The following is a 52,119-nucleotide window of genomic DNA, read 5'->3' as shown; positions in this document are numbered from 1 at the left end:
ATCCAAGCAGGCCTGCACCCATTTGTGCTGTCCTTGGGGTGGTTGGGAACAGTTCCACTCTATAGGAGGCAGTGGGTATTTGCCAATGCCCCTCAGGTGACATATATCATTCATTATGAAAAAGACCCCAATGGCGGGGCTCCTCTGGATTTCTGTCCTGTTTGGGAAGCATCCTCAGGCCAATTGGAACAGGAGCTGCATGGGAATAGGACTCAGCCCCTTTCACTGTTAGAGCCCCTAACCACCCCCTACCTTGTCTGTCCAGGAAAACTGAGACGATAAAAGTGGGAGCCTTCCCAGGCCTGTCTGGGTGTTAAAGTGGCCACAGGGAGACACAAGAGTCCTCTCTTCTCCCAGGTTCCTGCCCTCCATGTCCCCCTGAAGTTCAAATGGAAGGCCTGTGGGACACCCTGCACTCTGAGCAGATGTAGGACTTCAGACCACCCAGGACATCTCCTATCTGGGGACTGGAAAGACCCTGGGAATGTAGATTTCTCTACACAGATCCTCTGTCAACCCTTCCAGCAGAAGTCCCCCAAGGCCTGCACTTCAAAGTCTGCCCCTGGGTCACCTGGTTTCCTCCCACCCTTAACAAGAGATCTCCATCTGCTTTCCCATGGGCTCCTGGCCCATGCTGCAGGGGATCTGAAGCCTCTCATAGAGGCCTTAGCCCCAGATTCCAGAGATCCCTGGGACCCCACCCTCTCCTTTTGCCAAAGTGGTTAGAGGCTCTAACAGTGAAACAGGCTGAGTCCTATCCCCATGCTGCTCACTGTTTCAGACTGCCCCCTGAAATCAGCAGCTAGGTGAACCCTACCATGTCTAGTCCAGTAGCTGCCTGAGCTGTCACTGACCCTCTAATTTTAATGGCACTAAGCAATGTCCCACAGTACCCTCCAGGATCTACAAGGAACCCAGAGGTATCCCCTAGCCTTGAGCTAGGGCTTGTCCCCTAGTCCTGGTTGCCACTCACCAGTATCTTTCATAGTGATAGAGTGCTTGGCTTTCTGGGCTTCCCTGTCTTAAAACAGTGTTGGCTCCTCCCCTTCCCAGGGAGAATTGAAACTTAGGGAGATTGCCTGAGCTTACAACCCAGACTTCCTCCACGCCACACACAAACTGTCACTGTCCCCATTATTGTAATAGCACTAAGAAATGCCCTGCAGTGCTCACCAGGGTCTACAAATATCCAAGGAAGATATCCCCTAGTTCTGCACAGAATCCTGTGCTATACTCAGTATCCCTGGCTCAGCTAGAATGTGCAGCTGCCAGGACTTCGGACCTCTTTCGACAGCATTGGCTCCTCCCCTTCTGTGTGAGAACTGAAACTTAGTGAATTGGCCTTCCCCACTACAACCACATCTGCCACAAACTGATCTCAGAAACAAAACTCACCCTTAGGGGCTCTTGGCTGTGACCTAAGGCACAGAAATTGCAGATGGCTGCCTGTTTTCCCTCAGGACCAGCCCACCTCTGTTCCAACTACCTAACCTCCTCTCAGCTAGACACAGCCTTACTAGCCTTTCCTTTCCACTGGGCCACCTGTGTCAATGGTAGCAGGTCCCTTCTGGTTCTTATCCCAGCCTCAGATCCTGCACCTCCCCCTTTCCATTGTTTTGTTCCCTTCAGACCTCCCAGTGTGTGCAGTGAGCCTCTGACTTGTTCTGGTTGAAGATTAACAGAAATGGTGGCCTCCTACCGGACTCTTATTGGTGAGACTCTTATTGGTGCGCACACTGACACCTCCTACGAGATAATATTGCCCGACACTGGCTCCCCATATTCACTCCCTCAGGTCAGTTCAGTCCCTGACAACCAGCCCCCAAAGACTGCTGTGATGAAGGAGTGCCAGCCAGTACCAGACCCTGCACCAGCTGCAGTCCAGGGGTCCCATAGCCTGAATGGAAACAAACCCCTATTGTGTAAGGGAAGGAGGGGACTGAAGTCCCTTTGCTATGCAGAACAATCCCATGCAGGGGAGGCCTGAGAAAAACCATCCCAGGTCCTGAGGGCTTAGCACCCTGCTCCTGCAGGGCTGCTGAAGGTGACAGGTGCTGGCCTTCATGGAGAAGTGGGGCAAGCTCAGCTGCAGCAGACCCCTGCTCTGCCAAGAACTTACCTCAGCTCAGGGAAGTGAGTGCCTCTCCTCAGAGCCCAGGGACTTGGTTGCTGCAGCTCCTACCTGAGCTGCCTGCACTGGCAACTGTCAGGACAGACACCGAAGGAGCAGGGCCCTGTCACAAGGTCTTGACCTCTGTCTCCAGGCTGAGGGCAGTGTGGCGAACAGGGAAGACGGATTAAGTGAGCCCAGATGCCTCTCAGCACTGTGCTATATAATTCATACCCCTCAGTCCTCTTTCTCTTGCATTTCCCAGTCACTTCAGACTTGGGTTTCAGTTTCATTTCTCTTTGGCTCCTCGTGACTCAGTTCAGTCTGTGTTGAGAAACAGAACAGCATGCCTGGCTCAGATCATCATGCCTGGCTCAGACTCAAAGAAAGCAGTGGGAAAAATGGATCTGAGATCGGTGATCTTAGGAAGGTGGCCATGCCTAGAGTAAGGGGCAACAGTAGCAGAAGGCTGGAAGGGGGACACGGGGAAAAGGACCCCTGTACATGGGGGAAAGAACTGGGATCTGTGACAGCCCTCATGGTGGACAGGATCAGCACCTGCCTAGCTCCCCAGGCACGCTGACTGACATCCGGCAGAAGCTGCAAGCAGTTGTGTTCATTCTTAGCCTGAAAGAACTTCAGAGTATCCCCAGCCCCCACTTGTAACACCCAATTCTGTGTTATGCCCTCGGTACAGTTAGCGTGCCACTGTACCTTACGCAAGTCAGGCAGGGGCCTGGAGATTGAACACACAAAGAGACCAGGGTCATTCGAAAGGAGATCAGCTGAATGCCGTTTATTCAGACTTGGGGAAGTCCTTAAGTACCTAACTGCTGCACAAGGACCTTCGCCCAGGCAGTTGGAAAATTACCATACCAACCAAGGAGTCAATGCCCTACAGCTAATCACCAGGCAGAGCAGGAAGAGCACAGGAACAAACAGGATGCTTAGTTAGCTGACCAGAAACTGTCCTAGCAGATGCACCCCAGGAACAAGGGCAGACCCGGGCCCTACACCCACTCACCTCAAAAGTTCAGTTCTCTCTCTCTCTCTCTCTCTCTCTCTCTCTCTGTGTGTGTGTGTGTGTGATGATTATGGACAAAGTCATGTGCTCTCGGGGGTTCCTTTACTCTGCCATTATGAAACCATAAACCAAATTAAACACTTTCTTTTATTAGTTGCTTTGGTCATGGTGTGTTATCAAAGCAATAGAAAAGTAACCAAGATGCTGGCTAAGACTACGTCCCAGGCTGGAAGCTGAATCTCCAGCTCTCTCTACCTGCACTTGGTCTTACTGCCCAGGGCCATGTAGAGTATAAATGTACCTAATTCTCTGTTGAGCCTAGCAACCAGGGACTGCCAGGGTGAAAGATAACCCAACTCTTCAGAAATAGGAAATGGTGTGAGGGTCTCAGTTGAACCTTCCATAGCAGTAGCCACCTTTAAAGCCATTTATCCCTTACTCAGATAGATCCAAAACCGGCTGGCAAACAATCCCTGTACTCTTTGGACACAGTCTCACCTCCCTGTCATCTTCCTTTGCTTGAGCTCCATGTCATATGCACAGCACCCATTGATATCTGCACGACAGCAGATGGTAGATATAAACCTTGTGCTTGTACCTTAGTTTTGCATGGAGATGTATGTATATTAAGATCTAATTATCAGTTCCTCATCATTCAAAACCGTTGGGTACTCAGCTCTAAACGGGAAGTTCTATCACACCTTTCCACAAGTCTCAGCGATTGTTTCGGAAGAGGTGACAGAGACAGTAAAAGCCAGGGGTAGTGGAGGGTTGCAGAGAAACCGCGCTTTCTGGACATGATAAGGCCATTGCACTCATGAACTAGCGACAGCAGTGGCTACATGCATGAGATTTAGCCAGCCAAAATCCAACACAGATCAGGGAGGAACTCATTACGTCTCACCCTTGGCTGAGGAGTGCCTAGCAACTGATGGTTGCTGTGGAAGGAGAGTCGGTTTCTTTCAGGGTACAGCCCCTAAAAGGCTCCATACGCTCCACAAGATGGGCCTACACCCCTGCACATACTGTAGTACTTAGTAGAACTCAGAGAGTTTTTTTTAAAAAATGAAGTTGGGATCAAAAATTGGTGGTGAGGGAATGATTTAGACTAAATTGGTGTATTTAGTCAGAATACATGTCCATATATGAAATTCTTAGACAATAAATACATAAATGTGTTGAGCACTGTGTCCTGGAACACACATGACTCAAAAGAAAAGGGTTCCCAGGAGTTTCCATCCCAGAGGATCCTAACACAGCAGAATTTAATTGAAAATATAATTCTAGGTGGGGGAGCGCTCAGTACTGGGGGACATTTAAATGTTCCTTTTGTGTGGACCCCTGTACCAGAACCCTAACACAATGAGCAAGCACAGGTTAAAGCTATATTGTCTCCTGATCAATATGTTATAAAATGGACCCAGCCCCTAGAGCACAGGGAGTTTCAGGTGCCACCTGGCTCCTCCTGGCCAAGAACTGGCCACAGTGGGAATATTTTTGTGGTGGTCTACAAAAATACACAGTAGATGACAACTGATATGGTTTATGAATTCATTGCCTATGGATTCATATTGATTCTGCCTGTAATTTCCTTGTGTGACACCATGATCTCACCCATAAAATAGCCATAGGATTCGTCCCACTACTGTTGGCAACACGTTCCTCATTTATTGGGCACCTTTGTTCCAGTGATCGACAGAGGGATGACTTCCTCTTTTACTGTGTGCTTCTGGTGAATAAAATACGCCTTTATAGTCTAGCTTTTGTTCCATAAAATAGTGAGAAACTTAGAAGCCTGTTTTCCATCATTAGCTAGCTGACGAGGCAATAAAGTGCAATTAGCTAGACTGGGTGTCTCTGTAGGATTGTAAGCTCGACTTTTCAAGGATAACACTCAAGCACGGAGGTGCAGATGTCTGGTTTATTGAATCAAAGTCTTTAGGACACTTAGGGACCCAAAGCACTTGCCAGCGTCTATGGCCAGGCCCAGTTGATAACGGATAGGCGGAAATGACAAAACTCCTTAAGCAATTAACACTTTGCAGGAACTTTTAACCTCAATTCGTGGTACTGCATCTTAGGTCCATATAACTGTTTACGTTTAAGGCTTGAAATGTATATTGGTGACAGGAGAAAGTAATTAACCAATTAACCAGGTCAAGAAGGAAACAGAGAGAGGCTTCACAGATGGCCAGGGACTGCCAGAAATAGCCTACCCTCACAGCCTTGAATAAAAAGTTACAAACTTCTCTCCTGTAATCTCCTCCATTTGCCCTGGGGATACATGCAGGATAAGAAAATATATTTGGGGGCATTTTCTCATTGTCAGCCTTTCTGCCCAAAGTGCTGACACGCTTTAGGCAGGTTGTCGTGGTTACTCACAGGTCATTTGCCCCGCCCATCACCCATAGGTTGCTAGGAAACTGCTCCCAGCTGCAAGACATTCTCCTGTCAGGACAGGGGTGGGGATGGGAGGGGACATGACACGGGCTGGGATAGACACTTTCATACTTTATTAATTTAAAAGGTTAGCTTATAGTGTTAATCATACCTTAAATATGTAGGTTAGTACAAGACCCTTTGATTTCCCTATAGTTTAGCTTTTCTCCCTAGCAAGTCTGGCATTCTTTCTTTGTAGGAGATACTACTACAACCAGAACTCCTTTCTTTTCTTTTTTTTTTTATTAATTTTTTATTGAGTTCTACATTTTTCTCTGCTCCCTTTCCTGCCTCTCCCCTCCCCTTTAATCCTCTCCCAAGGTCCCCATGCTCCCAACTTACTCAGGAGATCTTATCTTTTTCTACTTCCTATATAAATAAATTAGATCTATGTATATCTCTTTGGGTCCTCATTGGTGTCTAGGTTCTCTGGGGCTGATTTGTGGGCAGGTTTTCTTTGCTTTATGTTTAAAAGCCACTTATGAGTGAGTACATGTGATAATTGTCTTTCTGGGTCTTGGTTACCTCACTCAAAATGATATTTTCTAACTCCATCCATTTTCTTGCAAAATTCAAGATGTCATTATTTTTTTCTGCTGTGTAGTACCCCACTGTGTAAATGTATCACATTTTCCTTATCCAACCTTCAGTCAGGGGCATTTAGGTTGTTTCCAGGTTCTGGCTATGACAAACAATGCTGCTATGAACATAGTTGAGCACATGTCTTTGTGGCACGATTGAACATCCTTATACCCAAAAGTGGTATTACTGGATCTTAAAGATTGCTTCCTAATTTTCTGAGAAATTGCCACACTGACATCCAAAGGAGTTTACATTCCCACCAGCAATGCAGAAGTGTTCCCTTTACCTCACAACCTCTCCAGTATACGTTGTCATCAGTGTTTTTGATCTTGGCCGTTCTTACAGGTGTAGGATGGAATCTCAGAGTTGTTTTGATTTGCATTTCTCTGATGACTAAGGATGTTGAACATTTCCTTATGTGTCTTTCAGCTATTTTAGATTCCTCTGTTGAGAGTTCTCTGTTTAGGTCTATATTTCATTTTTTATTGGATTATTTGTTCTTTTGATGACCAATTTCTTGAGTTTTTGTACATCAGAACTCCTTTCTATATCTATTCACCAATCAGATAGCTAACAAACATTCTCCCTTTGTTTACTCAAGAAATGTATTAAGATCCCGAAACAGCTTTTGCAATCTTTTCTCTTGCCTGAAATCTGTTGTGTTGGATGTATAAAAACTGTACAAGCCGGGCAGTGGTGACGCACACCTTTAATCCCAGCACTGGGGAGGCAGAGGCAGGTGGATATCTGTGAATTTGAGGCCAGCTTGGTTGAGGAGCTAGTTCCAGGACAGGCTCCAAAGCTACAGAGAAACCCTGTCTCAGAAAACCAAGAAAAAGAAAACAAAAACAAAAACTGTATGAACAAAGAGGCTCGAGGGAACAAGAGCTGGAAAGAGTACACGACAGACCCTCAGATTGTGTAAGTGAGTGTTTTCCTTCAGACCACCTACTCCTAAAGACCCTCAGATAAAGGAGAGTTGCTTAGATCCTCACTGCTTTGGAGGTTTCCTTTTGGCAAACCTGGGCACAGCTCTCGGAGCTGATCTCCCAGGCTGCCGTAGAGTGGACCAGGATGTCACTGTGCCCATGTCACTGAACTATGGGCATTGCAGTCACAGGGACCAGGCTTCAGGGTGTGAAGCTCCCTGTTCAGCCCCAAGCTCTTTGACAGTAAACAAAGACAGACTGGGCAGCAAGACACAGAACAAGGGCCAGTCTGTGTCCAACTCATCGAAGAAGCTAGTCATTGAGTGAAGGGCCAGCTGGCAGCCAGAGCCTTGCCATGGTACACTGGAGGCTTGGCACCAGGCAAGGTAACCAGGCAGACGTCAGGCTACTGGAGAAACTTGTCCGATTCATCTGCTGTATTTCAGGTGTCCTTCTGCAGGGCCTGCTTCTCCTGAGCACATAGAAGATGGAACTAGGCAATGCTTTCTTCCCCACTCTGTCATACCTCTGTCTGATTTGTGAACCCCATCACCAACAAACAGTAAGAAGAATGAACCCCAAGGTTCTGGCTGCAACAACAAATCTGAACCATCAATCAGCGTGTCCTGGGATGACTTGCAGGGAGGACTGTGACAACAGCAGCCTCTGTGGTTCTGTCCTAGTGTGTTGAGTGACCAAGATGCCCAGGACTGATGCCCACCTGCCAGGCCCTTCCCAGCTTCCATATTATTTTTCGTCATCATCCATAACAGCATTTTATACTTTTGTAAACACTTCTTTGTTACATTTTGAGTCAAAGTCTCCTTCTGTACACTAGGCTGGTCTTGAACTTACAGTAATCCTCCTTCCTCCATTTTCCAAGTACTAGAATAACCAGTGTGTAACACTATTTTTAAGCTGAATCAGACTCTTAGCCAAATTTAGCAGAAGGTACAGAATTGTATATGTCACCTCTTCGTCCAAGTGCATAGCCTCCCCTTGCCAATGTCTTCAGCAGAGAACTCTTTGTCACAGTGGATAAACCTACAATGGCACATTGTCACTCAGTGGTCACAGTCAACATTTCTACAACACAGTCCAGTGACAAGGACCACAATTCTAGTGTCACTCTGTGGACCATTGTAGGAGGAAGCCACTTATTTATCCCGGGCACCCAGAACCAAAATAACCACAAACAATATTAATTAAAACACTGCTTGGCTGCTTGGCCCATTAGCTTTAGCTTCTTATTGGCTAACACTTACATATTAATTTAACCCATCTCCATTATTCTGTGTATTGCCATGTGGCAGTGGCTTACTGCTAAAGTTTCAGCACATCTGATTTCAGGGGCACCATGGCATCTCCTGATTGCACCCTTCTTTCTCCCGGCATTCAGTTCTATCTTCCCCGCCTACCTATGTTCAGCCCTTTCAACAGGCCAAGGCAGTTTCTTTATTCATTAACCAATAAAAGCAACACACAGACAGAAGAACCTCAGACCTCCCACACCATACCATCACTGCCCCAAGCCCTAGGTAAAGATCCACCATGATGATGTTACTCAGCACACCATCACAGACCCAACCCCTGGGATTTTTGGTTGTGTCTCTCTGCTCCTGCCCTTGGTGACCCCTGAGCTCTCTCCTTGCCCATCACTGTGCCTTTTTCAGGAATATTACAGAATTCACTACGAAGCTTTGTAGTAACTACCAGTGGGGGTTCTCTGACTGTCTCTGCCTAGTCTTGCTTCCCAGCATTGACCCAGAGCTGAGGACAGTCAGAGGCTGATGTCTGGGCCCAAGAATAAACTTTGGAAGGGAATTCCCTAGGTAAGGCAAATTTTGCTTTTGTAGAAAGATGTGTTATACAAGGACCCACTTTCTGTCACTGTGACAAAACCCAGAACTCATCAATTAACAGAACAAAGACTCATGTTGGCTCACAGTTCTGGAGATGCTAGTCTATCATTCATTGACCTTGTGATAAGGCCCTGAATCATAGTAGGTACTGTAGCAGAACAAAGACTCATGTTGGCTCACAGTTCTGGAGATGCTAGTCCATCATCCACTGATCCTGTGATAAGGCCCTGAATCATGGTAGGTACTGTAGCAGAACAAATCTACTCATCGCAAGGCCAAGAAGTGACAAGAAAGAGGAAAGGGGACTGGGCTGGGGTCCTGGAGTCCCACAGTCCCCATCAAGGGTACACACCTCTCGCTATGCCCACCACTTAAGAGTTCTATAAACTCCCAGTAGTGTCACTCTGAGATTAAGTCTCCACTACCCAAGCCTTTGGGAGATGCTTAAGATCCAAATGATAGAAGCTGCTGAAATGTGCTCCAGACAGATCCAACCAAGGCCAGTAAATCCAGCCCTCCAATGGAAAAGCAAACAAAAGCACAGGAGATTTTGTGCTGCCTACAGCTCTCAATTTTAGTCAGTGTACTAAAAGGAAAGTACAGGTACAAGATATAAACTTAAGGAAAGGAATCTATCAGCTGAGGCTACACCGAAAGGTATGGCCAGGATCTTTATCCTCTGGAGGGTTTCCAAGCTCACCAGGTGAGCAGCAGAAATAGTGTTGTAAGAGCAGGTGCTCCAAGCCCCAAAAGTCACAAGACGCTTCTCAGTCGTGGGGCAGTGATGACATTCATCCCAACATATCAGTGACATTCATCTTAACAGAGATGCAGCTGAGAGCAGGGCACCGACTTGATCTAATGTGAGTGCAGCTGCAGGCAATGCTTGTTGAGTTTCCTTCCCTGCAGCGAGGTCTGTAGGGAGTGACAGAGGGCCAGGTAGAGAGAGCTGCCATGGAGAGGGGAGCCAAAGACCTGGACCCTGCCTGACTAAGAATGCCCCGGGCCTGTCCCCCTTCAATCAGAGGGCATCAGCATGCCACATCAGGAGAACTAATGGGAATGCATTCTCTCCTTTCTAGCCCTGAAGGAATATGGGTATTGTTATGGTTAACAATGATTGTCAACTTGGTTAGACCATAATCACCTAGAAGACAAACCTCTGGACATGCCTGTGAGGGAGGGTCTAGATTAAGTAAATTGGGGAAGGAAGGCATACCTAGAATATGGCTGATACCATTCCCTGGGCTAGTGTTCCAGACTGAATGAAAACAGGACAGTGAGCAGCACACTGGTGGTCATCTCTCTGCTTTCTGACTATGAATGCAATATGGCCAGCTGCCTCAACTCCCAACTGTCTCGATGACTTCCTTGTCATAACAGACGGTATTCCTAGACCTGAAATCCAAATTCTTATATTGCTTTTGTTAGTTATTTTGTTATGATAATGAGACAGGTCACTAATACAAGTACCAAGAAGTTTCAAGCTCAAGGGGGTCTGTTCAGTTATGCTTGGCACTTATCTGAGTCCAAGAGATTCGTGATCTAACAGTAAGATGCATCAGGCCCAAGACTATGCTGTCATTGAGATCCTGAAACTAAAATCAGGCCCAGGGATCCCCCATCTACTGACAGTCACTGGCACATATAGGCATCCCCTGCTTGTAGAAGTATCACCGGAATTCTGCCTGTCTTCACATGGTACTCAGCTTACAGGTCTGTGTCCAAACTGTCCCTGCTTATGAGGTCAGCAGCCATGAAGAAAGGGCTGCCCTATTTTAGCAAATCCAAGTCCTAACTAGTTATATCTATGGTAGTCCTGCTTGCAGGAATATCACATTCTGAGGCACTAGGATTCAAGACTTCAGCCTAGGAACTTGTAGGAAAGCAACTGTGCCTACAGTCAAGCCTAGGTCAGGATCCCTCCTGTGATCTGCATGGACCACTGTAGAGATTGCACTTCCTGAGGAGCCTGTCCTCTGAAGCCAGAGGACTTCTTGATGCCCCGTGGTCACTGGGTCATTTATAATTCCTAAATACTCACTGACCTCTGTACGAACGGAGGCTCATCTCTCTGCCATGACCATGTGGCTTACTGTGTCCTACAGAGGAGCTAATGTATCCTCTGTGCAGCTGGCCTGGCACGTCTGGGGACAGAGTGGATAAGGTGGAGACAACACATGCCTAGGCAGGAGCAGGGCAGAAAGCTGAATTGCTGCTCTCCTCCAGTTTCTGCATTGGATAGGAAGGATGCAGGCTGCTGGGTGTTGGTGTCCCATGCATCCCAGGGAGAATCAATGCACCTGTATGTCAAGAGACTGGGGTGGATTGGTATACCAAGGATGTTGGGTTTCAGGGTGCCAGGTATTCTCAATTATATTTATTGTTGCAGCATTTGTACATGTGGAGTGCGTGTGTGCACGTGTGCGTTACATACTGTGGTGAGGCCACAGATCAAAGTCAGGTATCTTCTTCCAACATTTAACCCAACTGATTCATGGTTATGATTTTGTGTACGTATTGTACTGTGTATGTAGGTATATTCATCTATATGTGCACATATGGAGGGCATTAGTGGCTTCTCTGGTGGCAAGGCACAGAAAGAAGGTCTGAGCAGATTCTAGTTAGTGACAAATTGCCCTAGTGACTTCATTCTTAACCTTTCCACACTTGCCATCTGACTGACTATATCTTAGAAAGGAATCTCTCAGAGACTTGGCTATATGACTGTCCTCCTGGGAGCAGGTTCACGGCCAAGGCACAGTGCCAGCCTCCCTCCTTGCCAACTAGTGCCTTGCACAGAGGCAGAGTTGGTGGTAGCAAATAAATCCATACCCTATGGGGAAATTTAAGAGCGACATGTGAGGTGACCAGGGCTGTTGGCTAAGGCCTCATTCAGTCCCCAGAAGATAAATATTGGAAACAAGGGTGTTCTGAGTGACAGCGGAGTAAAGGGCCTCTGAAGTGTGCTGGGGGGGTCTCTCAAAGGCTACCGGCCAGAGGAGCTCCTGCAGCAAGTGGCCTGATTTATACACAAGTATAACACGCTCAGTAACCAACAAGGAGTTTTGCTTCTTTCAGCGCTACATCCAGTTTTCCCCTTCTGCTTGCTTTTCCCGGCTTGAGAATACGTCTACTATGCAAACAGAAATATGATAACATCAGTGGCTAAGAATCAGTGTAACAATGTCTTGTTGGTTTACAACAAACTTCAAATCTACATCAACACTTCCTCTCCAATTTGGACTTCAAGGGACCAGACTCCTGGGACATTCCAGCTGTATGTATCTGTACAAAACACATTTATTGAGGTCCAAGCACTGCTATCCCAGCCCTTTGGGTATGCATCCTTCAATCTGGATCTCTGCTGGCCAGCCCGAGTATCTGTTCTTGGATTGATCCGAGTGGTTGATCTAGGTGAGGGGAAGAAAAGAGTGCCATTTATCCACTAAGTTCATCAAAAACTACTGTGTCTGTGTCTATTGTGAGCAAAGTCATGTGAACAGAAGTCTCATAGTGGCATTTTCTCAAACCGAGGTTGAGGTTAGAATTCTTCTCGGTGTCCCTGCCCCTTCTTTCTTCCATGCATTCTTTGTCATTTCTTCTTTACTTGCTTCCTGGTTTCCCTCCTTCCATCCCTTCCTTTCCTTTTGTCAGTTTCTTTGGATAAAGGAGTTTCATTCTATAGTCCAGGTTAGCCTGGAACTCACAGTGATCCTCCTGCCTCTGCCTTCCAAGTACTGAGATTATAGGTCTGAACTACCACACCCAGCCTCAGTGTGTCTCTCAATAATATTTAAATGCAGTTCTAGAACTTTCTCAAAGGATGAGGCCCTTCTGCAGTCTACCGCAGGGCTTAGCAGAGTGTCTAAGAGCCTGTAAGAAGCAGCTACTGAAATATGAACTGGGCCGCAGATTCTATTTCATTTTGATCCACTTAAATGTGCATTTGGTGAGTGTTGCTGTAGGGACAGCACATTGGTATACCTGTCACCGGTGGGACCAGGACTATGGACTCCAGATCCCACGCATGCAGTTTTCAGAGTGCATTAGTGCTTGTTGCTCAGCAAGTTTGTATTCGCACTGGAGTGGGCTTTGTGACTTTATATTTTCAATTCCTCACAGCCTAGTGCCTTTTCTCACACCACAGCATCACAGAGATGTAATTCACACACCATGGAACTCACCTGCTGAAGTTGAGTTTCAGAAACTCAACCGTTTTTAGCACATTCCCAATGTGCAACCGTCACTACGATCAATAAATCATTGTCGTCACCAGAATGAGGAGTCACATTCTCTGCAGCCGTCTTGCTGTCCTTCCCCACCCCAAGTAGCCACTAACCTACTTCCTGTCCCTTTGGATCTGCTTATTCTGGGAATTCTGTATAACAATGGAATCATACGATATGTAATTTTTGATTTTTGTGTTACTCGCCATAACATTTTCAGGAAAATTGCTTACGTCAGAGTTTCAGTTCTGCACATGGCTGAAGAGCACTTCCCTCTATGACTACTCATGTTGACACTGACCTTTTGCTGGGAAGAAGAGCACTGTATGTAAAGCTGTGCCCTAGTGTCTGAGTGAAGGCGTTCACACTTAGAAGTACCCTTCAAGAAGCTTGCTAGACTGTCTCTTTCATTTTGAAGAAACTGCCAGAATGTTCCTCAAGGAGTTTCTATCATTTTGCATCTCTCCCAGCCTTGTGAGAATTCTAATTTTTCTACACTCCCTTCAACACTCACCTGCCTTACTGAAAGTTATGATTACAACCGCCACAGTGAGCTTGAGGCTCCATCTCACCATGATCTGATGCCTCAGGCTACTAAGTATCTTTCCTCACGTGTATTACCAGCCCCTGTGCACATACTCTTTGAAGAAGCATCTCTTCTGAGGTTTTGGCCATTTTTCAATTGGGTTATCTTTTTAATCATTAACTTTTAAGAGTTCTTTATATACTTTGGACACAAGTCTCTTGTTTGCAAACATTTTCTCTTAAAATTGTTCTGTGGGTCTTCTCCTCAATTTATTGTTGCTGTTTGAGAGGACCAGGCTGGCCTTGAACTCACAGGTAGCCAAGGATGGCCTTGAACTCCAGACTGTCCTACCTCTGCCTCCCACTGACATGACAGGCATGTGCCACCTTGCCTCGCTTCTTTCTTTCTTCGTGTGTCCTTTGGAACAGAAAACTTTGTATTTTGAAACTGAACATTTATCTTTCCTTTTGCTGCAACTCTGCACTCCTCCAGAGGTACCTGCTAAGCTCAGGATGACAAGACAGAGATTTCTGTTCATTTTGCTATCCTTCTGAGAGACCTTGACAATTTTATCTCTGCCACATTTAGGTGGTTGCTCAGTCCTGCATTGTTGTATATTGCTGTGCTAGGGATCCAAATCCATTTTCTCCCTATGTGATATTTGGTTTTCCCTGAACACTTTATTGACAAAACTATTCACCCCTGAGGAGCTGGTCTTGGCTCACTAGGTAAAATCATCTGGTCAGGTATGAGGGAACCCTAGCTCTCCTCACCCAATCTACATCTGTCCTCTGAGTGCCATGCTGTTCTGATGACTAGAGCTTTGGAGTAGGTTTTGAAATTAGGAGCCTGCTTTGGTGTGTCCTTATCCCCTTTCCACTGGTGAGGATCAGAGACACAGAGAGGTGAAGTAACTTGCCAAATGCCACACAGCCCGAGGAGATATCTATCTGTGCTATGGGTCATTTGGGGTGAAAGGAATCCTGAATTCACTCTCAAAGTGGGCACCAGAATCCAAGGCAAACAAGGTGCTTCCCCACCCCACAGCAGCTGTTATCAAAGGATGAACTGACAGGAAAACCACAGCCTGTTCAAAACCATGTGTCCCCAACAAACCTAGCCCTGAGGCCCACCTTGTCCCTCGTCTCATGCCTGTCTCCCCTCAACCCCTGTGGGTCTAGGGAGCTGCCAGGCAAAGTTTTCTCCCTTTTAAGGTGATTGTGAGGCCTCTACTGCCTACAGGTCTTCAGACACAGCAGGGTAAGAAGTGTCTTCTCTGCAGGGCTGTCTTTCTGTGTGCAGGCTAATGGAGTCACAGTGAAAACACGCTTTAACCGGCCATGGCCTCCAAGTTCCTCAGTCTCAGAGCAGGGGCTATCCAAGAAGTTCCAAGATCTCTGAAGCTAGTAACAGTGGCCTGGATGTCACCCCCTCCTCCCAGGAGAGGCCATGCTCCAAAAGGAGGCCCAGCTGATCCTGGTTGTCACTGTCTTCTTTAAACCATGATTCCAGCAGTAGGAGCGAAGCCTCAAGCTGAGTCAGATGTGACCTGGTGTGACCACGGAGATAGGTGGAGCTCTGCCTTCTTAGAATCCTAGCTAAGTAGAAAGATGGCCTTATCAGAGCTGGGGGCCTTCATGGTTCAGTCCATCTCCTTCTCTGCAGACGAGATCAGGCGCGTTCAGAGTGGTATGGCCATAGACTTCAGACTCGCTTATGTCTATTGAAAACGGTCAGTGTGATGGTTCCCAGAGGCATCGACCTCACAAGGCTATGTAGCACCACCCATCAGCTGAGGTGTTCACAGGAGACATGGTGCTCAGTCAGAACATCACTCACTTCCCTACTTGGCTCTTTTCTTTGATAAACTATGCATCAAGCCACAGCTGACTCCTCTAAGGAAGGCAACCAGTCAAAGTCTTCCTGTCCAGGGCCAATACTATTTGGCACCTACTGTATTGCAAGTAGTTCATATATAACACCTCAGGCAATCCCCTCAGCCCCCATCCATGGTGTGACTGCAGTCTCCAGAGGAGAGACTAAAGAAGGCTAGCCTCCTGCCCAAACAGAACAGTCACCACCAGTAACTGGAACCAATTTGCAGTCTGTAGTGGAAACCAGAAGATGGGATGGAACTAAAGGGAGTGCTTTGTGTGGGAGTGACCGCTGAAGGGACACCCTTCACACACCAGAGCCCTGTCTGAGAAGAAATGGGAAAGACACTCACTTTTTCTCTCTCGATATCTGAAGGGAGCTCAAAACCCTTTGCTGCAACAAACACCCAGCTTGACCTGAATTTCATGTTCTTGATTTCTTTGCTTCCAAGAGCTTCTATAACATCCTTTGCTTGGGCCTTCAATCTGGGGCAAAAGAGAAAGCATGAGAAGGCCTGCTGTGGAGGGGTTTGTGTGTGAGGGAGTGTATATGTAAGTATATGTATGTATATGTAAATGTAGGTGTGAGTGACTGTGAGTGTGTATGTGTGAGTGAGAGTAGATGTGTATAAGTATGTGTGAGTGAAAGAGTTGTGGGGGTGCTATCTGGCTGTTGTCTGAATGTCCTGGTTGTGTCCCATTGCTTGTCTTGGAAGTGAAACTGGCCTGACTCCCTACAGCCCAGGTTTCACCTCTAGGACACGTACCAGTGAACCATGTGACCCTACTAGTGGTCACATGGCCACATCCGGGAGCCTTTTGCACTTCACTTGGAGCCCAATAATATTACAGTTGTGAAAGATTTACAATGTTTCACTTTCTGTCATATCCTCCCACTCAGCCAGCATCATTCCCATCCCTATGGCTCTCCTGCTTCCACACAGTAAGGCCAGAATACGTAGCTGGAAGATGAAAGCAAATAGCAAAAGTTTCCTTCTCCATGTTCCAATAGGTTAGCTGAGAGAGAAGGGGAACGGTGCAGAAGGAGAGGGACAAGAGGCCCAGGTGCTCCTAAACAAGTTCACTTCCTAAGCAAGGAGTTCTAAATCTATACATGTTCTCTGAATTAGTGGGATGCACTTGGAAAGTGAATTGCTTACATAAGTACTCCTAGTGAACAATTGTGTGTGTGTGCACATAGGCACTGAGTGTGAGCATGTGAATGAAAGTGTTTGCACAACATGTGGATGCATGTGTGTGTGCACATGCATGAATAAATTTGTGTCCTACTACAGATGTGGGAGTGGTTTCTGGCATTTGTCATGGCCATTTCATCCCTTGGACCCAGGGGCCTTTGCCCTCCTCCTGACTGGCTGCTCTTGTCACATGGGAATAACTGCATCCACTCACCGGGAGCTCCCATCATCATGGGTCACCATGAACAGCAGGGACTTCAAAGGGGCACTCTGAATGAACTTGGCCATTGGCTCAGAGTTATCTGTAGGGTCAAAGTCAGACAGTAGTTCAGGATCTTTTCAGAGGATGAGGTTCCCATCCTGGCTGTGGAATTCCTTCCCCCTCTGCTATCTATCTACCCACTCTCAATCCCCTGCTTCCAAGACTTGTCTCAGGGGCACAGTCATGTTTGGCTGCTTCCTCAGGAGTGATGTTAGGGGTTCCATGGGAAGCTAACTTGGAGAAGCCCTGGGGACATCAATAACTTGCAACAGATACTCAGGGTATAGCAAACATAAATCCAAAGATAGAAACAAGGCAATCCATATAGAGTGGAAAGACCTGAGTAAATTAAACCCTGAAGCTGTAGTTAGCCAAACCTCCCACCAACCCCAGCTTTTGCAAGCACCCAGCAACCACCTCTGCTATTAGAGACAAGAGGTCAGTCCCCAAAACTGATGTCCTGGAGCATGGCGCTCAGAAATGCAACAGAATCTACAGTCAATAAACGCAGGCTAAAAGGAGGAAAAAAAAAAAAACCCTCTCTGTTTCTGTTTCTCTATGGGGTCTACAAAGTTTAGTCTTAATTTTAACCAGACAAGTTTTCTTACCTCCTTCATACATGTCAAAGAACTTTGTTGCTATCACCTTCCCAGTCTCATCTGAAAGCAGAAGAAATGGTTTTAGGGGAAAGCTCCTGGGACCAGGGTCCACTGGCAGTCCTAGCACCAAGTGACTCTGGGAGAAATAGGACCAGAGTGGTCCCCAGCCTGGAAAGGGGCTGTGTGGTGGCATGATTCTTCTGAATCCTGGCCAGTGTGACTCCATCTTACTGTCATCCATGTGCCAACCTGCAGCAAAACAGGCATCCTTTCCACGGGCTGCAGGGCACCTTTCCCGTGGTAAGAGCAAGGTCAGAGTACGTACACTGAGATAGGGCCCTTGAGCTTGGCCTGAAATCACCGCTGCCTCTTCAACAAGAGGTGGCTCTCTGAACCAGGTTTGTTTATTATATAAAGGTAGCCTGGGAACCTTTATATCAAATAGAACCTTGGTAGGCAGAGGATTGGGAAGTGACTGTGGCAAGGCCGTCTGTGAGACATCCAGGCTCTAGTGAACAACCCTCATGAATTCATTTATGTCACCAGACTAGACCTATTAAACTCCTTATCCAGCCCATCTGCTCCTTCCTTATTTGGGGTGAATAAAAATTTATTTCACTTCTCCCAGGGAAGCTTGCAGCAATAGGCTAGTCTCCAAGGAGTGCCTCCATCAGGGAGGAGGTGCCTGGCCACTTCTCTAGGACTCTGTTCTGTGTCAGTCTCAATGCTCCTCTTCTTCCCCTCTGAACCACTATGTGTCCTGAGGGGCTACCTGACCAGAGGAGGCTGATGCACCTGCACAGGTTCCTACGGCCCACAGCAATTATATAGTACTGGTCAGTATTGTTATCCTTTACCCCGTCCCCAGGAGCCAAGAGCAAAGGGAACCAGGGCCAGCGTCTGTGTGGATCTAAGCTTCACTGTGTCCTCTCCACCTGCCCTTCCTCAAGGTCTCTATATGGAAATCCTATTACACAAACTGACTTTTTTATTTATTATGTATACAATATTCTGTCTGTGTGCATGTCTGCAGGCCAGAAGAGGGCACCAGACCTCTTTACAGATGGTTGTGAGCCACAATGTGGTTGCCGGGAATTGAACTCAGGACCTTTGGAAGAGCAGGCAATGCTCTTAACCACTGAGCCATCTCTCCAGCCCCCCATACACTGACTTTTAAAAGAAGAAACATCAAGGTCTCTGTGGAAATCCTATTTCAGGCTTTGAGGGAATTTCTGAGAAACATGTGCCACTTACAGTTGACGACAGCAATATTTATCCCTCTGGCCACGTTCCCCGTCTTCTCTCCTAACAGCCTAAAAAGAGTGAGAGTCAGTCAAAGAGCTCCTACATAAGCTGGGAGAGAAAGTCCTCCCTCAACAGCAGCCCTGGTCAACAGGCCTTCTGTGCTCAGGACATCGGTAACCCTCTCTGGAATGCTCCCCCAAACTACTCCACCTTTGCTCCACACACCTGCAGGACTCAGATCCAGTTCCTGGCTGCCTCTAAGCTGCACTTGATCTTATAATCCAGACAGGAAGGCTCTTCACCACTTCTTCCCTCTTTAGCCCCTGAGAAGTCATGCCTGGTCTCACAGACTTGAGGGAGGATGGCAGCTCCATTCCAAGCTGGGATTCCTCAAGTCTCTGCTTCCTTCTCCCTTGAGACCCACAGGGTTTGCCTGCATCACCCACCAAGTAGAATCCAGAGTATCTCCTTAAGAAGCACTTTATATTGCATCATTTCAGTTTTGCTTTTCTTTTTAAGATATTTTCATTTTAATAAGTGTATAGTTTGTACACACAAGTGCAGTGGTTGAGGGTGTCAGAAGATGGTCTAGGATATCCTGGAGCTGGAGTTAAAGGTAATTATGAGCAGCCGGACGCTAGTATGGTATGTCTGCATGTATTCGTATGTATGCGCATGTTCCTTAGTTTTGTATGTGTGTGGTATATGTACAAGTTGCATGTGTGCATATTTCTGCATGTGTGCATACATGCATTGTGTCTCTTCGCACATGTGCAGGTGTCCACATGTGTTGTGTGTTTACAACTATGTGCATGTTCTGGACCTTTGCTGAGGTTAGCATCAATGACTCAGCATAATCATAAAAAGAATCTGGAGCTCGCCTTTCATGTCAGAGCTATACGGTGGGCAACAGGCGTTTTAATATTCTGCCTCTGCCATGTTTAACTGAAGGCCTGGAGGCACCACGAGGCCTAGTGCTTTCTTGGTGTTAGATAGAGAACAGTCCACAAGTGCCCAAAAAGAGGCAAGGAAGGACTTCCATTCTCAATAGTAAAATACTAGGCAGCCATAACCCCCACAGGAAACAGGAGATGACGAGGAAAACATTTCAAAGAGATTTGCTGGGAGGTGGTAGTGGCATATGCCTTGAATTCCAGCAGAGGCAGGTGGATCTCTGTGTGTTCAAGGCCAGCCTGGTCTACAAAGAAGTGAGTTCAAGGACAACCAGGGCCATTACCCAGAGAGACCCTGTCTTGCGCTGCCGAGGTAAGTCTAACACTGAAGGAGAGCTTTGCCCTTGCAGGAACACTCACAGCTCAACAGAACCTGGAGAAGACAAGAGCACTTTTGACAACCATGAGGGCCTTAGGGACAAAAGTCTGAAGGCAATTTGAGGGCCACATCAAATCTCTCAGAGATTTACTTCATTCGAGTCACAAAGGGTTGAAGAAAGAAGACAAAAACTAGAATTTGTGGCTGTTAGTCACGATTTTGTTGAACTAGGTAACCGAGAAAATGATGACATTTAAAATGTGTTCGAGTCACCCTGATCTGCCAATAGCTCCAGGTCCTGGGAACAGCAAATGAGAAAAGAAGACAGAAATTCCCACCTTGCTGGGCTTCAGCTGTGACTGGGGAATGCCCCTGCCAGTTCCTGTGTTGGGAGTTTGGTCCCAGCATGGTGATGCTGACATGCTGGAGGAGGGCCAACTATCCTCAGATGGTCAAGCATTCTTCAAGTACATTATTTCCCTCAAAGAACAATTTATTGTAAAAGGGCAAACCAGGTTGCTGTCTGCCTCTGGCTTGCTTCTGATAGTGCAATCTCTGCGTCCATTCTAGCTATTGTGAAGCCACTGGCTAGGAGGCAGGGCCATGTTCTTGGCCCTCCTGAGTTATGAGACAACGTTCTTTTCTACACAAGTCATCCACCTTCTGGTATTCATTATGTGATGGAAAACTGATTAATGTGTGTCTCCTGCTGCTATTTTTAAAGAAATTCTCAGATGTACTGCGTAGCACACTGTCAGAAGAAGCTTGACACATGAAGAATGAAGTCAACAAAAGCAAGAGCCAACGGATCCAGCAGAACACAGCAGACAACACTGGCTCACTCACAGCTCCAGTCGGCTAGCCAGCTGAACTTCAAGATAACAGCACTTAACACTTGCAAAAAGGGTGGAAAAAAACAGAAATTTTCAATCAGAAGTGAAAAAAAAAATGGCAGGCTCGCTTGGGAAAAATAAAGATCTTAAAAACTAAGACATGATAATGTAAAACCAATAGTCAGTGGTTGGGTTTTCAGAGAGATTAGACACAGTAAAAGAGACCAGTGGTAAAATGAAACCATTCTGTGCATAGTAAAGTATATATAGAGAGATGTGACTAACAGAAAGGAGTCTGTGGGCTGCTATGGGGCAATGCTCTTGTACATTGTAAAGATATGTCACTAGTATTTGGCTTAATAAAACACTGATCAGGCGGGAAGTATAGGTGGGACAACCAGAGTAGGAGAATTCTGGGAAGAGGAAAGGCAGAGATGCAGTCACCAGCCAGAAGCAGAGGAAGCAAGATGAGAATGCCTTCTGAGAAAAGGTACCAAGCCACGTGGCTAAACATAAATAAGAAGTATGGGCTAATTTAAGTTGTAAGAGCTAGTTAATAATAAGCCTGAACAATAGGCCAAACAGTTTATAATTAATATAAAAGCCTCTGTGTTTTGGGGACTTTGTGGGACAGAAACTTCCATCTACAGTGGGATATCAGGAATAGAGGAATAAGGTTCAACAAAAAGCAGGAAGCCAGCTGAGCACCTGCATTCACCGCTCTCTGACTGACAGTATGGGACGTGCTGCTAGGGGACCCTGCTCCTATGACTTCCTGCTGTACTGCACCGTGCCCTCAACTGTGCACCAACATAAATCCTTTCTCATGTGAGTTGCTTTTGTTCAAGTATTTCATCACAGCAATGGGTGAAAGAAACAGGAACTTTATCCAACACAATGAAGGATTTTGAAATACACTTATTTAAGAAGTCCCAAAACATCTAAATAAGACAAAGCAGGACACACCAGGGTACAAATGCTGAGGCCAAAGATAAATAAAAATGTCTTAAAAGCAATCTGAAAAGCACTGAACACATCAGGTCTGAGGTTCCACCTTGCACCCCATGAAAGGAAGGAACTTTCTCTCTAGAGATGTACAGGCTTTATCTGTGAAGATGAGCATTACCCGCTACTGAGCAGAGGTGTGCTCAAAACTGCTAGGACCCTGTCCAGAAGGGTGACTTGTAGAGTCCTGTGCATCCACTGAGTAACTGTAGTTAAAGTCTTTTCACAAAGGAAAGTCCAAGCCTGGGGGCTTCCCTGGTGAATTACATGGAACTACCATCAAAAGAGATCATGAAAATCCTACAAAGAACACAAACAGCCCTCAGAGACACCCACTATCCTTCCCCAGGGACACAGTGGGTATTTTTATTCCCACACCTGATTTTCAGCCTTGTCAGAGGTTAGGGACATCAAATGCAGCCTCAGAGGAAACAGAGGGGACACAGCAAAGCAGACACTCTTCCTCTTACATACGGTACTTACAGCTCATCCTCAAAGCAGATCTTGGCAAACTTGTCTCGGCCACCACCACTGAGCAGTCGGTAGGCATAGGTGTCAGGAGGACATGGGGCCCAGTGGTCACATTTTTGCCTTTTGGGGGCTGGGGCTGTAAAGACAAGAACAGGATAATCTTAGAGGTGTACCAACAGCTCTGTTCCAGGACCAACTCCCAGTGTGGTAGGGGAAATTCTAGAAGCAAAATTGGCAGCTGTGTTTAGGTCCTGAGAATGTGTTTCAAGATGCATGGTTGATGTAACTTGTTTTTGTCTTCTGGTAACAACCTGGGATAGTGAACATGGGTACCCATTTCAGAGGTTTTAGGATTGCGGCCCTTAGCTGCTAACTCACAACATAATTAACACTGACTGCTAGGATTAAAGGTGTGTGCTACCACACTGGCTAAAACAAATTTTCAATCTTTTAAAAATGTTTAAAATGCTTTCTGAAAACATAATGGTGAAATGATAAATAAGGAATTTCAGAAGCTGTGGAAACACACAGAAGTTAAACAACAAGGTCAAGAGCTATTCGGGGATTAAAGGAAAAAAAATCTAAAGTATCTTAATAGGACATTATGAATCCTGTAACATCAGAACTTGGGAGGCTGAGGCAAGAAAATTGCTGTGAGTTACAAGATTGTGACTGCTTCAATCAATCAGTCAATCAAAAGAAAAAGATACTAAAATGTATGGAATCCAGCAAAAGTAATTTAAAAAGAGACGTTTACAGCAATAAACTCCCACATCAGAGAATAGGAACATTCTCTGGTAAACACCCTTACACTCATATCAGAGAACCATAAAAAGGAGAAAAAAAAACTAAGTCTGAGGCAGGAGAAGGAGAGAAATAAGACACATCTGAGCAGAAGTGTGTAAGATAGAGAAGACCAAGGAGTGACAGAAAGATCAACGGAGTAAAGACTCATTTTATGAGAGAGAGAGAGAGAGAGAGAGAGAGAGAGAGAGAGAGAGAGAGAGAGAGAGAAAGAGAGAGAGAGATATTTTCAAATAAGAGCATATATGAAGGAAGAGGAATTCTAATGCCACAGGACAGAGAGCTGTTCCCCAGATGAACAATCCTCCTACCCAAACTGGGAGGTCCTAGAAGAACACCATCCATTCTCACAACCTGCCAAGACAAAATCATGAAGAAACAGAGAACCAAACATACCAGTTACAAAAAGAGGCTGAATCAGTAATAAAAAGTCCATCATCAAACACAAGCCCAGGGCCAGATGGTGCCACCCCGATTTCTACCAAACTTTTAAAGATGACCCAGTACATCAATCCTCTCAAACTCTTCAAAAACCTGAAAAGTGGGTGCTTCCAAACCCATTACAGGAGGCCAGCATTATCCTGATGCCAAAGCCAGACAGGGACACTGCCAGGAAATAAAACTACAAGTCAAATTCTTTGATGACCATAGGCACAAATCCCAAAATACTGATTGATCAAATGATGACCATAGGCACAAATCCCAAAATACTGATCAATCAAATGCAGCAGGATATTGAAGGGTCACTCATCATGACAAAGTAGGATCTTTCCTCACTTTGCAAGGATAGTTCAACACATGCAAATCAATCAGCATGAGACCATGCAGATGGGATGAAGGGCAATGACTTCACTGGGGTATCACTAGAAAAGGGGAGGGGAAAACAAGATAAAATTTCACACTTTTTAATGATGAAACTCTCAGTGGATTAAATATGCAAGGGCTCAACACAGTGAGGGCTGTATTGATGCTGAGAGTTGGAACTGTAAGTTTTTCTCTGAAACTAGGAACAAGTTAAGGTATTCTGTCTCACCACATCTATTGAAGCTCCTACCAGAGAAGTTATGAAAGGAAAAACATTGAGAGGCATCAAAACAAGACAGGAAATTAGGTAGTCTGTGTGCTGTGGGCATGATCCAATAGAGAGTACCTGACTCCATGAAAAAACAGTTAAAACTGACAAATTTAGTCAACCTTCAGGACACACACACACACACACATACACACACACACTACTATTTCTGTGTGCTAACAATAAACTATCCAAAAGAAACTGAGGAAACAATCTATAATGACTACAAAGCAATAAAATACCTGGGAACAAATTCAACCAAGGAAGTAAATGCCCTGTGTGTTGCAAACTATAAAACAGAAATAGAAGACAGTTGTAAGTAGTATCACATTGTCTATTTGTGAATTATAATAATGAATATTATGAAAATATTCATACTTCCAAAAGTGATCCACAGATTCAAAATCCCAATGTCACTCTTCACAGAAACAAAGTATGTATGGAGGGCTGGCATGGGTGCCTACTGTTAAACCCAATGACTTGGGCTCACTTCCTGGAAACACATGGTAAAAGATGAGAACTGACTCCCTTGAGTTTTTCTCTGCCCTCCACACAAGGGCTGCTGTCGCACACAAGCTCATACGTGCACAGCCAACCAGTAAAATTTAAGGGGAAAAAAGAAGTTTTATATGGAACCACAGAAGATCCTTAGCAGCCAAAGCAATCTAGAAGTAGTATGCTACCTGATTTTAAATTGTATTACAAAGCGTTGGCAATCAAAACAACATGAAATTGTCATTAAAACAAACATATGAATCAATGGAACAGAAGGGAGAGCTCAGAAATAAACCCCCACATTCAATCTTTCAGTTTTTGCCAGGGATGCATTGACACAAAGAGGGCAAATAGCGCTGACTAGTCTTATGTCAACTTGGCTCACAAACTAGAACTATCTGAAAGGAGGGAACCTCAGTTGAAATAATGCCTCCATAAGATCTGGCTGTAGGATATTTTATTAAGTAGTGATCAATGGGGGAGGGCCCAGTCCACTGTAGGAGTGATTATCCCTGGGCTGGTGGTCTTGCATTCTCTAAGAAATCAGGCTGAGCAAACCCTGAGAAGCAAGCCAGTAAGCAGCACCCCTCCAAGGCCTCTGCATCAGCTCCTGCCTCCAGGATCCTGCCCTGCTTGAGTTCCCATTCTGACTCCCTTTAAGGATGAACAGCACATGTAAGTGTAAGCTAAATAAACGCTTTCCTCCCAAACTTGCTTTTTGATTTTGGGGTTTTTTTTTCGCAGTAATAGAAACTCTAAGACAGAGACCATTTAATAAACAGTGTTACAAAATAGACCTTCTCATAGAGATGGATAAAGCCAAGTCATCGACACAGATTGAGTCCCAGGACAGCCAAGGCTACACAGAGAAAACTTGTCTTAGAAAACAAACAAGCAAGCAAGCAAGCAAGCAAGCAAACAAACAAAAAACAGAGCAAAGAAAGAGACAAGCAACAGAACAGAAAATAGTTCTGGTTAAAGTCCAAAGTACATTCAGAACTCCAGCAGTTCGGCGACAAATTTTAAACCAAATTTAAAAATGGGCAAAGGGATAGCCAAGATGAGACCCAAATCCCATTCCTGTATCTTCCTGGGTGTTTCTAATGGTGATATGTCAGTGTATTAATGAGAACCTTTACTTCTGTGTTCATTTGCAGCTTACTAACAGCATGAAATGTGGTGTGTGTGTACAGTAAAACACTATTCAGTCTTGAAAAGGAAGGCAATTCGTTCACTTTGGGAAAACTGGAGGACATCCTGCCAAATGAAATAAGCCAAGCATAGAAAGACAATTACCACCAAACCTCACTCATTGTGGAATCTAAAGAAGTTAAACTCAAAGACAGAGCCGAATAGTGGGAACCAGAGACTGGGCAGGTTAAAGAGTATGGGAGGGAGATTGGAATGGCTTTGTTAAGAATATGTGTTAGCAGCCTACAAACCACAATCCCAGAGAACTTAGACAACAATGAGGACACTAAGAGAGGCTCACATAGATCTAATCTACATGGGAGGTAGAAAAAGACAAGATCTCCTGAGTAAATTGGGAGCATGGGCACCTTGGGGAGGGTTGAAGCAGGGAGGGGAGAGGCAGGGAAAGAAGCAGAGAAAAATGTAGAGCTCAATAAAAATCAATTAAAAAAACAAAGGAGAGAGAGACAGACAGACAGACAGACAGACAGACAAAGAACACATGTTAGATGAGATCTGGGCTTGTTTGATCAAGAGACTTGCCATGAGACATTAGTTAATACCACATTGTATTATACACTTTGAAACTGAAGGAGCCACCTTCAAATGAAAACAACTTCTAGCCAAAAGCCTTGCTGCTGAGTGTCGGTCAGACCCCCCGTTGTGTCTGCACCAGTTAGAATGTCACTCTGTACACACAGATTTGACTCTTCAGTTTTAAAGTTAATCAGTTTATTGAAAGGAGCCATTCAGGCCAGCAAGAGAGCCCAGCAGGAAAAGACACTTGGTGCCGACTCCCCAGAACCTGCATGATGGAAAGAGAGAACCAATTCTCATTGTCCGCTGACCCCCACACCTGTGCTACAGCAAGCACACACACGTGTGTGCATGAGGATTATAATTCTTTTAAAAAATAGGAACCATGATGGAGTGAACGGCTTTATCCATGGAAGAACCTGCTGAAACAGGTTCAGGGATGTCCAGCATGCTGTTGTGTCCCTGATGGACAAGACCCCCGACTTGGCCTCTTGGAACCACAGTCCTCTGTCCCCAAAAGGAAAAAATGGCAGAGATGCTTCCTCTCCTTCAGTCTTGTCTGGGCTGCTCTTTGCTTGGCCTCTCTCCTTTACTATTTCTATTTTACCTATACAACCATTTCCTTCTGGACTTTTCCATGTACACAAAAGGCATCTGCAAAGTTGGACTATGGATTAAACATCATGCTCAATGTACTTAGTGTGGTCCTTGCCAAGCTCTAGACAGCCCACTTCAAATCAACTATTCAACTCTTAAGACAAAAAGGTGCCACATGTACAATATCTTTCCCACGCTTCTAGATAATCTTAACACTCCACAGCGTGTTTAACAATTTAAACACATTGTGTGTGCTGCATAGCTGTGGGTGTGGCAGTAAACACACCCACACGTGCATAAGCAGAGGCCGGTGGAGGGTGCCAGGTGTCTCCTGCTCTTTCCCTTATTCCTTGAAGACAGGGTCTCATACAGGACCAGAAGCTTGATGCTTTGGCAAACTAGGTGGCCAGTGAGATTCTGGAATTCACCTGTCTCTGCAATGGTGAGGCTACAGACAGCTCAGCTGGGCTCAGTTTTTAATGTGGGTGAACTCAGTTCCTCATGTTTGCATAGCAAACAGTTTTACCCCTGAGTCATGTTCCCAGCCTCTACTTAACAATCTTTAAAGTTTAATAATGATACTCGTTCCTGGGATATAGTCTGAAAATGTATTGAATAAAATTTCTTCCTTTCTTCCTTCCTTCTTTCCTTCCTTCCTTCCTTCCTTCCTTCCTTCCTTCCTTCCTTCCTTCCTATTTATTTGTTTATTTATTTAGTTAGTTTTTTTCAACACAGGGTTTCTCTGTGTAAGCTCTGGCTGTCCCGAAACTCACTTTATAGACCAGACTGGCCTTGAACTTTCACAAAAATCTGCCTGCCTCTACCTCCTGAGTGCTGGAATTAAAGGCATGCACCACCACTGCCCAGCTTCTACCTTTAGATGCAAAAATGCACACTGTTTAAAAGTGGGCGCTTCCCAGTTTCCAGCTCTGCAAACATTTACAGTTATAAAATCAGCTTAGAGAGATGACTCCTCGGATGAGAACATTCTCTCCCTTTAGCACACTGACAGTTCTCTTCATTAGGTGTGACAGCTTCCCTAGGGACAATGCTGTGCCTTGCGTACCTGGCCCATGAATCAGGAGACAAACCCCTCTCCTTCTCCTGGCCCTCCTGACAGCTTTCAGCCAGAGTGCTCGTTACAGAGTCTCCTCCACCAGCTGTCAAGTGGACATGAGCTCTGGAACACTACGTATACCCACAAATACCCTGTTGTTACCCTGCAGGGGGAGCCTCCGACCTTAATGGTTGTTCAAAGAAAAATCCTGTGGACATCACACACTGTCCGGTCCCAAACGACAAGCACTTAGGACAATAATAGTGTGGCCAATTGGAAGAGAAGGGAGCAAAGGAAAACACAAAAGATAGTTTAAGATGGTTATAAATCCAGCTGCAAAATATAAGCAAGCAAATTGAATCTGGTGGCCCTGTAGAGACCTCCCAGAAGTGAGGAAGGCAGCAGCAGCCTGATTGTTGCAGGAGCATGGCTCTCTAAGCCCCCAAACATTCAGAAAGCAGAAAGAAGTTAAATTAGACAGTAGACCTCGGAGTAACAGGCAGAGAGCAAGAAGGCAAACAACATTTCTTTCCCCTAAATGTAGGAAAAAATGTGTAAGATAATCAGTACATTTTGCAATTTAACTATGGCTGCAAGGCTGTCAGCAAACACATTAAATAACAGTTGTCACATATAAAGATACATGTGAGTCATAGGAGTCAAGTCAAGGTCTCTCTGTGTAGCCCTGGTTGGTCTGGAACTTGATATGTAGACCAGGCTGATCTTGAATTCATGAAGATGTATCTGTCTCTCAGTCCCTCTGCCTCTGCAAGGATTAAAGGCATGGGCCTTTCTTCCACACCTTTAAAATTTATCTTTAGAATACATTTTGCATTGTCAACATAGCAGCAAACTCCTCTCAAGTCCATTTACTTCAGATTTATTAAAAATTGTATAACACATTGTGAGACTGGAAGGCCGGCTGGATGAGTCCCCTCCCCCGCCCCTATTTTGTGAGCCCACTTTCCTTAGTCCTCTGGGGATTCTGGCTCCATAGCACCAAGAGCCCAAGTGATGGTCCCAAGAAACATTCGGGCTCTATCCAATCGTGTGACAGTTTCCCAAGCAGGGTGATCGGTTCTGAGCTGGCAGGAAACAGCTCCTTTCCCAGATGCTCACTGCCAAAAGCACATGTACCTGTCAAGACAGCCATGGGCTGGGCTCTCGCTGGACTTTTCCTTGTTCCTCTTTCCTCCTCTGCCTGTCAGTCAAAGGGGTTGGGGCTCTGGGACAGGGTGGGATGAGCAGCCTAACAAAGAAACAAGACCCTGCCTGCTCAAAATACCAGTTACAGATTCAGCAGAGCTCCCCAGTGTATAAATCACAGGGTGTCCCTAGCCACCTTCTGTGAGACAAAGGGGTGAGAAACAAACAGGCAGAAAGTGCCTGAAGATTGACCACAGCACTGGAGCTGCTCGCTGGCAGCTGACACCCACGACTATGTGTGCCTTCTACTCAGAGATTTAAAACGCCAGCTTGGGGTGGAGATTCAATGATCTCTTGCTTTCAGATTCATCAATCACTAAAAGTATATTTTTACCGGTTTATAAACAGACCCTTTTCTGAGTTAAGCTTGTGCTTTAACATGTATAAGATGTATTCTGATTATTCTCTTTTACATTCTTCGAGTGCAGTTTAATATTTGAAATTTCCCTGATGGTAGATAGGTCACCATCTGTAGGAGACAGGTCCCATGCCTGGGGTAAGAAACTGGAGCAGGATCCCGTGCATGGCTAGGGGATACACTCTTGCCTGGCTTGTATCTCATATTGGTACTGCTTCATATGGATGTGCGTGCAGGTGAACATTCTATAAGGCAGGCCTTTGGTTTTCCTCAGAGTCCTTTAGTGCCTATGGCAGTAGTTACCAATGTATCACATAGGTGAGTATTTGTTTTCTTGCAGGGCCTGGGAGTGAGTGGGAAACCAGTATGGTTTTTTGTTATTATTGTTTTGTTTTTCATTAGTATATTCAGCATATGAGTGTAGTCTTCCATCCATTTCCTAGGAGCAGAGACGAGCAGCACTACGTGGATGGAGAAAGGTAACTGCTTCTCAGTCCAAAACCCACAGTTCCCTCCCACCTGTTGCTGTCCCACAAGGTCACCAAGAACCTCACCTCGCTCAGTGCTCCCAATGAACCCTCCTCCTTCCCAAGACAGCTGATAGCTGAAGTCCAAAGGGACGAGCAGAGGCTGAGGTCCCTGGCCCACATGACCCCTGCTTATTCTAAGACCCAGTGGCTCCAGCCTGCCTCCCAGAAGGAAATACTACTTCCAAAACTCCAAACAAGCCTATGGAAAAAGTTTTCACTCCACAAATCCTCTCTGAGGCCAAGTTAACCACAATAAATACAGGTTCTTGGACTCAACCCTAGATCCATGGACTTTTAGATTTCCTGGTGTGCACTCCAAGAATCTGTCTTTCAAATCCCGGATCTGGGTATTGTGGTTTCCCTTACCCTGGAATAAGGGTGATAACCCTGAGGGTTTAGGAGGCATACTAGAAAGTCACGGGGTGATGAGATTCTTTCAGTGTGTGGCAGAGACACCAACATTTGGGCTACATGGCAGCAGCTTTCCTGCAATAGCCATCACTGCACTGTTTCCCAGGAGACTATGCAGTCAGAACTGGACACCAAACGTGTTCTGTTATAGGCCAGCCAGTGGTAAATGTGGGCACAGTGGAAGTCAGAGGACAATGTTCTCTGAGGCCCAGACGTCTATACACCCACCGAGGGGTTGGGAAGAGAATGGGGTTGGGAGCCCATCCATAGGCAGCACCACTGTAGCCTTTAAGCTTTTGTCTGGGTCAGAACATGAGGACGGAGAGATGGGGCGAGGAACTTCAGCAGCAGCAGCCACACCAGGAGTCCTAGACAGGACAGCACAAACAGGGTGCTCTGGCAAGGAAAGAAGGAAAGAAGTCTGGGAAGTGGGGCTCTGTCGTGTCTCTGAGGTCCTCCAGGACTCAGCACCTGAGGTGGTACCCAGACAAAGGAGACAGAACGTGCAGGAAGACCATTAGCTCTGGAGCTGCCTCCCTCGGCATCTGCTGCCCCACCTGTAAGGTCTAGATACAGGTACTTCCACCGAGACTCTGAATACCTACTATATGCATACTTGGAACTGCCAACAGGGTAAGAAGTTTTGCTTCCTTGTTTTCACATTCACACAGTACTCAAAGTATCTTTTTATTAATCTAACAAAACATGAAATGTTTTCACACGAGTTTCTTAGCACTAAAACCTGTCTTACTCTTCTATGGTTGTGAAGAGGTACCATAACCAAGGGAACTTTCTTTTATAAAAGAAAGCATTTAAGGGGGCTCACTTACAGTTTCGGAGGTTTGGTCCATTATCATCATGGAAGGGGCACGGCAGCATCCAGGCAGGTGCTGGAGCAGTAGCTGAGAGCTACTTCCTGGTTCATAGAAAGAGCCAGGGAGGGGCAGCCTTGATTTCACAGGTTCAGCAAGCTGAGAACCAAGGGACAGAGGAAATGTCCCCGAGTATGTCTGATGCAGGGCCTCGCTCAGGGGCATGGAGCAGGGCTAGAGAGGGACTTGGACCAAGGTGGAGCCACGAACTAAAAACGCTGGTAAAATGGCGGTGTCGTTTCCTGTGAAGTGCTAGTTGAAATTCTTGTTGAAGATATCCAGACAGTATTCTGTCTGGACAAAAGCAGCTTCAGGAGCAGGCCTGAGCCAGAGACTTCTTCCAGCGCAGGTCTAAGGCAGTGACCTCCACAAGAGCAGGAACAGGAGCAGGCCCAACACAGTGACCTTCCTAGGAGAAGGCCTGAGCCAGAGACTTCTGCCCGAGCAGGCCCAAGGCAGTGAACTCAGTGGGAGAAGCACCAAGCAAGCAACCTCTTGTGGGAGGAGGCCCAAACAACCCTAGGATTGTAGAGCAGCCCTTGGGAGTGCTGAGCAACCTCCGGGAATGACCTCTGGGGTAACTGGAGCCATGGCCCCGACTGCACCACAAGGACCGACCCTCAGAGTCTTGGATCCACTGGCACCTGGAAGAGAGCTCACCAGAGGCACAGCACCAGCTACACCAATCAGAGGAAAAGATGGGTAGACAAGGTAAGAACATACTCAACACCACAAAGAGCAACACGACACCAATAAAAACTAGAGGCCCTACAACAGCAAGACTGGAACAACCAAACAGAGATGAAGCAGAAGAAAATGACCTAAAATAACTTTAGGAGAATGTTTGAGGCCCTTAAAGAAGAAATGAAAAAGTCCCTCAAAGAAAAGGAGGAAAAGACAAACAAAAAAATGGAAGACATCAACAAATCCCTTAAAGAATACCAAGAAAAAAAGCAGTCAAACAGATGAAAGAAACTATTCAAGACTTGAATACCAAAACAGAGACTATAAAGAAAACACAAACCAAGGGACTTATAGAAACAGAAATTATGAGAAAATGCTCAGGAACCACAAATGTAAGCATAAATAGCAGAATACAAGAGATGGAAGAGAGACTCTCAAGCGCTGAAGATATAATAGAGAAAATAGACTCATCAGTCAAAGAAAACATTAAATCTAACAAAAGCTTAACACAAAACTATTCAGGAAATATGGGACACCATGAAAAGGTCAAATCTTAAAAAAATAGGTATAGAAGAAGGAGATGTTCAACTCAAAGACAAAGAATATTTATTTAACAAAATCATACTCAACCTAAAAAAAGATATGCATAGCAAGATATAAGAAACTTACAGAACACCAAATAGACTGGATCAAAAAGAAGTCCCCTCACCACATGATAATCAAAACACCTAAACATACAGAATAAAGAAATAATATTAAGATCTGCAAAGGGAAAAAAAAAGGCCAAGTAACATATAAAGGTAAACGTATCAGAATTACACCAGATTTCTCACTGGAAACAATGAAAGTCAGAGGGTCCTGGTCAAGAATTATGCAGACATTAAGAGACCATGGATGCCAGCCCACACTATTATTCAATCATCATAGATGAACAAAAGAAGATATTCTATGACAGAACCAGATTTAACCAATTCCTAGCCACAAACCCAGCACTACACCAAGTACCAGAAGAAAAACTACAACCCAAGGAAGTTGACCACATCCACAAAAACACAGACAATAGATGATCTCACAGCAGCAAATCCCAAAGAAGGGAAAAACACACACAATAACATCACCACCAACAAAAACTAAATTAACAGGAGATAGCAATCACTGGTCATTAATATCCCTTAATATAAATGGACTCAACTCACCTATAAAAAGACACAGACTAACAGATTGAATGTGAAAACAGAATCTATCTGTTGCATACAAGAAACATACCTCAACCTCAAAACAGATATTGCCTCAGAATAAAGGGCTGGGAAAAAATTTTCCAATTAAATGGACCCAAGAAGCAATCTGGTGTAGCTACCAATCAAAAGAGACAAAGAAGGACATTGCATATTAGTCACAGGAAAAATCCATCAAGAGGAAATCTCAATACTGAACATCTATGCCCCAAATATAAGGGCACCCTCATATGTAAAAGAAACACTTCTAAAGCTTAAATCATACATTAAACCCCACACACTAATAGTGAGAGACTTCAATAGTCCACTCTCACCACTGGAAAGGTCAGTCAGACAAAAAAATTAACAGAGAAATAAGAGAACTAACAGATGTTATGACTCAAATGGACTTAAAATATATCTATAGAATATTCCATCCAAACATAAAAAACATACCTTCTTCTCAGCACCTCATGGAGCTTTCTCAAAAATTGACACATACTAGGTAACAAAAAGCCTCATGTATCTTATCGAATCACCATGGCTTAAAACTAGAATTCAACAGCAACACTGATTCCAGAAACCCCACAAACTCATGGAAATTAAACAAGGCTCACCCGAACCATCAATGGGTCAAGGAAGGAATTAAAGACTTCCTAAAATTCGAGGAAAAATAAAACAGAATAGTGAAAGCAACCTGAACAAAAATATCACCACACCCAACATCAAGCTATACCATAGAACCATGCTCTTACAAACAGCATGGTCCTAGAACGGGGTCAATGGAATAGAACTGAGGACCCACATATTAGTTTAGACTTACACAGCCACCCAAGTTTCTACAAAGATGCCAAAATACACATTAGAGAAAAGGCAGCATTTTCAACAAATGGTGCTGGGAAATCTGTGTTTAACATGCAGAAAAATGAAATTAGACCCTCACCTTTCACCCTGCACAAAACTCAACTTCAAATAATCAAGGACCCCAACATCAGACCTGCTGTGAAATTGCCATATTGAATAAAATCTCCTCTTTGCCTTTTATTATCACTTTTTTAATTAAAAATTTCCACCTCTTCCCCTCCTCCCATTTCCCTCACCCTCCCCCCACTCCTCCTCTACCTCCCTCTCCAGTCCAAAGAACAGTCAAGGTTCCCTGCCCTGTGGGAAGTCCAAGGTCCTCCCCCCTCCATCCAGGTCTAGGAAGGTGAGCATCCAAACAGGCTAGGTTCCCACAAAGCCAGTACATGCAGTAGGATAAAAACCCAGTGCCATTGTCCTTGGCATCTCAGTCAACCCTCCTTGTCCGCCACGTTCAGAGAGTCCGGTTTGGTCGGGTTTGATCACACGCTCCATCATTCCCAGTCCAGCTGGCCTTGGTGAGCTCCCATTAGATCAGCCCCACCGTCTCAGTGGGTGAACTGAACAGAGAATTCTCAACAGAAGAAGTTCAAATGGCCAAAAGACACTTAAGGTCATGCTCAACCTCCTTAGCGGTCAAGGAAATGCAAGTCAAAACATTGAGATACCATCTTACACCTGTCAGAATGGCTAAAATCAAAAACACTAATGATAGCCTTTGCTGGAGAGGATGTGGAGTAAGGGGAACACTCATCCATTGCTGGTGGGAAAGCAAACTTGTGCAACCACTTTGAAAATCAGTGTGGTGGTTTCTTTTATTATCACTTTTATTGTCTCCTTAACTAGTGTCTTGGGGAGAGGAAGTCAAGTCTAGCTCTTGAGGCTGCCAGAACCCAGGTTTCTAATTGTAAGAGCCTAGAGTCATAAGAACATCTTACACAATTCACTCTCACCATAACGGCTTCATATTGCTAAAGCCTTGCGGCTACTGGTTACCATCAGACTGCACAATGTGCATGTGGCTCCCACCTCTGCCCTGCAGCATTTTCAACCTCCCACTCAGTGACCTTTACATTATAACCAGCCCAGGGGTACAAACTACAGGATGCTTACTGATTCTCAGAGCAAAAGTATTACCTATGAGCACCCCTGTCCTCAATCAGCCAGAAGTCCTCCTGCGTCGAAAGTAGATGTGTGTAGAAATGTTCCTGGCCGTTCCTTTACACTACAAGTATTTGCAGTGTATCTCACAGAGGTCTGGTGCTGGCCTCAGGTGAAAAGTTCAAAGGGTCTCCCGAAAGCTCAGTAATCAAATTAGCAACCATTTAAACAAATTCTTTCAAACTAAATTAAAAGCAAAACAAATTGTAATGAATATTTTTTAAATTTGCAAAAAGGGCTAAATGAAGACAGGCAGAACCCTTACACTGAATAGGAGTCCCCAGTTTTTAGACTACCTCAGGCAGAACCCTTATACTGAATAGGAGTCCCCAGTTTTTAGACTATCTCCTGATGGTATCTGCAAGCTAAGGCTGGGGCTCCAAAGAAATCTCAGCAAGGCACACACCTCTGGGGCCTCTGATCAGGTTTATAAAACAAGCTGGTCCCAGTCTACCTGAAAAGCTATCAGAAACAGGAAGAGCCAACATTTAACAACACCCCCAGTGCCCTCATCAGGTTTTACTTGTGGTGGATATTACTCTCTGTGTCCTGTAGATCCCAGCAGGCCTTCTCTGGACCCTATTGATGGAGGAAGGTCATTGGTTAAAAATAAAGAAACTGCTTGGCCCTCATAGGTTAGAACATAGGTGGGTGGAGTAAACAGAACAGAATGCGGGGAGGAAGAGGAAGTGAGCGCAGATGCCATTTCCTCTCCTCTCTGAGGCAGATGCCATGCTCTCCTCTCCAGAGCAGATGCGATGAAGCTCTGACCCAGGATGGACATAGGCTAGAATCTTCCCAGTAAGCACACCTTGGGGTGCTACACACATGAACAGAAATGGGTCAAGCAGTGTTTAAAAGAATACAGTTTGTTTGTTGTTATTTTGGGGCACAAGCTAGCCAGGCTATCAGGAGCTGGGGCGGCAGGAACGCAGCCCGCAGCTCCCACTACAGAATGGCGCCCACATGGATAACTGCATCCACAGAAAGCCTGAGAAAGGTTGGGAAAGAATAGAGTAAAGCATGTTTTCTGAAATTTTCTCACCAGGAATGCTGGGAACACTACCACTGACCTAGCTACAAGGCCTGGCAGCATCGGCTATGCTTACCCTACACCAGCTTTGCCTGTGCTAATACCAGCATGATTTATCTCCCCAAATCAGGTTTCTCTCCCTAGGGGAGGCTCCACAGCAGGGACAGGCCAGTGCACAGCCATCATAACTACAACCATAATATTTGGGTTACTAATGTCTCCAGCACACCCCCATGGGATGGCAGAAGCTGAAATCACTCTGCTAAGAAGCCTTCAGTCAAGGCTGGCTTGCCAGGCCACATCTGCAAGACAGGCTTGAAAGTACACATAAAAGCAGAAGGAAATGAAGGAGACAACAAGCTTCTGAGGTTACTCCATGACCTCTGCGTGTGCGGCTCCCTCCACAACATGTACCTGGGAATTAGGTGTGACACAGGCAAAGGCCATACAAAAATTGTACTGAAAACCAAAATGCCTAGTCAGAGCCAAGGCCAATGAAGGCCCTTTTGCTTTTTTTTTTGGTTAAAAAAATGTAATTTTTTTCCCCTCTGAGTATTATCCAAGGCCCAACTCTGCTTAACTTCTGCAACCAGACAAGACCAGGTATATTCAGAGCAGTACAGCCCTAGACAAAAATGAATCAATTGATCAAAAACGGCACCAATGATTCTTTTTAATCATTATCTAGTTTTGTGCAAATTAATTTTTAGGCTTTATTTCCATGTTAAAAATACACTGCCTTCCAGATATAGCAGCACACACTTGTAACTCTATCACTCTAGGAGGGAGAAGCAAGATCTTCTGAAGCCTGGGTGCCTTAGAGAGGGCTTGTCTCAAACAAAACAAAATCCAAACAGCATCTACGTCCACTGAAATTTTTACGGGGGGACACTTTGCTGCCCTGTGTCCCACTGGGTACCCAGAATCATTTTGGATGGCATTCATTCCTCTTAAAGCTTCTTTGTTCTTAAATGCTGTGGTGGTTTGAAAAAAAAAAAGGCCCCCAAAGGGAGTGGCACTATTAGAGGATGTGGTCTTACTGGAGGAAGTGTGTCACTGTGGGGACGGGATCTAAGGTCTTTTGCTCAAGTTTCACTCAAGTAGGTTAACTTCCTGTTGCCTGCTCCAGGACCACGTCTGCCTGGACGCTGTTGTGTTTCCAGTCATGATGGTAATGGACTGAACCATTACAGAAAACTGTAAGTGAGCCACCCTAATTAAATGTTTTCTTTATAAGTGTTGCTGTGGTCATGGTGTCTCTTCACAGCAAGAGAAACCCCCTAAGACAATTGCTGCGGTTTGACTTCCTTCCTCCGCCGACTCTCGCAGACAGAAGTGAAAGGAGAGCCGTGAAGGCCGGTATGCTCAGAGGGACAGCTTTAATAACTGCCTGCCGAGTTCATGAGTGGATTTTGACAACACCCTTTTTTGACGATTTTGATAATTTCCTTCCAAGATAACACACTTTTTTCTGGCATGAGTGTTGTAAATAAAACAGACATTGGGAAAAAGCGCCATGATTCAGTGGGATGACATCAGCAAACTGGAAAGCAGGCTGCCAGCTGGTGCACCTGGACCGTAGCCTTGCCTCCCACTATGGACCCTACACTTCTGTCCAGGCTCCCAGGCTCTGGCATTCTGACCCAGATCATTAATAAACTAATTATCTATGGTCTGAGCATACCTGCTCACAGCACTCAGCGATATACCTGACTCAGTCTTTAGATGGGAGATGCTTCTCTGCTATCCCTGACCATTTTTCCCAACTGTCATTTGTTTCTTGGCTCAGCCTTGTTCCAGCTTCTTCATCCTGAGCTGTGACTTGTAAACAGCCTTGTCTTCCAGAAGAAAGTGTCTTAGAAGCCCGTGTGTGTGTGTGTGTGTGTGTGTGTGTGTGGTGAGCCCACATGTGTATGTGTGTGGTGAGCCCACATGTGTGTATGTGTATGGTGAGCCCACATGTGTGTGTGTGTGTGTGTGTGGTGAGCCCACGTGTGTGTGTGTGTGTATGTGTGTGTGGTGAGCCCACATGTGTGTGGGCATGTGTATACATATGGTATAAAAACTGAGGTTAATGATGTCTATAATCATCTACCTTAATCATTCTTCTTCCTTCTTTATTGTGGAAGAGTCACTCAATTAAATTCTGAAGCTAGAAATGTGGCTAGTCTCCATAAGCCAACTTGCTCTTGAGATTCTCATCTCTGCAGGTGCCACACCCACCCAGCATTTACATGGCTTCTAGGAATCCAAACTCTGCACTTGTTTGTCAAGTGCTTTAAATGCTGAGCCTGTCTCTCTACCCACGCCGCCACCCACCCCCCATTTCTTCAGCACTCACCTTTGAGGACAGGTCTCTCTCCAATGCTCCGGATACTGTAGAGGGTGTTGGACAGGGGTACCTCAGGAATGAGCTCCGCAAGCAAGTACCCAGAATACCAGGCGCACAGGGAGGAGAAAATAAACACTAGTGCCTTGAAAATACCTGGAGAGAGATGACAGGAGTTCCGAGAGTGACAACCTATCACCACGGACAGCTGGGCATTCTCTTCCCTCCACAGCCTATCATCCCCACCCATTCCTGGTACCCAGACTTCTGGGGAGGCAGTTCTGGTGGGAGAAAGTGAGCACGTGATGGTCCCATGGGCTCTGCAGTAAAAGGCAAGCACCACAGACGAGGAGTGTTTTCTAGAGCGAGCAGGCAGCTATACTGATATGGCCCTGGGTCTGAGTCTCCTCACAGGTCGGTAGAATGTGTGGTAATTAGTCCAGTGTGGGTCTGAGCAGCTGACACCACTGAGGGCCTTTGAGAGACAGGCTCAGCCTTGAACTTGCTCCTGGGGTGGGAACAGAACCTCCAGAGGGTAGTCTTCATTTCGCTGTTTGGCATTTCTCTGTTAAAAATTACACCAAGGGACCCTGAGCATATGCAGCAATGACAGGTGACTCTCATAAAGTTCCTCACCTGTCTTAGAGTCTCAGAGAGACCTGAGAGGCACTCAAGGATCCTGATGGTAGGAGGTCCCCAAAGACCTTAGTATGCTGGCTCGCTATCAAAATCACCTGGCCACAAGGAGCTACAGATATGGAAGACATCACCCTCCTCCTTGGTGCCACAAGCCTGGTTCAGCCATGGAAATGAAAAGAGGAAAGGGGGTATAGAAGAAGGAACAATGAAGAAAAGACAGAGCTAGGCAGGAAAGGGGCTGTGGAAACTGGGGGAGACCACAATCTAAAGGTTGTCAATTACAAGTACAGAGGCATCCCAGACTTGCCAGAGTATTTCCTCCCTGCTCAAAGCCCCAAAGAGAGGTTCTGTCACTGTGAGCTCGACAGCTGAGGACAGTGGTCAGGACAGCTCTGGGGCCCATGAAGATGAAACAGGTGATCTGAGTGAGCCAAGTCTCACACATGTGTTATATGTAGTAACACTGTGTCCCCAGCTACTGGTGCTGTTTGGGAAGGTTATACGAACTTCGGAGGGGAACTTTGCTGGAGGAAGTATGTCACAAGGGACAGGCTTTGAAACTGTCTTCTCTCTCCGTGTCTCTGTGTCTCTGTCTCTGTCCCTGACGGAGTTCGGGAGCTTGACTGTGGTTCTGAAATCAGGGCCCAGCCTTTTCTCATATGGTAATAAAGTCATCAACTGGAATAAGCACCTTTAGTTCATTTGCAACACAGAGAAGCCCGGGGATAAAGGCCAGCACTTGGCACCAGGAGGCCATAAGTTGGTATCAATGTACTTTGTCCTCAGAGATAAGAGCTCTGTGCAAATGTGAGTGCATGTGCATTTGTGTGTACACGTATGTTCCAGCCTCATCCTTACTATGAGACGCTCAGGGCCTCTGAAATCTGGCCATGTCACTGAAGAGTCACCAGCCAATGCTACACAGAGGATCTTAGGGCTCACCTCTCTTTCATTCTCAGAGGCTGCCAATCACTATTTCCTGAAGAACTGAACTGTGGGTGTACCAAGCAGTGAGGCTGAATAGCACCCAAATTTCTGTGCTGAAGTTCTGTTTGTCAGGACCTCAAAATGAAGCAGCAGGATGTGGTTGATGACTGATGACAGAATCTTTTTTTCTTTTTTTTGGAGACAGGGTTTCTCTGTAGCTTTGGAGCCTGTCCTGGGAACTAGCATGTGTAGACCAGGCTGGCCTCAAACCCAGAGATCAGCCTGCCTTTGCCTCCCGAGTGCTAGGATTAAAGGCATGCACCACTGCCACCCAGCCCAATGACAGAATCTTTAAAGAAACAGGTAAATTAAAATGAGGTCATCTGGAAGAACTCTGGCCCAACATGACTGTGTCTTTTCGAAAAGAAGTGATTTGAAATAGACACACTTGCAGGGAGCGCTTTGGTCCTGCTAATGGATTTCCTCCAATCTGTTTGTCCCTGGTGCCTGCCCACATGCATCTAAGTGCCTGGCCACACCCATGCCTCTTAGACCTGGGAAGCTAAGAAGGCTGGGGCTGGAGTCATCTTTCAGTAGTCAGCTGACTTTGGTGCCCACTGCCTATCCCATTCATTGAGGCTTTTAGGCAGGAAGTGCTGCCACAACCCACCTTGCCAACATCCCAGTTGAGGGAGAAGGCATCCACCAGCTGGCCCCACAGAGACAGTATCATGGCAGCTTCCCAGGCCCAGTAAGAACAAATCTGCCTCTGGACAGATGAACCCATGACAAGGGCTACTCCAAGAACACTGCAAATCCTTAGCTCACCAAGGTGGGAGTAACACAGCCCCTCCTCCAACATCACATTTCCTGAAAGCTGTGGATGGAAGGACCATATAGCTCTTGTGTGTGTCGGACAGAGCGACTGCAAGCTTTCAGGTTCCTCTCTATGTAGCCAGGAAAATGTATTCCCGTCATACTGTATAGAGATAGTGAAACCATTCTTCCGAAAGAACTAGAATAAAAGACAGTGCCCTGCATGAGGGATGGGCTCCATTTGCATTCACTTGTCAAGGACAGGGACGGGTTCTGAGAAACGTCATTGTGAGAAGATCACAGAAATCAGTCACACAAAGTAAGGGGTTGTGCTGTGACCGTACAATGTCACGCTGCCCTTGTTCACATGGGTGCACATAGGCAATGCACCTCCACCCACGGACACTCCAGGACACCCAAGTCAGTGCTGACAGTGAGGCAGAACCAGAAAAGAGGCCCGGTGAGAAGTCAAGGATAGTTCCCCTTCCTCAGCTTGCCATGCGTGCACACACCTGCCGTGGCTCCCTAGTGCTGCTCTCCCTAGGGGAGCTGGCGTCTTCACAGGAGAATGAGAAGGGAATGACAGAAAAGGCAGTCTGAGAGACTCGGGGACTGAGGAAAACAGCGATCTTCCTCCTCACTTTACTACCTTCCCAAGTCTCTCAGCAACGTCGAGTATTCTTAGAAAAGTAGAAACAGGCCTGTGAGAGGGTGGGTGCCTGGGTGCTGTCAAGATCATCTCCCCCTAGTAAGCCCTCAGCTTCACTGTGAGCAGCCAACCCCTTCCCAGATGTTCTGGTTCTAGGGCCTCCCACTGCCGTAGGCTGGTTCCTAGGGACTAAGCCACTTTGCTGACCCCTGCCTGTCCTCACCGGGTGTCTACTCTGTAGGTAGGAGAGTACACAGAACCCCTCCCGGCTGGGTAATAAGAAGAGATGGAGAAAGAGGTATGTAAGCCCTCACAGAAATCTCAGCTCCCATCCTGCACCCCTCTGGATTCTTCTTCCCACCAGGATCCCACAAGAAGTGGCATAGCCAGAGAGCCTTCACCCTTCTGCCTCAGCTTGGCAGTTAGGAAGAGGAAGGGGTGCCGTCTCTTACCCCTAGGCAGGAACAAGCCTAGCTGCACTGGCACTCACCTATAGCAACTGGACGCATCTTCCAGGAACTGCTCTCCTCCTACCTAGCGCTTGGCTGCAATTCCCAGGAGCCTGTGGAGGCTGACCTACCTGACTGGGCTGCCTGTAGATGGGACCGCCCTGTAGGCAGACAAGGGCAGGTCAGTTTCCAGGAAATGGGAGGACCCGTGGACCAGGCAGGTTGAAGGTGCAGCTGGCAGGCTGTGTAGGTGCTACACAGCTGTCAGCGCCCTGGAGCTCCAGGGTCACCTGAGAAGCAGGAGGCACTCCTTGTCCTGCTCGCCTGGGGCCGCAGACAACCGGAGGCCAGAGATGGGGTAATCAGAGAGATCACAGAAGGGTTTACAGCTAAGGGAAGACATGGTGCCCCTTAACCATCCCTGACCTTCAGGTACTATTTTACAAAAGGAAATGAAGTACAATTTGGCTCAAGCCTTATGAACGCAGAGTTCCAGAACGAAGCCCCCCCTGCTCTGAATTTCAAGGCTCTATATTGTTTCCAAAGCAGTCACACTGCCCACTTGCTGTGGTATGGCCCACCATGGTGCCTAACCCCTACCTTCTCCTTTACTGATAGGATGATTGGGGAAACGAGGTAAGAGAGAAGGTCCCCTAGGACATGTATATACAAGGACATGGGACTCACAGTGTCGGAGGATGGATAAAGACTTCCGAGAAGGCTACCCTACCCATCCACCTGAGTAGGCACAGTGCTTGCTTACTGCCCAGAGTATATGTTCATTCCAAATGCCCATCAGGTTTTCATAGAACTTTTGACTCATTCTAGAAATGGTGGTCTCAAGTCACTAAGGGAAGGTAAGACTCCAACAGCAGATGGTCACCCCAGTCCAGCTGCTGTGGGAATTCTATGTCACCTCTCTTCTTCCTCTTCCAAGAAACCCAAAGACTGGAGCCACACAACACAGGGTGCCCTAACATATGGGAACATCCCTCTACAATATTTTAGAGGAGAAAGAAGTTGTGTTGGCCATAACAATATGGTTAGTATTGAATGCCAAACTGAGAAGATGTAGATTCACCTAGGAGACAAATCTTTGAACATGTGTTTGAGGGGTTTTCTAGATTGGTTAATCAAAATAGGAGGACCTACCCTGGGACTGGGTGGCATCATTCCATGATCTAGAGTCCTGAACTGAAGAAAACAGAGAAAGTGTGCTGGGCACCAGCATTCATCTCCCTCGTATTCCCAACTGCAAATGTAACTGTCTTCACTCTCCTGCCACCAGGACTCCCCACCATGAACTGTGAGCCAGAACAAACCCTTCTCTACTTTGCTTTATTGCAAGGGTGTTCCTAAGACTTTCTGTGTTGTCACACCCAAGGAGACAGAGGACACAGCCTGTTCACATCTGCTGCAGACCTCCCAAATCAGAGGGACCAAATGACAGGGACCTTCAGTCAGGCTTCTTCCTGAAGACTTAAGTGTTGTCCCAGTCCCGGGCTGAGTACAATAGCTATACACTGCAGAACACACAGTGCTCTGTAGCACCAAAGCCAGGCTCCACCTCTGTCCATCAGCTTCAAATGACAAACCTGCGCCTCTATCATCACCTTGGTTCCATCTACCGAGAATCCTACCTCCCTTCGCCTCACTTGACTTCAGCGGTGGAACTTTTATCTATGGGTTTGTCTTCATGCATTTTAATTAAGATTAAAAACACATAAAGGTAGCCTTCTTAGCCTTTGATTTTATTATTATGCGTACATGCCTACATGAGTTTATGTGTGTAGGAGCCCTCAGAGATCAGAAGAGGACTCGAATCTCCTGGAACTGGAGTTATAGATGGTTGTGAGCTGCCATGTGGGTACTAGGAGCTAACCAGCGTCATCTGCAAGAGCAACTAGTGCCCTTACCTACTGAGCCATCTCTCCAACACCCTTATCCTTTACAACAGCTAAGTTTGTATTACTGATCTCCAGAAATTGTCATCTCTCAGAGTTAAAGCTATGCCTAAGAAAAAAATCAACTCTCGCTCTTGTGTCCCATTGTGTTCCTTCTCACTTCTCTTTTCTCTCTCTTGCCTTCCTCCTCCTCCTCTTTTTTTCTCTGTCACCAAAGGGTATGTGATCCAAAATTAAGTCTTTGCTCCATTAAGTTGATTCCCTCAGTGTTTTATTACAGTAATAAATACCTGACAAGCACAGCACTTGGGCCTATCATTACCTGTGTAAGAATCCTTTGTCCTCTAAGACTCTGAAGCAGCCAGAGACTTGGCTAAGTTGGAGGTGATTTCAATCGTTCTCGGCTGACCAGCTATGAAAAAAAAAACAAAAGGCTCTCCATGTCCTTGAATTTGTATTCCAGGAATATGCAGTGTGGTGAAAGGGCTGAGTCTATAGAACTCTTCCAAACTAGAGGGGAGTGCATTCATTTCTGTGGTCGAGAAGGGGGATACAGCCTAGACAGAGAATCCCAGTAAGAGGCAGAAGTAACTGTCTAGTTTCTAACCAGTGGGTTAAATGTCTCTTAGCACCAGGCACCGTTTCAACCATGGAGACAGAGACATGGCATGTGGTGTTTTAAGACAAATGTCTCCTCTTAGTCTTTGGCATTTGAATACTTGGTTCCTGGCTGATGGTGCTGTTCGCAGAGTCTTAGGAAGTATAGGCTTGCTAGAGGGTGTATGTCCTTGGAGGCAGGTTTTCAGAGTGCCGTTTCCTTGCAGTTTGTTCAAGTTTGCTTGCAGTTAAAGACCTACTTCCCAGTTAGGCCGGTACTGGAGACAAAGGTTAGCATCTAACAATAGCCTCTATGGGGTTCTCTGCTTGCATTTCCTTAATAATTAACTGTCCCCCTATGCGGCTCTACTCTCTGCCTTGCATTCTTTCAGGGACAGTGAAAAGCAGCTGCATCTATCACAGGCTTTTGCAAACTCTCTAAGTTGACATTCTATTGTCCTATAACCAAAAGTCGTAAACAGAGCTCTCTGCGTCTGCTCCAGCTACCATGCCTACTGCCTGCTTCATCTGCTCTGCCATCATGGACTCTACCCCTCTTAAACTAGTCCATATACACCCTTCCTTCCATGAGCTACCTTGGTCATAGTGTTTTATCATAGTAACAAAAAGTAACTAATAAAATGTGTGACGTAGAACTGTTTCAGATCTTGTACTGTGACTGGGGACATTTATGTCCTACAGTTCCAGTTAATGGATCTCTGTGTCATCACCTCCATAGCCAGGAGGGAAGCAAATTCAGTTGAACCACATCAGCATTCAAAATGGGCATGGAAGGTGCCTGTGTGTGTGGTGATAGTCTCTAGGGAAGAAGGCACCCCCAACAGTGTTTTTTGAGAACACAAAAGCAAAAGCTGCGCTCTAGGAGAAATCTGAGCAGTACAGCAACTTAGAGTCTGCAGGAGGTTTTGTCCACATGAGCATCATACACCAGTGCTATGGAGCACAGGATCTCCTACTCTGGGGCACTAGACCTTGGTTACCCCTTCCTTTTGTATTTAGGCAGCTGAAGTACACTGAATCTCCTAGTAGTCCAGGGCTGTATAGCAGGAAGTTGAGTCTACAAACTCTTGGTCCCTCACAGAGTGTACCAGGGCCCTGTGACACATCCCCTGTGTTCTCTCTGAAGACAAGTCCAAGTCAGGGTTCGTCATTAGGTCCTCAGTAGAAAAGGAAAGTTCCATAAGCTTCTATTGATCCTGCTTGAGATGCTGAGTGATGGCCATAATTTCTCCCTCCACTCTTCCTTAAGGATCTCCTGTGAACTGGGAGCCTGCACTGCTGAATGCAAACCTGGAATGTGGATTGCACGGTGTGTGAGGCACAGAGAACACCCAATGTCAGCACCTGGGCTCAGTTTCTCTGCTGTTGGCTCTTACTTAAAAAAAAAAAAAAAAAAATTAAGTGTTTTTTTTTTTTTTTTTTGTGTGTGTGTGTGTACGTGTGTGTGTGCGGGCATATGTGTGCCATGGTACATATGGTACATGTACAGAGGTCAGAGGACACTCTTTATATTTTGGTTCTCACTTTCCTCCTTGAGACAGGGTTTCTCTGCAGTAATGTAAGCCAGGCTAACAAGCCTCAGACTGCTGGAGATTCCCCTGTCTCTGCCTGGGATCCAGTCTCAGGTCATTAGGGTTGTGGGGCAAGTACTATTACCTGTTCAGCCATCTTCCCAACTCTAGGTCATTCTTTATAAAGAAACTCTTGTGGGCCTCAGGATCTGAAGCCAAGGATAAGTGCAAAACTGATTAAATGGACCTAGATATTTTCAATGTGCAGCCTTAAGTTAGCTGCTGACCACGTAATCTGGGATTCTGGCTACTGAGGACTGAAAAGTTCAAGAATAGAAGATAGAAATAAAGGGTCCAGTACAGGAATATAGAAATATGAAGTTGGAAACCCAAGCACATTTTGGGTGAATAAAAATCAAGCTGGCAACCAGTGTTAACCTTTAACACTTTCTGCCTTAAGAACAGACATCCTGGAAGTCACTGTGTCCAGAGATGAACTGTTCACAATTGTCTCCTCCCCCTGCTTCCCAACCAGGCAAAGGTTAGCTTCTAACTATTGCCTCTATGGAATCCTCTGCTTGTATTCCCTTAACTCTCCCCCTATGCGACTCTACTCTCTGCCTTGCATTCTTTCAGAGACAGTGAAAAGCAGCTGTATCCCACTGCAGGCTTTCACAAATGCTCTTAAGTTAACATCTTAACGTCCTACAACCAAACGCTGTAAAACTTAAAATGTAATGTGACTTTAAGCCTGACCATAAGGTTGTAAAAGCTCTTTGACCCACACCTGGTGCTTGATTTTATGATAAGAGGAGGCCCCAAACCAGCTCCATGGCCACAGCTGCAGAAGCCCTACCTCTGGCTGCGGTCATAGGAATAGCTGATAAGCTGTGTGTGCCCCATGGTGATTTTATTTTCTTTTTCTGGAATAAAGCTTGCTTCTCATTTAGTAGACTTTGGTGGTCTGACCCTCCATTATTGTGGGACCCGTGGACCCAACAAGGACCACTTCAGAAGGTGTAGTGTTGATTGAGAGAGAAAACCTGAAACAATTCTGGGTGCAGAAGAGACACCCCACAGTCTCTAACTTCAGTTGGTCAGTTTGTCTGACACTCTCAGAACACTGAATTTCAGTGTAGAGCCATAAAAGCATGCTAGGGATTAAGTCAGAGATATCATCACCATGACAAGCACTTGAGAGGGACAAGACATAAAAGATTTGTCCTGGGCTACAGTGTCAGGGATTTCTGTCCCTGCTGCTGATGTTTGTTTGGGAGTCTGTGATAATACAGAGACACTACACCACCAGGGATGTCACAGGGGAGCAAAGTTAGTCACCTCCTAGCAGCCGCAAACCAGAGAAAGAAACAGGAAGAAGTCAATTACAACATGTGCCATCTTTAAGGCACCTCCCCACGGACCATTGCTCCAACTAGCTCCCACCTTCCCCAGTCCCACCACCTTCCAAAGTCAGTGGTTAGTGCTGATTAGTTTAGAGCCATCATGCCCTAATTGTTTCTGGAAACTTCTGGAGAAAAATTAAGAGGTAGGCTTTACTACTCCCCTAAGTACTTCACACTCCATTAAAACTAAAAATGGGCATTCACCATCCAAGGGCCACAGGAGACAAAGCATACGACATGAGATGCCTCCTCATCCCCGCCCCGTAGTCTCGTATGCTTGAATATTTGGTCACCAGCTGAGGGCACTGTATTAGTTAGGGCTTCCATGACACCATGACCAAAAGTAACTTGAGGAGGAAAGGGTTTATTTCACCTTACAGCTTATAAGTCCATCTCTGAGGGAAGACAGGACAGGGACTCAGGGCAGGAACCTGGAGGCAGGAGCAGATGCAGAGGCCATGGGGGAGTGTTGCTTACTGGTTTTCTCCTTGTGGCTCTTTCTTTAGCTTGTGTCAAATAGACATAAAACCATCCAGCACAGGTACTATTTGGGGAGGAATGGAACCTTTGGGAGGTGTGGCCTTGCTTGGGGAACTCACTGGAAGATAGGAATGAGGGTTTATAGCCACACTCCACTTCTTCTTGCTCTCTGATTCATGTGTGTGAATAAAAATGTCATGAGCCGGCTTCCTGCTCCTACAGGCATGGATCCCTTTCCTGTCATTCTGGACTCAGTCCTCCAGAACCATAAACTGAAACAAACGCTTTCTTCTTCAAGTTGGTTTGAGTCATGGTATTTTATCACAGAAACAGGGAAGTGACCCACACGTTTGGCCTGTCCAACAGAAAACATATTTCTCAAAGGTACAAAAGAGTCTCAGGAAACAGAAAAATGCTTCTGGGAGCCTACAGGATTCCTAAAGTGCACAGTGTTTGAGTCTGACACACAGGTAATCTAGTTGGCATAAGGCTGCCAGAACCTCTTAATGCAAGAAATGCAAAGGAGAGAGGCTGACAGACTCAATCTCAATAGGCTGAGACTGCTTGATTGAGATGAAGGTTGAGCTCATTTAGAGGGACTAGGGGGCATAGATAGAGATAGAGATAGAGCTACTGGGAAATTATAGTTATTTGTGTGTGTGTGTGTGTGTGTGTGTGTGTGTGTGTGTGTGTGTGGTTTAACTGAAACCAGGGTGGGATGTTTCTGATACCCTGGCATATTGTTTCTGCAAGTGGAGCTGAAGCATCAGGCTGGAGCCCCTCAACTCGTTATGGCTAGGGGACATACCCAGTACAGCCTGACTCAGCTCCTCAGGACTGGGTCACTACAGACTCCAGAACTGCATCATCAGGCCAGGCACCTTCAGGTCCATGTCTTAACCTTTCTCCCTGTAGAGAGTGGTGCTTGCCAACAGGGGTTGCTCTGCCTAACGTCAAACCCCAGAAGGCCCCGTGTTAGCAGTTACAGAGGCTGCGACCAAACGCAACTCCCTTCTGAGCTATGAAAGAATTCAAACCATCATGGCAGGAGAAAAGCAACTGAGGACTCCCCACAGGCCCCGCCCTCCACCCTCTCAGCAATGTCACCCGCAGCCACTCCAGTCTCAGATGTCATTGCCCTTCTGTAACTGTTCCCAGTTGCTGCGACTCCACTTTATATTGTAGGCTGCCTGTCTGCTGTCATTCTTCCCAAACAGCTACCACAGTGGCCTCGAATGAGAACCTCCCATGCCAAAACGCTGTGCTTTCGAGGAAAGGCAGTTGGACACTGCCTGGAGGTGCTCACTCCCGCTCTGTGAAAGGTTCCGGAATCCTCTCCTGGGAGGTGGCCTTCCCTGGTGTCCCAGTTAAGGTCCTAGTCTGCCCTTGGGTTTCCAACAAGAGTACAGACAAGAACCAAGGGCCCCCGTACTTACCTTACCCGCATTTGGGGCTCCTAAGAGTGAAAAGAGATTAGGGAAGCCACAGAGTGAGACCCAGAAGGAGAGTCTGGCTCTGTCTTTCATAAGCATTCCCTGCGTGAGAAAGCCCCAGCAGTGCCCCGGGCCTCTGATGTAGCCTTCCCCTGACTCCCACCTTCCTCCTCCCCTGGAACCCTCGGTCCTCTCACCATGTTGATGGCTCCAGCCTCTACTGACCCGGGACAGCCTCGCCCCTGCCATGTGCCCAGGCCAGCCGGCTCCCCTGAGCTCTGCCAAGCTCCGCCCTGTGTTCCTGTTGCCCCACAGCGCCCCCTGTCCTTCCCCACTGTCTGCACCGTGCGCAGCCTCTTCCGCCTTGAGGACTGTGGGGCCTACACTATGGGGATCCCTTGGTAAGGGGTCCTGCAACCTGCAAGGACCTATCCATGTGGCAGCCAGGCTCTAGGACAGGTTACTCAGGCCGGCAAAACTTCACCCTAAGCCGGGCGGTGGTGGCGCACGCCTTTAATCCCAGCACTCGGGAGGCAGAGGCAGGCGGATGTCTGTGAGTTCGAGGCCAGCCTGGTCTAGAAGAGCTAGTTCCAGGACAGGCTCCAAAGCCACAGAGAAACCCTGTCTCAAAAAACCAAAAAAAAAAAAAAAAAACTTCACCCTAACAGGGAAGCAGCCCTAGGGTATGAAAAGCCAGAAGAAGATCATCCTCCCCTGAATCTAGGCATTCTGTCTTCTGGGGGCCTGAAAGGTCCCTTCCAGTACTCTGGGAACAGCCGCCCACTTCTAAACGCTTTACTCCAGTCAGGCTCCACACCTCTTCTTTTTTTTTTTTAATATTTATTTATTATGTATATAATATTCTGTCTGTGTGTTTGTCTGAAGGCCAGAAGAGGGCGCCAGACCTCTTTACAGATGGTTGTGAGCCACCATGTGGTTGCTGGGAATTGAACTCAGGACCTTTGGAAGAGCAGGCAATGCTCTGAACCACTGAGCCATCTCTCCAGCCCCTCCACACCTCTTCTGATGTCCTGGGGCCCCTTATGTTTAGGAATCTAGGCTGAAGCACATTTAAATTAATTTCCACATGCAGCATCCTATCCTCTCACCCAAGCAGGACAGCACTTCATGTCCTTGTTAAAAAGCAGGGTTTAAGGACAACTTCTTGGTCAGGTGCATCTACAGATGTATGGCCTTCAGGAAGCTGAATTTCTCTGCGTGCCACCCAGAGATCGAGTCCACGCAGAATAAGTTCCACATCCCAGCAGGATCTGAATCTGGAGGATTAGGAGTTCAAGGTCATCTTCTACTACATAGTGAGTTCAGGGCCTGCCTGGGCTGCTTGTAAGGGTGTCTTAAAAAGTATCCCTGGAGGACCTGATGCCATCCGTGATGCAGATATGGCAAGAAAGATACAGATTGAGTCAAGAAAGATACAGATTGAGTCCTCGGCCATCTCTGTGCTCCGAAAGATACAGACTGAATCCCCCTCCATCTCTGTGCCCCACATACTAGGGACCCAGATAGAACCAGGATGCTTTGCCTCCACCTGAGCCGAACACTGGGTCTTCAGGCTGTTCCACACTGGGTTTTGTATTAACAAAACTTTACACTGTAAAATTATAAGTAAGATTAAAAATCCTCTGACACTCCCTCTCAGACTCAAATAGTGGTGTGTGTTCATGCATGCATGTGGAGGCCAGAGGCTGACATCCAATGTCTTCCTCTATTGCTTTTCTGAGACAAGGTGTAGACAGAAGTTTCCATCCTATCCAGTCCCATAGCCATTCAGTCTCAAATAAACACACAGAGGCTTATATTGGTTATAAACTGTTTGGCCTATTGTTCAGGCTTATAACTAACTAGCTCTTGCAACTTAACGTAGCCCATAATTCTTATCTATGTTTAACAACATGGCTTGGTACCTTTTCTCAGTAAGGCATTCTCATCTTGCTTCTTCTGTGTCTGACTGGTGACTGCATCTCTGCCTTTTCTCTTCCTGGAATTCTGGTTGTCCCACCTATACTTCCTGCCTGACTACTGGCCAATCAGTGTTTTATTAAACCAATATGAGTGACAAATCTTTACAGCGTACAAGGGCATTATCCCACAGCAATAAGGTCTCTCTCTCTCACTGAACCCAGAGCTCACCATTGCTGGCCGGCAAACCTCTGGGATCTGCTTGCTCATCTACCCCCAGCACTGATTTCACAAAAGTGGCTTTAAATAGGTCCTAGGGATCCTAACTCAGGTCCTCATGGTTGTGCATCAAGGACTTCATTGTGTGAGGATTCAACTCAGGGTGACTCTAAAGTATGGGCAGAATGAGGCCCTGCTCAATTAGCATGCAGTGTTGACACCTTGCACACTGATGGGCCATTCTTTGTTGAGGAGCTTCGCTGTCCTCATGAGGCTGCCAA

General features: G+C 46.1%; 2 protein-coding genes across 3 annotated transcripts in view; both read right to left on the bottom strand.

Moving 5' to 3' along the window:
• LOC130871217 (interferon-induced GTP-binding protein Mx1-like) overlaps positions 1 to 2,310 on the bottom strand; it is a 19,451-nt gene extending 17,141 nt beyond the window's left edge. Inside the window, exon 1 of one of the 2 annotated variants that reach the window (XM_057764557.1) lies at positions 2,120 to 2,310. The gene's annotated coding sequence lies outside the window, so the exon portion shown is untranslated. Of the gene's footprint in view, positions 1 to 973; positions 1,030 to 2,119 lie in introns of those variants that run through there. The other variant, XM_057764558.1, reaches the window with a different exon arrangement.
• A 9,952-nt stretch (positions 2,311 to 12,262) lies between these two features.
• Fam3b (FAM3 metabolism regulating signaling molecule B) lies at positions 12,263 to 42,467 on the bottom strand. Its single transcript, XM_057765903.1, has 8 exons — positions 42,392 to 42,467; positions 38,883 to 39,026; positions 22,471 to 22,594; positions 18,887 to 18,945; positions 17,642 to 17,692; positions 16,986 to 17,073; positions 15,929 to 16,061; positions 12,263 to 12,359 (listed from the first exon to the last, which is right to left on the bottom strand). Exons 1-8 carry the CDS (start codon positions 42,408 to 42,410, stop codon positions 12,270 to 12,272), a joined length of 708 nt encoding a protein of 235 aa, XP_057621886.1. The 5' UTR covers positions 42,411 to 42,467; the 3' UTR covers positions 12,263 to 12,269.
• Between the last annotated feature and the right edge of the window lie 9,652 nt (positions 42,468 to 52,119).

This window comes from Chionomys nivalis, chromosome 3 (genome assembly GCF_950005125.1).
Source record: "Chionomys nivalis chromosome 3, mChiNiv1.1, whole genome shotgun sequence".
Classification (NCBI taxonomy): Eukaryota; Metazoa; Chordata; class Mammalia; order Rodentia; family Cricetidae; genus Chionomys; species Chionomys nivalis.
The sequence above is the reverse complement of the archived record's forward strand: the minus strand, read 5'-3'. Positions and strand labels throughout refer to the sequence as shown.

Excerpts from the sequence above, each read along its gene's own strand:
- Fam3b (XM_057765903.1), bottom strand. Across the intron at positions 22,595-38,882 it reads AGAGAGACCTGTCCTCAAAG|CCCCAGCCCCCAAAAGGCAA; the intron begins GTGAGTGCTGAA and ends TTGTCTTTACAG. Across the intron at positions 12,360-15,928 it reads CAGATATCGAGAGAGAAAAA|ATCAACCACTCGGATCAATC; the intron begins GTGAGTGTCTTT and ends CCCCTCACCTAG.